This window comes from Lontra canadensis, unplaced genomic scaffold (genome assembly GCF_010015895.1).
Source record: "Lontra canadensis isolate GAN:19392208 unplaced genomic scaffold, GSC_riverotter_1.0 scaffold5, whole genome shotgun sequence".
Taxonomy (NCBI): domain Eukaryota; kingdom Metazoa; phylum Chordata; class Mammalia; order Carnivora; family Mustelidae; genus Lontra; species Lontra canadensis.
In genome coordinates, this window is record NW_022630999.1 from 37,972,036 (window position 1) to 38,042,983 (window position 70,948).

The 70,948-nt window shown below is 49.7% G+C and overlaps 1 protein-coding gene across 3 annotated transcripts; it reads left to right on the forward strand.

Moving 5' to 3' along the window:
* The first annotated feature begins 1,652 nt into the window (after nucleotides 1-1,652).
* On the forward strand, nucleotides 1,653-54,523 carry HRH2 (histamine receptor H2). Of its 3 annotated transcripts, none has more exons than XM_032851850.1 (5): nucleotides 1,653-1,664; nucleotides 9,144-9,245; nucleotides 22,942-23,061; nucleotides 23,532-25,106; nucleotides 53,987-54,523. In XM_032851850.1, exons 4-5 carry the CDS (start codon nucleotides 24,031-24,033, stop codon nucleotides 54,177-54,179), a joined length of 1,269 nt encoding a protein of 422 aa, XP_032707741.1. In that variant the 5' UTR covers nucleotides 1,653-1,664; nucleotides 9,144-9,245; nucleotides 22,942-23,061; nucleotides 23,532-24,030; the 3' UTR covers nucleotides 54,180-54,523. The 3 variants fall into 3 exon arrangements, with proteins under 3 accessions (XP_032707741.1, XP_032707743.1, XP_032707742.1); XM_032851852.1 differs by lacking the exon at nucleotides 53,987-54,523 and adding an exon at nucleotides 45,744-45,767; XM_032851851.1 differs by lacking the exon at nucleotides 53,987-54,523 and adding an exon at nucleotides 26,776-26,897.
* Nucleotides 54,524-70,948: the final 16,425 nt, after the last annotated feature.

The following is a 70,948-nucleotide window of genomic DNA, read 5'->3' on the forward strand; positions in this document are numbered from 1 at the left end:
ATTGTGGAGCGGTAATGCAGACGATAAGCATTAAAATGAAAAGTTCTAGACACTGGTAAGTGTTTTCATGATGTGAAAAGCACTGTGGCAAGGAGGTGACTGCTTTGGGTGAGAAGACTAGGCCATGCAGCCTCATCTGAGCACCCAGGACGATGCGGGGGAAGAGCAATCTCAGAAGAAGGAACTGCCAGTGCAAATGGTCTGTGGTATGGTCCAGCGTGGCCCATTCCCGGCACAAGTAGGAAGCGGCTGTGGCTGAGGCACATGGAATGAGGCAGAACGTGGTGAGACATAAGATCAGATCACGTTGGCAGTGATAGAGTACTTGGATTTTATCCTAACTACAACAGGAAGTCATGGGAGGGTTTCAAGCAGGGAGTACAGAGAGGTGTGATCTGATTTACACTTTTTAAGAGATGACCTATGAGGCTTTGTAGATTGTAGGCGAGCAAGCACGGAGTGCCCCAGACCCGCCTGGAGGCTCCTGCGATCATTCCAAGATACTGGTGACCTGGATGCACGGCCTTCCACATCCTCCTCCAGAAACTGTGACCTCGGAGCTCCAGGGGACTGTGGCCCTAGTCTGCATCTCAGCCCACAGGCACAGGGCCAGGCCCATAGTGCCAGAATGGCTTAGGGTGGCGTGTCAATCACCATGAACACGCCTCTGAAATGTCTGCTCCCCTGAGCTGGCGTCCTTCTGCTCTCCTTTGCCAAGCTCCTGTGCAAACTCCCCTCCTCGTGTCAGGCTCTCCAGGCAATAAGGGGCAGCCCATCTGACCACTTGTCTCTCCTACCCTGGGCTGACTACCCCAGGCCTGGCACAATGCCCTTGGCCATCCTGCCCACCCAGGTCCCTCCACCCACGTCTGCGCCCTTAGTACAGCAGCCTTGCCATCTTGATATTTAAGAGATAGGATTCCCCATCTAAGCCTCCATTTTCCATCCCCAAAAGCCCCTTTCCCAAGACCCTCCTCTCTACACCTTCTCTTTCTCCATCCCTTCCTCCAAGTAGAACAAACCCTCCCTGGGGTTTTCTGAAGTTCCACAGATCACAGAATTTTCCAGACCTTTCCCAGGCAACGAGTCCTTTTTCTCCTGTAGGCTGATTCCAGGTAGCAGGGTGCTGGGCAGGGGTGCCACCAGATCCCGAGGGGCCACAGCTGGGAGTCTCCTACTCTTACCTCACTACTGGAGGCTGGGTCCCAGACAGGGCTGGGGGGGGAGAGGAGTGGGTGGAAGTGAGGCGCGGAAAGGAGAGAAAGACGGTAGTGTGACAGAAAGAAAGAGGAAGGGGCCGCGCGTCAGAGCCAGGGAGAGAAGGAAAGGTCTAGGGGAAAGTGGGGGAGCGCGGGGGAGAAGAACTGTGGGGAGGGAGCAGAGCGAAGGAAGAGAGAGTGTGCTGTGCACGGAGGCGGGAGGAGAGAGGGAGAGAAAGAGAGGGGAGCAGGAGAGCCCGGGAGAGGGAAGGGAGGGAGGGCGGGAGGGGCGGAGAGCGAGGAGGAGCGAGTTGGGGGCGGGGACGAGGAAGTGGGCGCGAGGCTCGGGGCGCGGGGCGCGGGCGGGGCACCCGCTCCATCCCTGCCCGGAGCCGAGCGGGCGCCAGTGCAGGACGCCTGCGAGCCCAGAGCCGAAGCCGGAGCCCCACCCCGCAGCAGCTCAAGGTAACGCGGCCGCCGCCTCCCCACGGGGCCTCGGCTCGGGTGGGGTCGCCGCCGCCGTCGCGACCCTGACCCCGAGTGCGAGCTCCGGCCCCCCCGCGGCTTGCAGACTACGCCTGACCTTGAACGATTCTCTCCGCCTGCGAGCCTCAGTTTCCTTCTCTGTGACCTGCGGGGGTCGTGCGCGCGCCAAGGGGGAGTTGCAAGGACGGGATGCAGCCCCGGTTCCGAAGCTGTGCTCCGGGCGTGGGGTCCGGCGTGTTGTTCCCTCTGCCCGCGTGGGGGTGGATTTGGAAAGTCCACTTGCACAGAAACAGTCGCTGTTTTGACCCCGGCTCTGAGCGGTGGCATTTCTAGAGGCGTTGTGTCTGCGGGAGCATGGAGCGACATTCTGCTTTAGGAAAGCCAGTTGAAGGTTGGGGGTGGGCGGGAAGGGGACGCAGAGTTCCTCGGGGAGCCCAGGTATCTGGCCTTCGCCCTCCTGGGCTGCCGCTCTATGTCCTCGTACCAAGGACAGGCAGGATTTGCCTCTGGGATGAGCTGGGCAAGTGGCCTACCCTGGGAATCCCAGCTCGCTCACTTAAGTAATTGCAGTTGACCTTGACCATATGAACCTCAGTTTCCCATCCCGTGAATTGGGGTGGGGACGCTAATGGCCCTTTGAGAAAGCTCTAAGGATTGGAAGGTGGGTCAGTAAAGTACAGATTGTGGTGTCCCCCAATGGCAGCTGTCATACCCTAACTTCAATGGCCAGAGTCCTGGTTCTTGTTGCCTCCTGGGAACTCATTTGTGGGGGGCAGGTCCTCTCTGGTCTCCTTTGCCAGAGGTAGCCAGTGGCCCAGCTGGGCATAAAACAGGGCCCAGGGAATTGGGGTGGGGGGCACCCCGCTTCCCCTCCAGACACCATCCTGATGGTTCTCTGAGACATGAAATCTGTGAGATAACAGTTTCTGCCCGGAAAACCGCCTGGTGAAATCTCTCTGAGCCTCAGTATCTTATTGGTAATGGGAAGTTACAAATTAATACTAATGAGTGCCCCGTCGCTGGTGGTTATAAAAGGCAATGAGACAGATAACATTTATTGACATCTTTGACCGAGAGATATGATGAGAGTTGAATGGAATGAGAAAATAACATTTCTCCTGCTCTTGCTCTGTGCAGGCCCGGTACTTGGGGTGCTGTGCGTACAGTATGGGATCTAGTCTCCACAAGGATCCTGGGAAGGTGGTGCCGTTAGACCCCAAAATTACAGACAAGGAAACCGAGTCTCACAGGGGCAAATTGCTTCCACACAGTCCCACTGGTAGGACATGCCTATGCTGGGATTGGTTCCAGATCTGTCTGCTTCCAAGCACCTCGGATGGTACCACACCAGCTCCAAAGTAGGAGTCTGGAAGGTGTCTAGCATGCGACCTGGCACCTGGCTGGGGCCCAGGCAGCACTGGTTTCTTGTTCTACGTGTACTAGGAAGAGCTGCTGTTTATGTACACAGGAGAAAGAGGGTCTGAGTCTGGCAACGGGGTTGGGGTACCTTTGCCTGTTGATTTCTTTAGGGATCTGGAAGGAAGGAAGGTCACTAGTCAACAGCATATAGGAAGCTGATATGAGGCTGGCTAACCCCAGCTAGCCAACTTCTCTTCTTCTACCACCTTGTCCCAGTTAACCTCGTCCCCATTAACCTTGGCCTAGGCTGCTTCTCCTTTTCATTCTCCATCCACTGTTGACTAAATAAACTGACCCTCCCAGCTGATGCATCCAAGGAGAAGACAAGGCCAGCTGTGGTCCATCTCCACCAATGTCCACAGAAGGGGAAACAGGATTAAGGCACAATCCCAAGGATTTAGCTCAGCCTGGGGGAGGAAATCCCTGATGATGAGAAAATGGATGCCTAGCTATGGGAAAATGGGTGTCCCAGCAGGCTAGAGAGGTCTCTTTGCCAAAAATGTTTTAAAAGCAAGGAGGACATCCAAATGAAATGATGGGAGTATGAACAAAGTTCTTCCAAATGCAAGGTATTCATCAACAATCAGAGAGTGCCTAAATGTCCAGTAGGGAATCAATTAAGTAAATTATGGGACAGCCATGTGACTACAGAAAATGGAGAGTTTTTAATGAATAAGGATATGTGTATGTATATGCATATATAGGGTATGGTAACAGATTCGTGGCAAGCACTTAGAAAAAAGACTACAAGGAAACAGACCAAAGAGTGTTGATTGTATATGCCTGAGGGTGGCAAGATTATGGGAAATTTGTTCCCTGACTCTTTATAATTTCTGAACTTTCCATTTTTTTGCGTAATATTCTCCTAATGGACCCACCCCTACCTCCTCTTGGCCAGCATCCAGGACAGGGCTCACAAAACAACACCTACCAGTGACAAGGCCACCTCTGTGTTGAATTTGGAAGGCCCCTCAGAAAAAAGAAAGAATAGTAAATTATTATCACCAAGAGTATATGACATTTGTTGTGTTCTTGCTATGTGTTTATGACAACCCTACAGGGTGGGCATTATCAGTACCCCCATTTTACAGAGAAGAAACCAAAAGTCAGAAAACTCAATCACTTTCCCAGCGTCCCACAGCAAACCCAGGCCACCCAGGCCATCTGGATCTGTAACCTACCCTCCTACCCAGAGTCAGGAGGGGTGGACAGATCAGTTAACCCACATTTGAGCACTAATCATGGAAACCCTGGGGGAGGCAGGCAGTGCACCTCTGCACTTGGCAGGTGAGGCAATGGGTCCATAGCTACCTCCAAAGGGCCAGGTTTTGTACTTGATGCTGGGGACCCAAAGTGCGTAAGGTGCCATGTCTACGCAGCTGTGGGGAGAGTGGAGCGTGCACGGTGCGATCAGGGCTGTGATGGGGCTTTGTTTAAGAAACTGGGTGACTTTTAGGGGCGCCTGGGTGGCTCAGTGGGTTAAAGCCTCTACCTTTGGCTCAGGTCATGATCCCAGGGTCCTGGGATCTAGCCCTGCATCGGGCTCTCTGCTCAGCAGGGAGCCTGCTTCCTCCTCTCTCTCTACCTGACTCTCTGCCTACCTGTGATCTCTGTCTGTCAAATAAATAAATAAAATCTTTAAAAGAAGAAAGAAAGAAAGAAAGAAACTGGGCGACTTTGGAGAATGAAGGATGAAGGCTCCCCAGAAGAGAGGATAAGGGAAATGATCCTGGAAGGGTACTCAAGAATTCAGCAGCTAAGCAAAAGAGGTTAGAGCAGCAGTTCTCCGTTGGGGTCAGTTAGTCCTCTAGGAGGTACTTTTGACTGTTGCAGCTGTGTGGGGGGATGTGCTGACTGCTGGCGAGTGGTGCAGGGGTGCGGCTGTTCATCCCGTGATTCCCATCCCACAGTACCTCCATACAGAAGAAAGATCCTGCGCAAAATGTCAACAGTGCAGGGTTTTAAAAGCCTGGATAAGAAGAGAAGGACATTCCTGAACAGGGATCAGCCTGTGCGAGCCATGCACACAGTCATTGTGTCCCTCCTCTGCACTGGACACTCTAAGCCTATGATCGCATTGTTGGTGCCTGACCTCCTTACTGTTACTCTGCCCCCAACAGCAACCAGAGTGGCCTTTCAAAACAGAATTAAGGCTTCATAGAGTCATAATTCATATGACCTAAAACTTGCCTGTTTAAAGTCTATGGGTCACTTTTTTCAGTATGCTCTGCAACCATCACCACGATCTAAGTCCAGATCTCGTTTTCATCACCCCCCAAAGAAACTTTGTACCCATTAACTGTCATTCCCCAATCCATCCCCACTCCTACCCAAGGTTGGGAGCCGCTAATCTATTTTCTGTGTCTAGAGATGTACCTCTTCTGGACATTTCCTATCAATGGAATCATGTAATGTATGATTATATGGAATAATAGATGGCCTTTTGTGTCTGGCTTATTTCACTGAGCATGTTTTCAAATTTCATCCATGTTGCATGTAACATGTATTAATACGTCATTCCTTGATGTGGCCAAAATAATATTCCATTTATGGATACACCACATTCTGTTGATGGGCATTTGGCTTGTTTCCACTTTTTTGGCTATTATAAATAATTCTGCTATGAACATTTATGTACTGATTTTGAGGACATTTTATCTTTTCATTTCTCCTGGGGATGAACCTAGGAGTAGAATTACTAAACCATGTAAGAATACAATGTTTAACCTTTTGAGGAACTACTAGAGTGTTTTCCAAAGCAGCTGACACTTTTTTTTTAAAGATTTTATTTATTTATTTATTTATTTATTTATTTATTTGACACACACACACACACACACACAGAGAGCACAACAGGGAAAGCAGCAGGCAGAGGGAGAGGGAGAAGCAGGCTCACCTGAAGCAGGGAGCCCAATGTGGGGCTCGATCCCAAGACCCTGGGATCATGACTGAGCTGAAGGCAGACGCTTAATGACCAAGCCACCCAGGCAGTCCGAAAGCAGCTGAAACTTTAAAAAAAGAAAAAAAAGACTTATCTATTTATTTGAGAGAGAGAGAGAGAGAGAGAGAAAGAGCACACGCATGAGTGGGTAGAGGGGTAGAGGGGCAGAGGGAGAAGGAGAGTCTTACCCAGACTGTGTGCTGAGCTTGGAGCCCCGTGTAGGGCTCGATCTCATGACCCTGAGATCACAATCTGAGCCGATCAAGAGTGGGACACTTAACCGAGGGCACCTCCCAGGTGCCCCAGCAGCTGAACCTTTGACATCCCCACTGGCAGTGTATGAGGATTCAAGTTTTTTCTCATCCTCACCAACCCTAAGTACCCAACTTTTGGATTCTGTGAGTACGACATGATATCGCTATGATTTTGATTTGCACTTCCCCGATGGCTGATGAATTTGAACATCTTTTCAGGTGTGTGTTGGCCATCTGTATATGTTTGCAGAACTGTCTACTCAGATCAGAGCCAAAACTCCATTGTGTTGTTCCTTTACATGGACTAAAATGCAAACCCTCCCGGGGTCTATGCGGCCCCACATGACCAGGAGCAGGCTCTGCCTTTGACTGCATCTCTGCTCACTCACATTGCTCAGACCAAAACGGCAAGCTGGTCCCCACTAAAGTCCTCGCCAGGGATTGTTTTCCTCTGCCTTGCCCCCTGGGGTCAGCCTCAGGGAGGCCTGCCCTGTCTGGTCAATTTTAAGGCACTCCTCCCCAGGCCCTTGCTAGCACATCTCAAGGTTTCCTTCGATTTTTTTTTTTTTTTAAACTATCTGATACGATCTGGAAGAACTGGGCTCCAGGCATGACTACACCTTTCATCACTGTGTGACCCTGGGCAAGCCACTGTCACTCTCTGGGCCCCAGCTTCTCCAACTGCAATCCAGGCAGGGGCACACTGGCTGATCTTGTAGAGCCTTTCTGACTCTGTCCGTCTTTGATGCCAGCTTCCGTGTGGCAGCGCTGCCAGGAGGGCGCGGTCCTGGCGCCGGGGCAGTGAGGGAAAGGTGGCTGGAGCCAAGTTGGTCACAGATTGGAGCAGGCGGCATGGCTGATTATCGCCAGCCCTGTGGGGACAGTCTCCAGGAACATGTGGCGGCCTTGACCTGGCGCCCAACCTACAGGAGCAGCAGGTAGCATTGTCAACAGCTCCAGCTGGGACTGGATACCCCAGCCACTTTCAGCTTGGGAATCACCCACCTTTGCTGCGAGAATAATCTAACTTCCAAACCCGCTGCCCTGGGGGAATCAGGACAGGATTCACAGAGCTGGAGGCAGAGGTGAATGGGGAGGGTTGCAGGTAGACAAAGAGAGGAGAAAGAGGTGTACAAAGATGTGTACAAAGACACAGAGCTGCAAAATCTCCAGATGTGCTCAGAGCACACAGGACCGCTAGGTTTTGCCAGAGGTGCAAGGGGCATCTGAAGGAGGTAACAGAGGAGTCGACAGGGCTGGACCCCGCAATGCCAAACTGAGGAGTCTGAACTCTGTCCTGTAGGCTGGGGAGCGACACAAGGATTTCAAGCAGAGGGTAGAGGTGACCAGGTCGTGTTTTCTAAAATGTCCTTTCCCCAGATAATGTGAAGGCAGGTGGGGCTGACAGGAGAGCCGAGATCTGGAAGAGTCAGGACAGCCCGGCTGGGACAAAAGCTGGAACACTGCAGTGGGAGAGAAGGGGACAGATTTAAAAGCTGTTTGGAAGGTGAAAGCATGCGAGAAGGGCGTGGGTCACAGAAAAAATGGGAGACTAAATAATGACCAACGCAGGAACAGTGGATGCCAGCCTTCTGGGGTGCTGGCTACAACAGAGAGGGCACAAGGAGCTGCCATTTGGGTATGTCACTGTCCAGCTGCCTGAGGGTTAGATGGTAGAAGCAGCAGCAGGAGAGGGTGATCCCAACCCAGGGATCGGGATGTGCAAAGGCACTGAGGTGCGAGAATATGGAGAGTTGAAGGATGAGACTTTCTGGCAGGCTGGTGCACAGAGGGCGTGGTGGCAGGAGAGGAAGGGAAACTAAGGCTGAAGAGGGCAGGAGGGATGGAGACATCAGAGGGCTGTTAGAGCCCAGAGCAGGAGTCCAGCAACAATGCCAAAGACTGTCACTGCCTGATGAAGAGCATTCACTCCCCCTGAGAAAGCTGGTTGCTAGGGTTAGTCACCCTCTCCCAGGCTCCTTCCCACACTCCCGGGGCAGAGACAGATGGATGTCAGCCCAGTTTTCAAGCAGGAGGAAAGCAAACTCCCCTGAGCAATGGGCCAATGAGTTTGATGCTGATCTGGGGCAAAATTCTCAAAGCAATCATGAAAGATGGTGGGTGGCTAGAAAAGGAAATAAATCCTCAGGGCAGACCTGGCTTTCTGAGAACATCAACGACACACTGAGCTCCTAGCCCACAGGTGGTGGAGGACTTTTGCAGGGAACCGTAAGATATTAGAAAAAGAGAGAGAGAGAGAGATTGCATTGAAAAGCTTGGATATTTTATTTTATAGCCAGAAGATTTCATTTAAAATCCAGATTTCCAGGTTCTCTTGAAGAATGTGGCCAACTGGTGGTGCTAGGCCCAGAGTGACCACAGTGACCACCCCTCTGGCCAGTGCAGGTGTCCTCTTTCTGGGTCACCATGCCCATACCCCACAGTCCCACAGTGGGTATAGACTGTTCACACACACCTGCCTGGCTTAGGGAGACACGACCATCCTCCTAGCTTTCCCTTTCCCTGCGCTCCCTAAACTGGTCCTGGGAGCATCACTCTTTGGGTAGGCTCCGTGGGAAAAAGAGGGCAGCGTGGGAGTGGCCTCTGGGACTTTATGTGGCTTGTTGAGAGCCCTCCAATCCCCAGTCTCTCTCAGTCCCAGTGCTTGCTGACAGGCTCCGTTAAGTGCACCATTAAGATCTTGTACTTCAGGCACAAATTTTTGTTTTTTGTTTTAAGTAGGAACTTCAACAAATGTCCGCAGAGCCCATTTGGAAAAATACTGCTTTTGCTAAATGTTTATTAGGTAGTTATGTTTTCTTTTTCTTTTCACTTTCTGGTTAGAAAAAACATCCATGCAGTCAGAAGTACAATATACAAAGGTCTTCAGGGAGATCCTCACTCCACCCCGGTCCGCATCTGCCCAGTCCCCTCTCAAAAGAAGAGGTCGGTCACTTTTGTTTGTTATGATGTATCCTTCCAAATTTTCTTTGTGCAAAAATATACGCACTATAATATATGTGTGTGTGTGTGTATATATATATATCTGAGTGTTTTTGACTTAAGTGAAGTACAGCATACACAATTCTGCATCTTTGTGTTCTTTTTAGTCACCGTAGAATTAATTCTCAATGTAGAAAAGTTGGAATAAGGAAATTTGAAGGAAGACGTAATAAGTCATACCACCATCCAAAGAAAACCACTATTCCCAGCCAGTCTGCCCTTCTAGACATAAATGTTGGCTGTTTTTCTCCCCTGTAGGTTGACAGGGTAGGAGTTCTTAGTTATAATTGTGTCTTAGATACAATTTCAATCTTGCTTTTTATTACTTAAAGATAAACATGTTTTTTTTACTATTTCATAGTTTCCAAAGTGTTACAGTAATAGCTATCAGGATTCCATTATGACAAAATTTCTCCACCAGTCTTCTAGTTGCAAACACATCAAGGTCATTTCCAGTATTCAGCTGTCATAAAGAACACAGTGAAACCTGCAGTTTGTTCTGTAACTGGACTGGGCGTCTCCGGGATGCCTGGGACTTAGGTCAGATATTGAAGAGTCATGGCTTGGCCCCCCAGGGCAGAGGCTAGGAGCTCGGGGTACTACCAGGGGACGTAGCTAAGAAAGGAGACATGCTGAGGTCATGGAAGGAGAAGGGACAGGGCAGGCCAGAGCCCAGTGGGGAGCTAGAGGGAGACGGGCTCTGGGTCAAGCACTGTGCTGTGTGTAAGCATGTAGAGGGCTCACACCCACTGAACCCCAACTACCAGGACTTTGCCCACTTTTGCCCGTTTCTTCCTGACAACAGTCAGACAACGTAGAAACTCTTGTCATTTCCATTCTGCCCCTTGAGGCATCTGAGGCAGGGAGACGACACCACACCACTGCTTGCCTTGGCCATGGAGAGAAGCAGTGGGGAAAGTTCTAGAAGTGCCTTGCTCTGAAGCCTGCAAGCCTCTTGGCAAGGCTTGTGCGGTTGAGGTTATTGTCCCCATTTCACGGGAAGGGAAATTGGGGCTTTAAGCCAGATCTCCTGGCCAGAATTGCCTCACTGGTAAGTAGCGGAGCTGGAATTAGAACTCACTACACCTGCTGGGAAGGACCCTTTGTTTCACTGGGGCGGGGAGGCCAAGAGGAAGAGAAGTGCTAAGGGCCGGGCCAGGGGGAGAAGCAAACAGCAAACTGACACAGCATCCCCCCTGGCCTGGCAGGTTGTCCTGGGCTCACCGGGAGCTGCCCGGCACCCAGACTGTCCCCGCGGAGACCCACAGTGCTCATTCCTTCTCCCCATCTGGCCAGCTGGGGTGCCTTCTCTCCCAGAAAAGGCAGGACTCCAAGACCAGGGTTTCTGAGAGAAGAGCAGAGAACGGCCGTGGGGAAGGGAGGGACGCTTGCTAAGGCCGCCACCTCACTTCCAGGCTTGTCTTTATGTCACAGCTTCTCTTCCCAGCACTGCATGCTGCAGTACCATGCCCATGCCCAGATGGAAAACCGAGCCTCGCAGAGGTCCCTGGCTCCTTTCCATGGCACAATGGGGGCTTCCTGCATGAGCCAGATGTTTCCTCGATGGGTGGGGCAGGCAGCCCTGGGGTCCGGGCATGGACAGGAGTGGTCAGCCACACGGATGTCAACATGCTGCCCAACCAGCGGAGAGAGGGTTCCCTTTTCAGTCCTCCAAGCCTTCCTGTCTGCATCCAAGGGAAAGTATCAGTTTGGTGGTAGTCCCACTTAAACACGTCTCCAACCAGGCCAGTCTGCTTAGAGGCTGGCTCTTGGCACAGCAGTGGCCACGTGGAGTGTAACGTTTGTTAATTGCCACGTTAAGTTTCAGGGTGACCTATTTGAAGGAAGGTGATCCTGTTGGTGATTGCAGTGATGAAACAATCCCGTTTGCAATCAATTCAATCACTTCTGAGAAAAATATTGCATAAAAAAACAGGACTGGTATTTTGTGGGTTTGGAAAGGATCCTGGAGGTGGTGCGTGAGCGAATGAGGTTTGAGAAACAGGAGGTAGGGTGCCTGGGTAGGTCAGTCAGTTAAGCATCTGCCTTTGACTCAGGTCCTGATGCCAGGGTCCTGGGATCAAGCCCCACATCAGGCTCTCTGCTTAGTGGGGAACCTGCTTCTCTCTCTCCTTCCTTCTTGTGTGTTCTCTCACTCACTCTCTCTCTCTCTGTCAAATAAATATGTTAGAAAGAAAGAAAGAAAGAAAGAAAGAAAGAAAGAAAGAAAGACAAACACAGGAGGTGTGGGACAGGGTAAGCTGTGGGGAATGAGCAACAGACAGCTCTACCAGCCTCTGACCAGCTGTGTGACCTCGCTTAGGCAGCTGGCCTCTCTGTGCCACATTTGCAAAATGGGGTAATAGCGACTGCCCCACCTGCTCCACAGTGTAATCCTACAGGACCAAAAGGAGGCCATGGGCACATGGAGGGGCCGTGAAAAGTGGGAGAGGACAGAGAGCATTATGTAAGACAGCCCATGTATGTGAACATTCGTGGTCAATGCTGGCTGTTTGCTGCCGCCATCGTTAAGGTGACCCTGCCAGCTGCAGGACTGTCGCCTGTAGGAGCAAGTTGTACCTTGTCAGAAGGGCAAAACCTGGAGTGAGGCTGGGGGAGAGAAGAACAGAGAGGGATGGAGATCCCATGTTGGTGTGGGCAGCTTCTGCGGCCCAGCTCCTGTGACGGTGGGGGCTGAAGGTAGAGGGAAGGCGATTTGTCGATGGAGATGAGGATGCAAGGACACTGACGACAGCAGTGATGGGCAGGGCAGTGGTGGCAGCGATGGCAGTGATGATGGTGAGGAGTCCAGTTGGAGGGCCTGAGGGCTGTTTGATCATAAAGAAGCAAAAACTCAGGAGAACAAGGAGCTCTGTCGAGCTGCCTGGAAGTGGGGACTTTGTTCTATAGGGCTTCAGAGCTTTAAGCAACCTACAAAAATGTCTGCAAACTCATACAGGCACATGCGCGCACGCACGCGTGTACACACACACACACACACACACACACACCCCAGATCTAAAATACAAAAAGAAAACCACAAAATTGCAAGTAATAAATGTTTAATTGGCTATCTACAATTGTGCCACTATGACAGCTGGTCAGTGGCAGCTCATTATACTAAATAGCTAAGTACACATTCTCTTTCCTTTGGAATACGCATTTATTACAATGTGTTTATTATGCAGTGGGCTATGCCTCCAAAACAAAGAGTGTGTAGGGCTCTATAATATCTTTAAATGGCTGTAAGTCGCTGGCAAATAATTTCTGAGATAGTGAGTCCCCCGTCATTGGAGGTATGCAAGGCAATTGGGGATGACTACCTTTCAGGGATGCCATAGAAAGGTTCTTGACCCCAGGGTGACTGCTGAATGTGTTTCTACCCAGAACACTCCTATGTTGTTCTTTAAGGAGCTCATGATTCCATCTTTTCCACCCCCTCTACACATAACACACATACATAATGTCATTGGAAGAAATCTTTGAGATAATCTAAGCCCATCTCCACACTTGTCTGCTGAGGAATCTGAAGATATGGAACTTGTTTGAGGTGACACAGACAGTCAGAGTCATACCAGGGACTCAAACTCAAGGTCCAAATTCCCAACCCAGTGCCCTCTCTGCCTTACCCCTGCCCCCTGGATGGCAGAGATTTGGGACCCCCTGCAAACACTGGCAATCTCGGTCTCACCTCCCTCAGAAGAAGCAAGGAAGAATTTTCATTTGACCAAGTCCAACGCCTGCCCTGAAAAGCCCTTCCCCAGGCCTTTCCCACACTTGTCAAGCCTCTGCTGGCCGTGGACTTTGGCCAAGTCACAAAAACACCATAAACCTCAATTGTCTTATCTAGAAGATGGAAGTGAATAATGGAATCCACATAACAGAGTTATTGCCGAGATTAAATGGGATAAAGTGTATGAGGTGCTCGGAACACCGCTTGACACCTTCAAGTGCCCAGTAAATGGGATGTTATATTGTTAGGATGCTCGTTTTCAACATGCATTTAGTCAGTCCAGCCAGTATTAATGGAGCCCTCATTAGCTGCCTGTCAGGGAGCAAGACAGAGAGGATACTGGCCCTCACGGCACCCACGTTCCAGTGGGGAGAGAGACGTGGTGAGCAAGTAGAGGAGGCAAGAAATATGCCAGGGGTGATGCCCAAGGATTTAGCTGAGCATCTCCGTGGAAGAAAGGGAGGCAGGGGAAGGAAAAGAGAATCAGAGGTCTCTCCCAGCCCTGCACTTCCTAATTTTACACATACTCTGAGGCCACGACATCCAGAATAGGCAAATCCAAAGAGCCGGAAAACAGGTGGGTAGTTGGAAGGGACCAGGACAAGAGGGGAAGGTGAGTGACTGCTTAATGAGCGTGGAGTTTCTTTTTGGAGCGATGAACAACTTTAGGAACACAACACTGTGAATGTACTGAACGCTGCTGAATTATACACTTGGAAACGGTCAATTCTCTGTTATGTGAACTTCACCTTGATTGAAGCAAAAAATGAAGGCGAAATAAAGACTTTCCCAGACACGGGGTTATGGACATTGGGGAGGGTATGTGCTATGGTGAGTTCTGTGAAGTGTGTAAACCTGGCGATTCACAGACCTGTACCCCTGGGGCTAATAATACATTACATGTTTATAAAAAGAAAAATTAAAAAAAAAGACTTTCCCAGACAAACCATAACTAAGGGACTTTGTTGTCACCAGGTGTGGCTTCGGGTTCTAACATCAACCATTAGCAGAGGCCAGGCAAACAGCGTGGGCTCTCTCACCGATCAGAAAACACCTCAACAGGAACTGTTCGCACAAATAGTCAGAGAATGAGCTGGACCAAGTGCATGTCTTGGACGCTCGGAGACTATGGGACCAGGCCTGCTTCCAAGCCCTGCCTGCCTCTTTACTAGCTGTGTGAACTTGACAAGTGACCTTAGCCTCCTGCACTTGAGTTTCACCGTCTGTCAAACATGAATAATAATCATATTGGCCTCACAGAGAGAGTAAACTGTCTGTAGGTGCTCAGAAAATGGAAGTGATCAGTGTCCCAGCTTGTGGTCCCATGTGTGGACCTCGTGTCCCCCTCAGTGCCATGCCAGGGTGATAGCAATCTTCCTAATAGAATGTCCACTTTGATCCCACCGCCTTACCCTCCGGCTGGGAGCGGGTGGGGCTCTCCCCAACCTGAGCAGCCCCAGATTCCAGACAACCTTCAGATCTGTTCATCTCTCAGCCTGTACAGAGGGGGTGCCAAGGGGGTACAAGGGGGGTGCGAAGCTTGAAGTAAGACACACCTGAGGAAGAAGGAACACACTCCCTGGCTTTGGGCCCCTGGAGGAATGGGAGGTGGAACCAAAGTCCAGATGACTGGTATCCAGGACTTTTCTCTCCAAAGAACAGTCTCAACCAGAAGCCCAGAAGCCTTTTCCTGCCTACAGGGCTTTGACTGCACGTCCTGCCCACTGCCGGGAAGGGGCTAGAAGTCTGCAACCACAAAGACGAAAGACTAACATTAATGTTATTGCGAAGAAGGAAGTGAGCGTCTCATGTTGTAGATGCCCAGGCTATCACACCATCTCTTTGAAAAGCCCAAATGGTCATTTCTTTCTCCACTGGGGAAGATAAACAGGCAGTGGCCCAGTACAGGGACCCCGGAGTCCCACAGACCCGGATTCAAATCCTGACTTTTCCACTGAACGGTGTTGAGACTTTGGGCAGTTCCTGAACTTGTCTGAGCCTTGGTTCCTGCATTTGTAAAATGCAGAAGAGATTTTTTGCCTCAAGATGTTGTGGTGAAGTGTGTAAAGGACCTGATGCTTATAGAGAGAGAGCCCCAGGCCTGTTGCGAAGTAGGAGATGTGTCCATGCTAACAAGGAAGGAGCGTGTCCTCGCTGATGGTTCACTGACTCGGGTCAGGAGAGCCTGTTTCCAGATGGGCTACCAGTTTCCTGGGTAATCTTGGGCCTGATGATTAAAGCTTCAGTGGCTATCCATTGCCTTCAGAACTAAGTCCAAACTTTTTTTTTTCATTTTTTTATGTAAATTCAATTTAACTAACATATACTGCATTATTGGTTTTGGAGGTGGAACTCAGTGATTTATCTTTTGCGTGAAACACCCAGTGCTCATTACATCACGTGCCCTCCTTAATGCCCATCACCCAGTGACTCTCTCCCCACTCCACCTCCCACGCAGCAGCCCTCACTTTGTTCCCTAGAGTTAAGAGTCTCTTATGGTTTGCCTCCTTCTCTGTTTTCATCTTATTGTATCTTTCCCTCCCTTCCCCTATGTTCCCGTGTTTTGTATCTTAAGTTCCACGCATAACGAAATCATACGGTATTTGTCTTTCTCTGACTGCTACATCCAAACTCTCTAGAGCTCCATCCCTGGCTCCAACTTCCCCTGAAGAATCAGCCAGAAAGGCTGGCGGAGGCCAGATCCTACAGGGTGTGACGGGCATCGTCCTCTTTATGCAAAGAACAGGGAAGCATTGGAGGGGCACGGCATGACCAGTCTGACTCCCAGACCTGGCCATGATTGTGGGGAGACGATGGTCCCTGAACGCAATGAGCTTCACGTGGAGGATTTCTTGCAAGGGGGCTCCTGGACTGAGAGGACCGAGTGCCAGCCCTGGCCTGGAGCCCTTGACCAGCCACACAGCTAATCCTGCTCCTCAGCGTGGTTTGACCACCCAGCTTCTATCCCTCTGTGTGCTGTTCCCTCTGCCGGGCATCCCCTGCCCCTTCCCTTCACTTCTCCACCTGTCAAGCCTCGCAGCTGCTAGGTTTCAAATCGGTCATACATACACGAGGTAAAAAGATTCAAAAGGTCCCAAAGGGCATATAGTGAAAGAAGTTTCATGGGGCACCTGGGTGGCTCCATTGCTTGAGCGTCCCGCTCTTGGTTTCAGCTCAGGTCATGATCTGGGGGTCCCGAGATCAAGCCCCATGTTGGGTTCTGCGCCCAGCGTGGAATCTGCATGAGATTCTTTCTCCTTCTCTCTCTCTCAGTCTCTCCCCCTCGGGCTCGTGCTCACACTCTCTTTTTCTCTCTGAATAAATAAATAAATCTTAAAAAAAAAAAAAACTTTCTCCCACCCATGGCTCAACCCCCAGGTCTCCAGAGGAAACAGCTCCCTTTTGGCAAGTCCCAGTACCCTTCCTGAGCAGTCACGCGGAATGCGTGGGTACACACACACACATTTCCCCTTTCCCATCCTACTCGGCACGTGTTTGGAGACTATCCGATGTGGGCCCAGACAGCCTACTCAGTCTTTTGATGGCTTCACTGCTTTGTGTCCTCTGCACTTTCACGCCATTTCCAGCTTTGGCTAACCCAGTCAGTGCTGTGGGGAGTCACCGGACGAGTTCCTAGAAACACAGTGGCTGGGTCAGGAGTCTGAGTGTTCTTAACATGAACGGGGGTTTCCAGGCTCCATAAAGTGTCATGTGCACACACACAGCTGTCACCTGCCACCAGCCACAGAGTCCAACTTCGTTGCTCCGAGTTTCCACAGTCCTTGTTGTCTCCACCACGGCCCCTGTTAGCCATGCCTGGGCTGTGTCTGAAGTGTGGGCCTGGGACCTGCCATGTCCCCAGGGGGGTGATCTCCTACCCCAGCCTCAGAGCTTGCACCAGGCCCCTGGGGGATGGTAACAAGGAGACCCAGAGCTCCTGGAGTGTAACAGGCGTCAGCCATTCTTAAATGGAGCTGCACCTTGGCCGGCATCTGTAAGTGGGAAGAAAGGATCCCTAGGGAAGACCGAGGTCATTTCAGTGCTGATGGACCAGCTGGGCCTCAGTCCCGTTTGCTCTGCACCCCATGTGGTGTATGTGCGTATGGCCACTCTGGAGATTTAAAGGCTTGTCTTCCCTCCTTAAGGAGTGGAAGTTGCCCCGCTGACAGAAATCTTTAGGACTCCTGACAGGGACAGAGTTCTGGAGGGTCTGCTGCTGGGACTACTTTCTAAAGCCCTCAACACCAGGCTCCTAGGACGTTTGGAATGGCCAATTATAGGGGGGAAGTTTGAAGAAATTAGGGCTCATAAAGTCAAGGAACTGCCTTTCCAGGACCCAGTGACTTTTGTCTCATAACCTGTGGGGATCACAGGGGGTGGACAGCAGGGCCCAGCTCAGACCCACCCCCACTGCCACAGCTCACCTCCTGGTATAGACAGCAGGACAGCAGAGAAGAGCACCCCTTCCTGCCTCCCATCACATTGCCTTTCTCGCACACTCCCCCTCTACCTCTGAGGCTTACCATGGCTCTGGGGATAAAATCCACCATCTCCCTCCTGGAGCTTTTGTGTGAGCTCTTCCCTCTGTCTGTTTGTCCCCCATTTTCTTCGAGTTTCCATCTGTTCTGGTGTCTCAACTCACATATCCTTCCTTGAGAAGCCTTCAGTAACCCCTGGACCAGGCCAGCCCCCACCCCCATTATATAATCTTTTATCTCTCTATACTTCCCATTTATACATAGAACTCTTAATGCAACTGTAATTAAATGAACAGTTCTACAGTGAGTTACTAATGTTCGTCTCCCCCACTGTACTAGAAGCTTCTAGATGTGTCTGTCATGCTCACTGCTGTGTTCCAAGATCCCAGCATATTGTCTGCACCTGGAAGGCACTCAGTAAATATACGGAGTGCTCATGGAATACTTAATTCCTGGCTGTACAGCTTTAGACAATGATACAGATAACATCTGGGGAGAACCTGCCATGTGCCGGGTGATAGGTTCTGCATTTTCCCATCCACCAAGTGAGGGAGGGCGTATTATCTTAGAGATTTTACAAATGAGGACACTGAGGCTCAGGAAAGTGCCCAACTTCAGCTATGAAATGGCAGCACTGGACTTAGAACCCAGATCTGTCCAGAGTCCTTGCTTTCAGCCCCTAGGGCTTTCCTTCGCTTATCATGCCTACATTTGCAGAATAAGGATCCACTCTCCCCCTTCACAGGGTTGCCTGCCTGGATCACCTAGGAGGGATCTGGCAGACAGGAGTTGTCTGATGAATCCTGTTTTCTTTTCCTAGTGTAAATTATTGCTTGTGAGACCAGACTCATCCGTCAGGCCCTGAGAGGAACCCCATCAGATAAGGCTTAACTGATCCCGGCTTGCACAATGCCAGCCCCCTGTGTCTGGAGCTTAGATACTTAAACATGGAAAGGGGAACTTCATTTCACTTCCCAGGGAAAAGGAAAAGAAAGTGCTGGACTCAGTTTGATAAAATTTGAAAGGGAAGGTCCCCAAGCCCCTAGATCAGTGGCTTTTCTAGAAGGCCTCACCCTTCTAGTTAGTAAACAGAATCTACCACCGGTGGCATTTCTTCTGGGATTTTGTCTACGAGGAATAGTGAGAGGGAAGTAGAGGCATGAGGCAGGCCTGGGTTTGCCTCTGGGCTGCACCAGTGCCAGTGGGGCTACGCTCAACCCTCCAAGCCCCCATGTTCTTTGTGCTGCATGGGAGGAGTGAGGAGGTAAATGATATTCTGGACCCCAGCTACTACAACTCAGTTCCTAGGGAGAAATATTCTGATGACGAATCACCAAGGACCCCCCACCCCCTCAGGAGGAGAGTTTTCTTGGGGGCACTAAACACCCAGGGTTCTACCCAGCGCACCCTAGAAAGCCCAAGCCTGGGCTAGAAGTGGGTGCAACTTGGGGGCAGAAGTGAGAGGATGGAGCGAGTACCTCTAGGAGCTTTCCAGGCTGAGATAGCAGAGGAGAAGGGAAGAGAGGCATTCTAGGCAGGTGGAACAGCATAGGCAAAGGCACAGAGTCAGAATGGGCCTGGCACTTTCAAAACCAAAGGAATGAAATGTCCCCAGTGCTGTGTTTCCCAAAATGTTGTCCCAGGACACAGAAGTGCACATGGTAGGCAGGAGCTGAGACGAAAGAGAGGAGACAGAACCGGGTCATGAAGAACCTTGAATGCCACATCAAGGATCTAAACTTAGAGGCCAACCGAAGCTGGTAACAGAAAGCGGATCAGCCCTCCCCCGCACAGAGCCCAGCATGGCGGGTTTCAAGCACATCAGAGAGTGCAGTGAGTGCACTTATCACGCTGGGCTGGGGCTGCTCCTGAGGGCTAATTGGCCAGCACGGCCTCCCCATGAGGCAGACTCTGAACTGGGCCCCACTCTTTGTTCTGGCTGCATCTGCGAGGGGCTGATGGCAGGTAAAGGTCAGAAGCCTCCCCAGGGGGCAGCGGGGAGTACTGCAGCCCTGAGCCAATTCTCCAGAAGGTGCATTTTGAAAGGCTCTTAAGACAGAGATGAGAAGAGGAAGCAGTGGGACACGGGCAGCTGTGAGACACACCATCAGCCTGCGAGATGGGGGAGGAAGGGGCTGAAGACTATCTTAATGAGTTTCATGTGATTTTTCTCACAGAATGAGAGGTGAACAGTCAATTATCTAATCTTCATGGACAGTTGGATGAGATCTATTGTATATTGTGTTGTTTTTTCAACTTTTTGTGTGTGAAAATGTTCACCATAAGATGCTGGGGGAAATAGGCCCATTTTCACGTATCCATTCAGACACTAACCAGACCCTTTGAATCCCAAGGTGAATACCCACATATTTCCAAGGTGGGGAAACCACACATGCACAAACACACACACTACACACACACACAACACACACACACACTCGCACTTCATGTACTCTGTATCTCTCTGTGTTATATAGACAACAGAAGATGGTGGATGGATGGATGGGTGGGTATGGGTGGATGAGTGGGTGGATGGATGGCGGGATGGATGGATGGATGGGTGGGTGGGTGGACAGACAGATGGACAGATGGATGGATGGATGGATGGGTGGGTGGATGGTTGGACAGATGGGTGAGTGGGTAGATGGGTGGATGGACAGATGGATGGGTGGATGGATGGATGGATGGATGGGGAGGTGGATGGATGGATGGGTGGATGGATGGGTGGGTGGACAGACAGATGGATGGATGGATGGATGGATGGATGGATGGATGGGTGGGTGGATGAATGGGTAGATGGACGGATGGATGGTTGGATGGGTGGGTGGATGGATGGATGGATGGACAGACAGATAGATGGGTGGTGGATGTGTAGATGGGTGGATGGGGGGGGGTGGAGAGAGGTGGGCAAGATCCAGGCCTTGCAGGTAGGCAAATTAACCCTGGGAGCCATATTAACACTGCAAGGCAGCAGGTACCAAAGCATAACTAGGTACAAAGCACAGGGGAGAATGCTTCTGCCTCCAGGCATTTGGGAAGGCTCTAGGGAGATCGAGGTGCTTGAGCAGGGCCTTGAAAGGAGAGTAGTTGAAGTGAACACAGGGAAGAGCAGGGCTGCGGGTGAGGGAGACAGCAAAGGCAGGATTAAGAAGGTGTGACAGATTTGGGGAAAGGCTGGGTTAACTGAATGGCGAAGTTAGGGGACAAGTACAGGGATGTTTAATGAGATCCAGCTGGAAGGATGGGGTGACGTCTGATTGAGCACAGGCATTAAGGCAGGCTGACGGGATGTGAGCTGAATTTGAATCCAGGCTTTCTGGCCACTTACTAGTCCTGAGACATCACTTGGGCCCTCTGAGCTTCACTCTTTCAGAATTAAATGGGGCAATGATTTCCCTCACTCATGGGTTATTGTGAGGATAAAATGATATTTATTTTAATGTGTGATCTCACCATGCCCAGGGCGATCTCACAGTAAGGATTCACCATGATCTCTCAAGCCATCCCCTACTGCTGGACACTCTGATGGGTTCTTGCTTTTTGCTGCTTGCACACCTGCTGTCACAGATGTCCTTCATACATTTAGCCCGGTAGAGGCTGTATGGCCACAGCACAGGTTCTCAAAAGAAGGAGTGAGGTCTAAGTGACCTAGAGGGGTGTCTTTATACAATAAAGGAATTAGGGAAACAAAGTTGCTCGGTAATGTGGAGAGCGTGTGTGCCTGTGTACACAGAGAAGCCCAGAGCAAGAAGGGAAGGCCTCCGTCACACAAAACTGTCAGCAACAGTCACCTCCTGGGCGTGTGTGACAGCCCAAACAGTCGTCCTTTCCCGTATCCCTCAGGATACTGAGTTTACCGCAATAAGCATGTCATGGCTCTGGAATTTTGGAAGGGAAGTTCGAGAAAGTGTTTTTGTGTTATCTGTGATGATGAAAACAGTGACCGTGATCTTGTAGGGCTGTGGCCTCTGGGGCAGTCACTCTACCCACAAGGTACAGGGTGGAATGAAGCTCCATTTGAAAATTCCTGCCTTCACGATAGGTCACCGGAAACTCCAGGACCTGGGCTATAAAATAGAAACACGACAGAAGTGATTCTTTGAGATTCCATGATAAAGGGACCGCCACTGCTCTGTTCATCCTTGTGCCCCAGCACCTAGAACAACATTTGTCATGTGTTAAGTTCTGAAAGAAACACTGACCAAAAAGAACAGAGGGAAGGAAGAGAAAGAAAGAAGGCAGGGGAGGATAGATTTTGAATTATGCGAGAGGCTGCTTCCTTCAGATTTGAAAATCCCAAACATTAACTAAAATATTGGTCCAGGGCCAAAATACCTACACCTGGCTGTTAAGAAACTCGGGAAAAAAATTGTTATCAGAAATAGGGATTCTCAAAAAAGATAGCCTCGCTGCTATCTCCTCCACAGTTAATTAAATGTACCAGGGAGAACCATGCTGCTTGCGTTATTTATGTAATGAAAAGATCTTCTAAAAATAATACCCAGAGGCCCGGCTCGCAAAGCCTGGTGGCTGAACCAGCTGGAGCGGCAGAAGGTGACCAGGAGCCGTGATCCTTGTCCCAACACAGTGGTTATGATTAAATGATGTTTCTCGTATTCAGGTTGCAAAACCGCTCCAGTCCAGAGCCTCAGAGAGGTTTAATTCATGTCATTAGCTTGCTTCTGATTAGCTTGCTGCTGAGAGGGATTCCACCGTCATCCTGATTTCTGCAGGCTCCCAGATCCCAGTAGATGGCCTGCGAGCTGCTCTCTGGAAAACCAGGATCAGCTTGCATGAAAGGAAATCAGCAGGGCCTCTGTGTTTCGTCCATTGGAATCATAGAATTTCACCAGGAGAAGGGGATCTTCTGGGACTTGACAAGAAGTATTGTGTGTGCAGCCTTTCTGTTGAAGTGAGGTTTGCACTGGGACAGCTGGAAGGAAAGCAGGGAGGGCTGAGAGGATGGGAAGGAGGGAAGAAGAGAGGAAGGAGCCAGAAAATACCAAAATACTTGTGATAGAGGCAAAATGGGATCAACGGTGGCCAGCCACCCCGTGGGCTGCCAGGCAGCCACTGGAGAGATCAAGTCAGTTCTGCACAGGCTGACCGGCCACACGCGCTGCTAAATAAGAAAAGGAAGATTGAGAGCGATGTTTGGAGCAGGTGTGGGCAGGGGGTGCCGTTGGCAAACTATGATAGCAGACTAAATCTGGCCCTCTGCCTGGTTTTGGGCAGCTCATGAGCTAAGAATGGCTTTTACATTTTTAAAGAGTTTGCAAATGGTTTTAAAGAGTTGGAAAAAATCAAAAGACGAATCCTATTTTGCGACACGTGAAAACTATGTGAAATTCAAATTTCAGGGTCCATAGTAAAGTCTCATGGGAGCACAGACACACTCATTCATTGGCACGTTGTCTCTCCATGGTAGGTGCTTTCAGGCGATGATGACAGAGCTGAGTAATTCCAGCCGAGACCTTGTGGTATGCAAAGCCGAAAACATTTGCTACCTGGCTCTTTCCTGGGAAAGTTGGCCGGCTCCTGCTTTACGGTATGATGACGTTTTTGTGAAAACCAACAGCATCAGACACTGTTCTCAGTGCCTTATCAGAGCAAATTCATTGCATTTGCTTATTTATTCACTCCTTTGATCATTTATCCATCAGATGCTTAATGCCTGCCTGTAGGGTCAGGCACTGGGAACCAGCAGTGAACAAGCAGACGCAGCCCCTATTCCTGTGTTTAGAATCTGTGTCTGGTTCTTTCTTTCTCCTGTATAAATAGTCCCACCCCTCCAACCGTATCTTCTCACAGAGTGACACAGTGGTCCAGCCCCTTGCATCCTGGCTCCCTCTCTCCTCCCTCGTGTATCCTGGTTGCCTCAATCCCTCAGGTATCCAGATTGGCCCTGTGCCTCCTGGTGTTTCATAGTGAGGTCAGGGTCTAGCAGGATTCCTCTCGAACTGGTCATGCTGTTGGTCTGGTTTCAAAGTGTTCAAAGCTTGATGCTTGCATTTTCAGCTCCTGTTCACCAGTGGTCCTAAGAGGCAGATGCGGCTCCCCTTAACCTCCGGCACATGGGTGGGAATGTCCACCAGCTATGGAAAAGGATGCGGCCACACCTCAACCTGATCCCTCCCGCATAAAACCAAAGCCACCTCCAGATACAGACTCCAGTGCCTCCGTCTCTATGCAGAACCTGGAGAGTAGAGACCTACTCCAGTCCCTGGAAGAAGCTGGGTCTGCAGGCAGTGATTTGAGGACTGGAATTTGAACCAGACACTTTCTCCTTTTGCTCTTCTTCATCCATACTCATGCCCAATACCTCCCAGGAGACTGCTTTATTTATTTCTAGAAGAACAGTATTGGGGCAGTCATTGTCACCTCCCCACGTCTGGACATTTTCTTTGGGCTCCATTGGGAGCCTAGAGCCCAGCGGTTGACGTAATTGACGCACTGGGAAGGTGGGTGAGGAGTGTCCAGGGGCCGTGGGCGGAGGACGGAGCCGGAGGGTCCCAGGATGGTACCTAACGGCACAGCCTCCTCCTTTTGTCTGGACTCTCCCCCGTGCAGGATCACTGTCAGCGTGGTCCTCACCATCCTCATCCTCATCACCATTGCCGGCAACGTGGTGGTCTGCCTGGCTGTGGGCCTGACCCGCCGGCTCCGCAGTCTGACCAACTGCTTCATTGTGTCTTTGGCTATCACCGATCTGCTCCTCGGCCTCCTGGTGCTGCCCTTCTCGGCCTTCTACCAGCTCTCCTGCCAGTGGAGCTTCGGCAAGGTCTTCTGCAATATCTACACCAGCTTGGACGTGATGCTCTGCACGGCCTCCATCCTCAACCTCTTCATGATCAGCCTCGACCGGTACTGTGCAGTCACGGACCCCCTGCGCTACCCCGTGCTGGTCACCCCCGTCCGGGTTGCTGTCTCTCTTGTCTTAATTTGGGTCATCTCCATCACCCTGTCCTTCCTGTCCATCCATCTGGGGTGGAACAGCGAAAATAAGAACAGCAGTTTCAATCACACCATCCCCAAGTGCAAAGTGCAGGTCAACTTGGTGTATGGCTTGGTGGATGGGCTGGTCACCTTCTACCTGCCGCTGCTGGTCATGTGCGTCACCTACTACCGCATCTTCAAGATCGCCCGGGATCAGGCCAAGCGGATCCATCATATGGGCTCCTGGAAGGTGGCCACCGTAGGGGAGCACAAAGCCACAGTGACACTGGCTGCCGTGATGGGAGCCTTCATCATCTGCTGGTTTCCCTACTTTACCGTGTTTGTTTACCGGGGGCTCATAGGGGATGATGCCATCAACGAGGCCATTGAAGCTGTTGTTCTGTGGCTGGGCTATGCCAACTCGGCGCTGAACCCTATCCTGTATGCCACGCTGAACAGAGACTTCCGCACGGCATACCAGCAGCTGTTCCGCTGTAGGCCTGCGGGCCACGGGGTCCCGGAGACCAGCCGGAGGTTTGGCAGCTCTCAGCTGGCCAGGAGTCAAAGCCAAGAAGTTGTGCGGCAGGAAGAGAAGCCCCTGAGGCTCCAGGTGTGGAGTGGGACAGAGGTCACAGCCCCACGGGGAGCCACAGACAGGTAACTGCCCTGAGGGTGTGTGGGTGTGGGACAAGTGCCCGGGGCAGGGGTCCCCAGCGATGACGACCGTGAAGGTGGTGGTTGTTCGCAGATGCTGGTTGAACATTCTGTGCTGGGAAGTCTTTGTGAGCACTCTGCAAACCTCATGTTGTTCCATCCTCCCAATGGCCTCCCCATCTCAAGGTAGAAGCTTTGACTTCTGTTTTTTAAGGGACCACATTAAATCTCAGAGCATGTGGCCAGGGCCAAACAGCAGGGACCTGGACAGAGAACCCTGACTCCAGAACTTGTGGGCCCTTTTTTCCTAGTGACGTTGTCTTTACAGTCGGGAGTCCTGAGTTTGAGGCCCAGCTCTGCCATTTGGTTAGTCGGCTGAGGTGTTCACCCAAGCTCTCCGGGACAGCCCCGAAATGGCGAGGCACTAACATCGCCGCCTGGGGAGTGACCACAAACCCAGCCCGGTCCACGTTCGCTGAGCACCTATGAGGTACCCGCCCTTCCACCAGAGCTGCTCGGGTCAGAGGAGAAAGGGGGCTGGCCTGACCGGGAAAGCAGAGCCTTGCAAGTGAGGCTAGGGCCTTGGACCTTGTACCATTGATCTTAGGGGAAGATGGAAGGATTAGAAGCAAGGGTGGGGGGTAAGCCAGGCAGCTCTGTGCTTTGGAAAGAGAGCTCTGGTTCCCCTGTAAAGACGTGGACCAGAAGGAGGAGACGGAGCCATTGGTGAAGGGGAATGTGCCCTGACCCATGAGAGAGAGAAGGGACTAGAGCAAAATCTAGGAGACTGTTAAGAAAAATAGGCTTGGTGATCATTGGATGTTTGCGGTATAGGAGATGCAAGAGAGAGGAAGCCCGAGGATTCTACCCCCAAGAGGTATCCAGGCTGAAAAGAGAAACAGGATGGGAATGAGATGTAGATGCATGCACTGGTGGCAAAGCCAACACCGGGCATTAAGGGAAAGCCCATCAGAGACCTGAGTGGCTCCGAGGAAGGTCGCCCCCAGCCTGGAGAGGACACTGCCCGGTCTGCGGGCACTCTAGCTGCAGAGATGGCTGGGTGTAAGGGTGCTGGTGGAACGCTTGGCATGCATCAGTGCTCAGCAAATGTTGCTTTCCTTACTCTTCCCACAGACCGTGACTTTGCCTCCCCAAATGCAGGTAGTGTGCCCCCATCCACCCACCCACCCATCCATCCATCCATCCGTCTGTCCCGTCCATCCGTCCATCCATTCATTTGCAAACATTTCTCAACTTCCCACCCCGTGCTGGGAACTGTGCTGAGCCCCGGGGATGCAGAAATGACATTTTGGGTGATGCACAGGCGTGGAGAGTCAGCTGCATAACCCCACTCTCAGCTCTCAGTTCTCCCACCCTCCGTGGTGTGAGCCAGTCCCCGCCTGTCCATGGGGCTTCTGTTTCCTCATCTCATAGAGGGTGGGGTCTGTCCTCATCAGCCTGCCCTGCTCGCCTCCCAGGGTTGCCTGTTGCCCAGGCTCTACAGCCCCAGTGGGACACTTGTCTCCTCTCAGTAACTGAGCATCAGCTGTGAGAAAAGCCTGGACGGATGCCACAGCACCACACCCTCTGGGTTCTGGTTCCTGTGGAGCATTGTGGGAGCAAAACTGTCCAGCCAGTCCCCTGGGCCTCATGTCCCCTCTGGTCCTTGCAGCAGCCAGGTGTGGAGTGTCCTGCCATAGACTTGGGTCCCGGGCCCTCCACCCCTCCACTGCCAGCCTTCTGGAACAAGCCTCATTGCTCCTGCCTCCAGCCTCCTAACCTTGAGACTCTCCCTCTCAAATCCATCCTCCAAACCACCCAGCAATGTCTCTCCAAAATGGAGATCTGGAGCCTTCCACATCCGGCCCTGATGGGTAAGGCCCCCTCTGACCATGTCGTTCCCCATTCCCTCCCTCATTCAGGAAGCAGCCTCGAGCACGAAGCTAAGTTAGATCATGAAGCAAACAAAGAACAAAGCACAGGGAGTAGACCCCATTGAAGGCCGTTGACATGATTCAGCCTAGTCATGTGTGGCGCTTCCCCACTGCTCTCACCTGTGCAACCCCCTGGTGGAGAGGCTACCTTCACCCCTAATCCGTAGGGAACTATATTCAATAAGCACTTAGCAATACCAGCCAGCGCTCCTCGGACACCCACTAGGGGCCCACTGTACATGTTTGCCATTGTTTCCATGTACAGTCCCTCTGTGGGCCTCCCATCCTCACCCTTGTGCTGGGTGCTAAGGGTGCAAAGGGAAACAAAGCAAGCTCCCCCCCACCCCACGCATCGGTCTCGCCACCTAGCTGCAGCTCGGTGCAGCACATCCCAAGGATTGAAGCCCCGTGTGCTGGGGGCCCAGAGGAGGCTGTGTGAGACCCAGGGAGCCCAGCCCTGGGAGCAGACCTCCCAGCTGAGCCTTAAAGGCAGATGGGAAAGACCTTTGTCATCCAGGGTGGCTCTGGACCCTTTGGACTTGTGACCTCATTTCACTTTCCCCACAACCCTATGCTTGTTTAATCTCCACTTCACAGATGGGGAAACTGAGGCTCAGAAAAGATAAGTAAATTGCCCAAGTGACGCAAGCTAGGGAGTCAGCTGAAGCCATGTTCTGAGCAACAATAGAAAGAGCAGCCCCTCCCCCCAACTGGCTGTCCCCTGGGTGCTGGGCACACTGTGGACCAGGAATGAACACCTCTTCTTCCGGTCTTCACAGCCACCCTGGTAGTGGGCTGTAAGGCTGAGGTCAGCCGAGAGGCTGTGCCCGCCTGGGTCACACACAGCAGCCACAGAACCAGGACACACATGCTCTGGGTGGCTGTGGCTGTGCTCTGCCCTCCAGGCCCTGGAGACAGTGAGCAGAGGGGTTGGGCAGACCAGGGTGGTGAATCAGTTGGACGGATGGGGGCCTGGAAGGGCTGAAGGAGGCCATGAAAGCCAGAGATTGATTTTCACACTGAGACTGCCAGGTCATCAAGTGGCCCTCTGTAAGGTTGTCTCCCAGCTTCCCTGATGACCGATAGCCGTGTCCTTTCTGCTTTCCGGCTGGGGACAAAACTCAGCCTTGACCTGACCGCAGGCCCTTATCACTGCTGGGGTCGGGGGAGGACAGGGGCGGGGGATGGTGGAGGTGTGCTCTGAGTACAGAAGTCTGAGGGCCTAACTGGACCTGCCCTTGGGGCAGGGTGGGGCCCAGTCAGGGGTGAGGTGGCGCCAGCCAAGGGGAGACTCCAGGAGGGAGTGTGGCCCTTGGCACGTGTCTGGCAGTGCACCCGCCCGGGCTCGGCTCAGTGACCTCCACTGCTCCTGCTGGATATGGGTCTGTGTTCATTTCCTAGGGCTGCTGTAGTCTTTGGTGGCCGAAAACAAGGCAGATTCTCTCACAGTCTGGGAGGTCAGTAGTCTGAGATCAAGGTGCTGGCAGCACTGGTCGCTCCGGGGCCTCAGGGGAGACTCTATTTCCGTGCCTTTCCCAGCTCCCGGGGCCGCCTGCTCCCCTTGGCTCGTGAGCCCTCTCTCACATCTTGCCCCTCTTGTTTCCTTTGTCACAACTCCTTCTCCCATCCATAGTCAAATCTCCATCCACTCTCTTAGAAGGGCTCTTGTCACTATATTTAGGGACCACCAGGATAATCCAGGATCGCCTCCCCATCCCACTTTCCTGAACATAACCAGATCTACTGACTCCTTTTTATGCCAAAGAAGAAAATGTGCTCAGATTCTAGCAATGAGGATGTGGACATCTCTGGGGACCGTGTTCAGCGACCCCAAGTCCCAGCACCTCTTGTCGTTAGAAGCCCTACCCTCCTCCTGATCTGTTTCTTGCCAACATCCCCCGTCCCACACCCACCCTCCACCCACTTCTGTCACAGCCAAAACAGACCACCCAGAGCCCAGGATCCCCAAGCACTCAGTAAGGATTTGCTGTATGCCCAGCCCTGCTGGGGGCATAGCGGTGAGCAGATCAGAGGCTCTCCTCCCTGAGGGATGATAGTCTAGGGCAGTGGTTCCCAAAGTGTGGGCCCCAAGTCAGCTGCAGGCTTCCAGAAGCAAAGTTTGGCCAGCCTCGGACCACACAGCCTCAAACGTGGCAAAGCAAGGATTCCAGCCCAAGCCTGTCTGACCCTAAAGCTTGGGGTCTTTCTATAGTAAAACACAGTCTGGACTCCACTGTCTGGGCTTAAATGGAGTCCAGACTCGGTGGTAGTCCCATCAACACCAGGTGAGGGAACTACGATCACTGGGAAGCAGGTGATCTATCCGAGGCCCAACATAAGCTCAGGAGGGGCTGGAGATAGACCCAGTACTTGGACCCATACCAAGGCCCTTGGGTCCTTTTCCCACCCGTTGGCTTGCTCTGGGTAATCTCCCAGGGCAGGGAGATAATATTCACAAGCGCCTGAAGTATCAGCAGCCTCTCGTGGGCGTGGCACTTCCTCATTCCTGCAGAGCGTGTGGAGGCTGGAGCCAGAGTTCTGGAAAGACCCTGGGAGAACAGGCAAGGTGCCCCCACCCCTCCAGCCAGCGTTCCCCCCCAGAGGTCCCATGGCAGGGGTCCACCTGACCCCTCCTATCTGCTCTCCTGCCTTCTGCAGCTAGAGAGCGGGTTTCCACATGGAAATGGGACCATGCGCTGTCCCTCCTGATGCTCTCGGAATAAAACACCAAGTTCTAATCCTGACCTCCCAGGAGGGAGGTCCCCTTGCCTCAGCCCAGACTGTCTAATTCGTCTTGATGCATTCTCTGTGTTTCAGGCCTGCACCCTACCCCAGCAGGGTATGCTCCCCAAAGTCAGGCCCCTGCCTGTGCTGTTAACAGGATAGGCACACTAACACTGTTGAATGAATGCATAAGTGAATATCTAGTTTTAGTTCCCCAAAAGCCCTAAGAAGTACATAATACTGCCTCTACTTCAGAGATCAGGAAACCAAAACCCAATGAGGGAAGTTCCAGCAACTGGCAGGAGCTCAGAAATCCCTGGTTCCCTTTTCTAATTCAGATGTCACAGTGGGCTTCCCTCCAGGTAGTGGTGTTGGGGGAGGGCTCCAACCGCAGGCTCTGAATCGGACTTGGAGAGGGAAGAGGCCCCTTCCCCGAACAGGAGTGCAGCCCCTTCCCCTGGCTATGTTACTCACCAGCCCAGACAGGGGAGGTGACTTGGGCAAGGACACAGAAACTGAGCTTCCGAGTGGGGTGGGGGTCCACAGTTCTGACAACCTGATGCTGGCCTTTAGGGCTCCACAGTTGGTCTGGCCAGAGGTTGGGGGCACAGGGGAGTGTGGGACTGATGTCATTGGCTGCTCCAAGCCCAGGCTCTGCAGATGAGCCCTGGAACCCAGCACACACATTTCCTAAGAAGGAGTGCTGCTCAGGCAGCAAGTTCCCCATAGCTTACCCCGCTAAGAGCCCAGATTTGCTCTCCTGTATCATCCGGGTTCTAAAGTAGTCTAACCTTTTGCCACACTGGTTCCAACCTCTCTTAATGGCCTTCATGGTGCTCTTTGCAAAGGTGGCTGGAACTCACACCCAACAAAGGGTCTTGGCAGCCCCACTGCACTCCGGAATCCCACTGGCTGCTTTGTCACCTCTTCCCTCTGTGCCCGGCCATCACAGCACAAGGCTCTTGGGGTGTTCTTCTGTTTCCAGAGTGGAACTAGGGAGCCCCAGTATGAGTCCTGCCCCACCACTGCTTAGGGGTTGGTGTGGGTTTATTTCTGGGCTCTCTATTCTGGATCCATTGATCTATGTGTCTATTTTTATGCCAATGCCATACTATTTTGATTGCTATAGCTTAGCAGTGTAGTTTGAAATCAGGGAGTGTCATACCTCCAGCCTTGTTCTCTTCCTCAAGAGGGCTTTGGTTAGAGAAAGTCTTGTGGTTCCATACAAATTTGAGGATTGATTCTTTCTTCTAGTTCTGTGAAAAAAGCCATTGGAATTCTGTTACAGATTGCATTGCATCTGTACCTTGCCTAAGGTAGTATGGACATTTTAACAATATTAATTCTATCTATCCATGAGCGTGGACTATCTTTCCATTTATTTGTGTCTTCTTTACTTTCTTTTGTCAATGTTTTATAGTTTTCAGGGTGCAGATCTTTCATCATCTTGCTTAAATTTATTCCTAGGTATTTTATTCTTTTTGAGGCAATTGTTAGATTGTTTTGTTTACTTTTTTAGAAGATTTTATTTATTTAAGAGAGAGAGGAGAGAGAGTGCATGCAAGTGCGGGGAGGGGAAGAGGGAGAGGCAGAGAATCCCAAGCAGACACCACAGTGAGCACGGAGCCCAACTCGGGGATCCATCTCACCACCCATGAGATCGTGACCTGAGCTGAAACCAAGAGTCGGACGCTTAACTGACTGAGCCACCCAGACGCCCCTAAAGAGACTGTTTTCTTCATTTTTCTTTCTGCTACTTCATTATTACTGTATAGAAATGCGACAGATTTTTATATATTTATTTTCTATCCTGTGACTTTACTGAATTCATTTATATCAGGTTTCTGGTGGAGTCTTAAAAGTTTTCTGTATAGCGTATCATGTCCTCTGCAAGAAGTGACAGTTTTACTCTTCCCTTCCACTTTGTATGCCTTTAATTTCTTCTACTCTTGCCAACTCCTCAGCTAGGACTTCCAATATGATGTTGAATAAAAATAGCAAGAGTGGGCATCCTTGTCTTGTTCCTGATCTTAAAGGAACAGCTTTCAGCTTTTTACTGTTGGGTAGGATGTAAGCTGTGGGTTTATCATATATGGCCTTTAATATGTTGAGGTACGTTCCTCATATTCCCACTTTGTTGAGAGGTTGTTTTTTTTTTTAATCATAAATGGATATTGAATTCTGTCACATGCTTTTTCTGCACCTATTGAGATGATCGTATGATTTTTCTACCTTTTCCTATTAAAGTGATGTATCCTCATTGATGATGATTAATCATGCTTCTTCCCTGGAATGAATAAATCCCCCTTGATCATAGTGTATGGTTCTTTTAATGTATTATTGAATTGGATTTGCTAATATTTTGTTGACAATTTTTGCATCTGTGTTTATCAAAGATATTGGCCTGTAATTGTGTGTGTGTGTGTGTGTGTGTGTGTGTGCGTGCGCACGCACGTGTACGCTTTCAGTGTCCTGGTCTGGTTTTGGATCAGGGTAATGTTGGGCTTAACATGGGTCTGGAAGCATTCCTACCTTTTCACTTTTTTGGAAGCATTTGAGAGGGATAAGTATTAAATCTCTGAATGTTTGGTAGAATTCACCAGTGAAGCTGTGTGGTTTTGGACTTTTGTTTGTTGGGAGGTTTTTGGGGGGTAGTTTTTGATTACTGATTCAATCTCTTTAATAATTGGTAAAGTAATTGGTCTATTCAGATTTTCTGTTTCTTCAGGGTTTTTATTTTATTTTATTTACTTATTTGACAGAAAGAGGGAGCACACAATGGGGGAGCAGCAGGCAGAGGGAGAGGGGGAAGCAGGCTTCTCGCTAAGGAGGAGAGCCCGATGCAAGGCTCAATCCTGAGACCCCAGGATCATGACCTGAGCTAAAGGCAGATGCTTAACTAACTGAGCCACCCAGGCGCCCCCATGATTCAGTTTTGGAAGATTGTATGTTCCTAGGAATTTATCCATTTCTTCCAGTTTGTCCAAATTTGTTGGTACATAATTATTCTTGGCAATCTCTTATAATCCTTTGTATTTCTGCCCTATCAGTTGTAACATCTCTTCTTCCATTTTTGATTTCACTTATTTGAGCCTTTTCCCTTTTTCTCTTAGTCTAGCAAAGGTTTGTCCATTTTGTTTATCTTTTCAAAGAATCAGCTCTTATTTTCATTTATCTTTTCTACTTTTTTTTCAAGTCTATTTCATTTATTTCTGTTCTGATCTTTATATTTCCTTCCTTCTACTAACTTTGGACTTCATTTGTTCTTTTTCTAATTTCTTAAGTGTAAGTTTAGATTATTTATTTGGGATTTTTTTGTTTTTTGGGGTGGGCCTGTTTCCCTATTAATTTCCCTTGTAGAACTGTTTTTGCTGCATCCCCTAGATTTTGGATTGTTGTGTTTCCATTTTCATTTGTCTCAAGTTTTTGTTTTTTGTTTTTTTTTTTAATTTCCCCTTTGATTTCATTGACCCACTGGCTGTTTTGTTTAATCTTCACATATTTGCGATTTTTTCAGTTTTCTTCTTTGTAATTAATTTCTAATTTCACACTACTGTGGTCAGAAAAGATGCCTGATGTGATTTTGATCTTTCTCTTTTATCCCCCCCACTTCAAATTTTTGTTTAAATTCTAGTTAGTTAACATATAGTGTAATATTCGTCAGGAGTAGAATTTAGTGATTTGTCACTTAAATGCAGCACCCATTGCTCATCACCACAAGCACCCTCCTTAATACCCATCTCACATTTAGTCCATACCCCTGTGCACCTCCCGTCCAATCTTCAGTTTATTCTCTATCATTAAGAGTGATTTCAATCTCCTTGCATTTATTGAGACTTATTTTGTGGCTTAACATATAATCTAACCTGGAGAATGTTCCATACGTACTTGAAGAGTATGAGTGTTCTGCTGTTTGAGGATAGAATATTCCATATATATCTTTTAAATCCATCTGGTCTAATGTGTCATTTAAGGCCAATGTTTCCTTAATGGTTTTGTGTCCGGACATTCTGTCCATTGAAGAAAGGGGGTTATTAATGTCCCCTGCTATTACTGTATTACTGTCAGTTTCTCCTGTGGGTCTGTTAGTATTTGCTTTATATATTTAGGTGCTCCTGTGTTGGCACACAAATATTTACAAATATTATCATCTTTTTGGGTTGACCCCTTTATCATGATGTAATACTCTTCTTTGTCTTCTCTTACCATCTTTGCTTTAAAGTCTATTTTGTCTGGGGCACCTGACTGACTCAGTCGGTTAAGTGTCCAACTCTTGTTGTTGGCTCAGTTCATGATCCCAGAGTCTTGAGATCGAGCCCATATCAGGCTCCATGCTGGCTCTGTGACCTGCTTAAGATTTTCTCTCTCTCCATTTGCCCCTTCACACTCCCCACTCATGCATACGTGCTCTCTCTCTCTAAAATAAAAATAAAATAAAATAAAATAAAATCTATTTTGTTTGATATAGCTAAACCAGATTTCTTTCCATTCCTATGGAATATCTTTGTTCATTCCTTCACTTTCCATCTGTGTGTATCCTTATATCTGAAGTGAGTCTCTTGTAGACAGTGTATATATTTGTCTTATTTTTATCCTTTCAGCCACTCTGTGTTTTTTGATTGGAAAATTTAGTCCACTTACTCTTTAATTATTGTTAAGTATGTACTTACTGCCATTTTGTCAGATGTTTTCTGGAACATAGTTCCTCTATGTTTTGTTTTGTTTTTTTTCTCCTTGCTCTCTTCCTTCATGGTTGGATGGCTTTATTTAGGGTTAATTTTAGATTCCTTTCTCATTATGTTTTGTGTATCTATTATAAGGTTTTTGCTTTGTGGTTACCATGAGGTTCATGTAGAGCAGTGTGTGTGTGTGTGTGTGTGTGTGTGTGTGTGTAGATATATTTATCTTATTTAAGTTGATAACAACTTAAATTTGAATGCAGTGTAAAAACTCTATATTCCCCCCATGTTTTATGATTTTCATGTTATATTTACATTCTTTTACTTTGGTATCCCTTAGCTAATCATTAAGAGTTTTAGTTAATTTTATTGCTTTTATCTTTTAACCTTTATACTAGCTTAATAAGTGGTTAATCTACTACCTTTACCAGTGAAATTTTTACTGTCATATGTTTTCTTGTTATTAGTTAGTGCCTTTTCAGCTTGAAGAAATCCCTTTAATATTTCATGTAAAGCTACTTTAGTGGTCATGAATTCCTTTAGATTTTGCTTGTCTGGAAAACTCTTTATCTCTCTTGCAATTCCGAATGATAACCTTGCCGAATAGAGTATTCTTGGTCAGAAATATTTTTCCTTTCAATACTTTGAATATATGATGCCACTCTCTTCTGGCCTGCAAAGTTTCTGCTGAAAAGTCAGCTTATGGTCTTAGAGGGGGGTTCCCTGTATGCAAGAAGTTTTTTGGGGTTTTTTTTTCTCTTACTGCCTTTAAAATTCTCTGTTTAACTTTTGACATTTTAATTATAATGTGTCTTAATGTGATTCTCTTTGGTTTCATCTTATTTAGAACTCTTTGGACAGGGGTGCTTGGATGGCTCAGTCAGTGAAGCATCTACCTTTTTGGCTCAGGTCATGATCCCAGGGTTCTGGGATTGAGACCCACATTGGGCTCCCTGCTCATCAGGGAGCCTACTTCTCACTCTCCCTCTGCCAGCCACTCCACCTGCTTGTACTCTCTCTCTCTCTCTCTCTGATAAATATAAAATAGTTTATTTTAAAATAAAATTTTTATTTAAAAAAAGAAGAAGAACAACAACAACAACAACAACTCTCTGGGCTTCCTGGACTGGATGTTTGCTTCTGTCCCCAGGATAGAGAAGTTTTCAGCCATTATTTCTTCAAATAAGTTTTTTGCCCCTTTCTTTCTTTTCCTTCTGGGATTCCTATAAAGCAAATGTTATACTGCTCGATCTTCTTCCCTAAGTCCCTTAAGCTATCTTCACTTTTTAAAATTCTTTTTTCTTTTTGCTGCTCTGGGTGAGTTCCACTGCCCTGTCTTCCAGGTCATTGGTCCATTTGACTGCTTCATCTGATCTGCTGTTGGGCCCCTCTCATGTATTTTTCAGTTCCATTATTCTATTCTTCAGCTCTGTGACTTCTATTTGGTACCTTCTTACATTTTCTGTTTCCTTGTTGAAGTTCTCACAGTGTTCATCCATGCTTCTCCTAAGATGAGTGAGAATCTTCATGACCATTACCTTAAACTCTTGAATAGTTTACTATTTCTGTTTCATTAAGATCTTTTTCTGAGATTTAGTCTTGTTCTTTTATTTAGAACATATTCCTCTGTTTCCTTATTTTGCTTGCCTCTCTGTGTTGGTTTCTATATATTAGTCAAAAGAACTACCTCCTTAGTCCTGAAAAAGTGGACTTGTGTAGGAGATGAAACTTATCATTCAACCTTGCCCTAGCTCTTATTGTCCCTCAAGCCTTTGTGACTGAGTAGTCTCATTTATTCTTGAGAGACCACTGTGGTTGTGTGTGCCAAGACCTGCCAGTGTTCCAAAGAGAGATATCACAGGCAGCACCTACTTTCGGTCCAATTGGAAGCCAGAGCCTCAGGTAGCAACTTTCTAAGTATGCAAATGTATATAGTCTTGTAGGACTGTAGTTGTTGACCTTGCTGGTGTCCAGACCAGGAAATCTGGAGGTGTCCTGTGGGCAACTGTTGGAAAAATTAGGGCTTCAGGCAAATGTATAAGCGCTTTCCTAAGAGATACCAGTGAGCTTTGTGAAGGCCAAGGGAAGGCTCAAAGACTCTATTTCCCTGGCTGTATTCCCTCCGAGTGCCTCTGTAGCCTCTGGATATCCGGCAAACCTGAAACCTGTCCCTCAGGTTGAAGTTCCCAGACAAGTAGAGGGGTCTTTTTCAGAGGCAGACTGGGGTTGTGTTTCAGTCTGCTGTCTGTGCAGTGCGCTGGGTGTGACAGCCTGCCCAGAACTGTCTTTCTAATTGCTATGATCACAGGGGGCCCATAAACACAAGCACCTCCAGCCACAAGGGCCAGGATCAGCACTGTCCCCTGTGTGGACTGTCCTTGCCAACCAGCTTCAATGAGGCTGTTGGAGAGTGCTGAGGCCCGGGCATGCCCACAGCTCTAGGGAGGCCGAGAAAGAGGGCTGGGGGACAGGTACACCCAAGGCTTTAGCAAAGCTGTGTTTGTGCATACCGATCCATACTAGCAAGGTAGAGAGAAAGTGCAAAAGTGCTGCCCACCAGCACCTCTGTCCCCAGAGAAAGTCCCAACTGACCTCCGCCCTTCTGGTAAATGCACCTTCTCCATGTATAACCCAATCACCTCTCAAACTGCTGACTTCCCGCTGGTCCCAGGATGGGCAAGTCTGCGCATGAGCCCCTCGGAAGGAATACCTCAGATCCCCACAGACCCTCCCCTCTCTTCAGTGCAGATACCAAGGGTTGGGGAGCGCAGTGTGGGACACAAACCCGTCTCTCCTCAGAGAGAGATTCCAGACCCACAAGATCTCTCTTTATTGTGAATTATCCCACCAGGGTTATGGTTTTTGGCGAGATTGTGTCTCCATCTTTCCTACCTGTCTTGATGTGGCCCTTTCATCCCTTGCTGTGGAGAGAAATGTTCCACTACTTTTCCATTCTTTTTTGGCAGGAATTGTTCCATGTGTAACTATAGACTGGGTGTGTCCAGGGGCAGTGATTTCAGGAGCTTCCTATGCTGCCATCTTGGACTGTCTTCAATCTTTCTTCCTTCCATGGAACAGTTTTATTGAGATATGCTCCACATACCATGCAATTCAGCCATTTCCGCGTACAATTCACTGGTTTTTGGTATATTCACAAAGTTGTGCCGCCATCACCACAACCAATTTTAGATCATTTTCATCACCCCCAAAAGAAACCCTGTAGCCTTCTGTGATCACCTCCCAAACCCTGATTCCTGCCTGACCTCCACCAAGCAAACACTAATCTATCTTCTCTCTCTACACATTTGCCTATTCTGGACATTCCATATAATATGTGGTCTTTGGTGACCTGCTTTTTCACTTAGAGTAATGTTGTCTAAGTTCTTTATTTCTGCTTTTTTTCCTTTCTTTCTTCCATTCACTTTGTTTTCTTTACTTCCCTGTTTCTTCTTTCCTCCCCTCCTCCATCCATGGTCGGATTTCTCCTTCACCGAGCCCTTGGGCTTTATGGAAGCTTTTGGCCCTGGTGGGGAGCCCTAGGCATGACTATGTCATGGACTCCTCAGGTGCCCTGTGCCTGCCTCCTGCCCAGGGGAGGCCCAGAACACTGTGCTCACGCCTGCACGGTTCACACGTGTGTACAACTGCCAGGCAGAGCAGACAGGCTACAGCAAAGAGTTAATCCTTTTCATCTTCTGTCTCTGCAGAGAGTTTCAGGAATGAGATTCCCTTCCCACCCCTAGAGGGGAAGTCAGGGTAAGGAAAGCAGAGAGAGAGAGGAGGTGGGAAACCTTTTACAGCCTTAAAAGTCACAGAGAATAAATAGTGGCCACCTGGAGTCACTGAAAGGTCAAGAACTCTTCATTTAACTCCTTGGTGATTTTTGCCTTTGAACTCAGCTAGAGCTAGATGGCTTCTGCCATCCCTCCTCCCTCCCTCTGGCTCCATGCAGACCCCTGCCCCTGCTTGCTCCCCACCTTCACTATCCACTTCTGCTGCTGCAGATCTGATGGGACATACTTTGCCTTCTCAGAGGCTGTGATGGGAATGGAAGGGGAACTGTGCATTTGGGGCCACTGCTATTAGTTTTGTACCCATAAAAAAAGGGGGGGGTGAACACTCCAGGTGAATAAATTAGAGGAGGGCCCTTCTCTAGGGGATCCAGGCCCCAGGGCACATGACTTGCCAGAAGAAGGAGGCCTAGGTTTAAGCCCTTGTGTCCTTATGCAGGGACAATGGACGCCCTGCAGACTTTCTAGGCCCTCTGGGAAATTGCATGGCCTTGGGCAGGAATCAGCCAATCTTATCTGCAAAAAACCAGATAGTAAATAGTCTGGGCTTTGCAACCCATCTGTTCTCTCTTGCAGCTACTCAGTTCTGCCCTTAGAGTGCAAAAGCAGCCTCAGACAGTACGTAAATGAATGGGGGTGGCTGTGTTCTAATAAGACTTTATTACAGATGCTGAAATGGGAATTCCGTATCATTTTCATCTGTTGTGAAATGTTATTCTTCTATTTATTTTCCCCCCACCATTTCAGTAGAAATGGGTGGTAGGTGGTTTTGGCCTGCAGGCTATAGTTTGCCAGCCCTTGATGTAGGGGAAAGAAATGGGTGTCAATTTCAGCCCCAGCACTCTCTGGCTCTGTGACTTTGGGAAGGTGGCTTGCGCTCTCTGAGCCTCAGCTCGCTCATCTGCAAAATGGGGATAGAAATGCCTCCCCGTGTGGACAAGCAGTAAGGCTTAGCATCAGTTTATACAGAGCACCGAGCACAGAGTAGATGCTTAGAAAGTGGTAACCTGCCTGCCTGCCTTCCTTCCTTCCCCCCGTCTGTACAGGAGCAACTGGGAAGTTAAAGGCAGGCACTGGGGACTCATGTCACAGCTGTGCCCCCAAATTGTTCAAGTCAGGCCCTGACCCCTGAGTCTCACATCTGTCCTCTGAAAATGAGGGACTTGGATCAGGCCCAAGGAACAGTTTCAACCCAAATTATATATAAATGCTTAACAAGAGAGAGAATTTATGCCAAACCCCCAATGTGTTTGTGTCAAGAATCTTCTGGCAAGGGCAGCAAAGAAGATGTTTTTCATACTAATAAATCATTCTGAGTGCGGAGGCAAATTCAGTAAAATGTGTCCTTATCACGCCCCAAGCTGTGAGTGCACATGGGGGGTCCAAGCCAAGCAGGTGCACCACAGGGCTGCTGAGGGACCCCCGCCCTGGCGGATGAGGGACCTGGATTCCTCACTGCCTGTGTAGCAGTGAGAGGATCACGTCCCTCTCCGAGTCCCAGTTTCCTCATCTGTCAGAGAGCTAAGACTTCTGGAGGCTTCCACGGCTCCTGAAGAAACAGCAGTGAGTCGCAGAGATCTCTGCTCTGGGGACAGTTCGTGAAACCCATAGGGGCTATTTGTGGTGGGGTCGGGGGACAGGGATGGGGTACACCTGAGACCCACTGTGTACTGAAGGGTGTCCATAGCCCCTGAAGCTCTCCTGAGATTCATGGATGACTTACTCTCCACTCAGAGATAGGAAGGGGGTGCCTGGGGAGTTTGTCCCAGCAGGCGTAAGGGGCGGGTGGCTCTGGGGCGCACTGGCGGGTCTGTGGCTACAGACCGATCATGCAGAAGGTTGCAGCGTGCAGGGAGGGCTGCAGGCTTGGGCAGCACATGCCCATGGATGGGACTCCAGCCTTCCTCCTTCCAGGACTGAACAACATGCCATTGTCACCCAGGGACCGGCATTCGGGGTGGGTGGCAAGGCAGTCCCAATGCCCAGAGGATTCAGGGAACTCCCCCTTTCCACACTGACTTTGGAAACACAGTATTTATAAATACTGAAATTATTGTGGAAGGGGAACAAGAAGATTGAAAGTCGAGGAGAAACACCATTCCTGTTGCCATCTTATGCAATCCCTGAGATCATGGCTCTGTTCCCCCTTCGTGTTCTTCATGAGCAGATGTGGCCTCAATATCATGGCCAAAAAGAGGTTCCACACTTGGAGTTCTTCAGCAGGGCCACATGTCTCCTGTTTTAGGGGCTGCAAAGTCTTACTGAGTCACTGAGTCACTCGTCCTTTACCAAGGGCACACTCCCCTGCAGGGGTTTGGATGGGAGAGAGAGGGACACTCCTGGAGACTCTAGAAGAGCAAGGAGGGGTACAGACACATGTGATGGGTGCTCAGACCCCGTTGCTGTGGGGGCTGGGCTGGGAGGGCAGAGAAAGCCTCCTAGAAGGGGCGACATCTCAGCTGACCCCCAAAGGCCAGTAGGTAGTTTCTAAGCTGAGGAGCAGAGGGGCCATTCTGGACAAAGGAACATGGGGAGAGGGGTGCACTCATAGGCAATGAGATGCTATTTAGTGCTGTGGTCTGTCGAGAGAGCGCTGAGCCAACCTCCCCATTTTTGTTGGCTGGTTGACCTTGAGCAAGTCCTTCCCTCTCTAAAACTCTGTTCCCATCTGAAAAGTGGGGCTGGTCCTTACAGCACCTCCACCGCAGGCTGGAGAAGAAGCAAGACTGTTAATGCATGTGTCTGGGACAGCAGCCTATGGTGCAGCCCTGAGCCTGCACAGGTGGAAGATTCTTTGATTTGTTCTGCTCAGGGTGCCCATGGACCACCATTTCATGATGGTGGAGAGAAGCATATACTTTCCAGGTCAGGGAGCTCGGTCACATCCAGCTGGAAACACAGTGACTTTGGAAGTTGAACCAACTCAAAACAAGATTCTCTCCACTCCCTGCCCATCTCCTTCCCTCTCGGGTAAGCTAAGGTCCCAGAGGCTGTCTGACTCCCATGGCGTCCTCTGGACCACAATAGACCTGTCACGCCAGTTTCTCCATCCCTGGTGTTTGTGGCATGGTTGGGCCCAGGGACACATGACCTGCTCCTGGGCTCTCCCCGGCACTGCTGAGGACCAACCACATCCTCTCAGGCGCTTTGGCCTCTGCTGCAGGCCCCCAGACTCGTTAGATTCCCCCAGCCTCAAAGCCCAGCCACATGCTGGGGCTCCCTTAGATCCATGAGATTTGGGGGACCTCCTGCACCCCCTGTGAAGCAGAGGAATTGGGGTACAGGATTAGGCTGAAGCCTCTTCTCCGCCTTGTCTGCAGGGGCCCCTTCTTGTCCTGGCTTCCACTAAGGATAGGGCACAAGCCCCTGTGCTTTCAGCCCCCTGACACTCATCCTCCAGTGACCCCCCCCACTTCAATTCCAATCTGAGTTATGACCCCAAAGGAGAGTGACAGGGGGGCCCACTCTACCACCTTGCCAAGCAAGCCCTCGAATCTCAAAATAGTATCTCAGGTGAGACGTCACACACGTGGCACGCTGGCCTGCCTTTAACAACCAATTACCTGGTGACAGTGACTAGTCACCACCACTGCTCTGGGAGCGTTTGAGCTTGCTGGAGTCAGACAGACCTTGGGCACATTACCTAACCTTTCCTCAGTTTCTTGGTTCGTAAAATGCGGGAGTTGCCAGGACCCACTTCAGAAGGTTGTAAAGATTAAAGGGGACAATAAATGTAAAGTCCTGAGAACCATGCCTGGCACATGGGGGGAGGGGGCAGTGAACACCAGGCCATCGCAGTTTGCTTGGGGGGAGGGGGGAATGCATGAGGAGCCACATGATTGACTGAAATGTTTCCCGATTGCACTTTGCTGTGGTCTCCAGATTTTTTTGCTATTATAAGCAACCCTGTAATGAACATCTCCATGCAGAGAACACTTTGTTCCTTTCAGATTATTTCCCTAGAAACTGAATTTCTGGGAACAGAATTACTGGTAGAAGGGGAGGGACACTTGAAGCTTTTTTTTTTTTTGTCACCCTTTGCCTAGTTGTTTTCTAGACAGGCTGCCAGGCTTCCCTGCCACCGACCACACTGGAAGGTATCACTTCCTCGAAACCAAGTCGGGGGAGTGTCCTGGAAGGGTTGTAAGGGACGCTGCTGGCTAGGGCAGGGCATAGATGCACGGCTTTTTCAGATGGGCGGAGGAGACAGGAAAGAGACGAGAATCTTTGAAAGGACTGAGAAGGAGCCATCAGAGAGGGGACAGCCTGACACACATCCACGTCCTCAGCCGTTCAGATCAAATAAGTCAGCCTGAAGAGACCAGCATGTTGATACGGGGAGCCGAGCCCAGGACGCTGCACCTGACAGCACCTAAACATGGGCATGTGGCAGGCCTGCCTGAGCCTCAGTTTCCCCATCTGTAAAGTGGGCATGACATTTCACCTGCCTCACAGAAGTGAGACAGAATGGGTGATTGGAAATGACTTTGAGGATTGACTCGGGTGCCATGGTTCCTTTTTGGTAAGCACCCCCTGGGCTATGTGAGCAGGGGCTTTGGGTTTTTCTTCAGGTTTACCAAACATTCTATACTTTCAAGGAGAGGATTGGGCAAGCCATCCAGTCGCATGGGGTCATTGGAGGGTTCGAGCTGCAGGGCAGGGGAGCACAAGCCTGGGACTGGGGCGAACTGAGTGTGACCCAAATTGCGTGGGTGACTCCTGGCCTCCCCGAGCTGCTTTGCGTACAGGAAGGGATCAGCTGGGCAGGACATCTCCAGCTTCACAGCTGGGGCCACATGGGGCTCCTTCAAGGCTCTACCACTTACCTGCTGTGGGTCTCTGGGCAAGTGACCCAAGTTCTCTGGGCCCAGACATCGTCTTTTAGCACTAAGAACTCAATCGTGTGTGTCATACGGGTGCTGTGAAGTTCAGTATCGAGTGCCCAACGCGTGAGTACTGTCCTCACTTTTTTATTTGGCGATTCCAGTGCAGCCCCAGGAACCGGATGATGTGGAGGCAGGGGAGGGTTGAGTGGAAGTAAGGCTCCTCACGCCCTCACTCCCTCAAGCAACAAGCCCAGTGTGCTGTAACATACCCAGCTCCCCTTATTGGCTGTGTGACCTCAGGCAGATTTCTCCCCTTTCCGTGCCTCAGTGTTCTCCATCAAATGGGGAGAATCCTAGCACTTACCCCATGGGGTTTACATGTGGCTTAACTGAGCTCAGACACAGTTCTGCTGAGAACCAGAACGCAGAAGGCTCTATCATTTGGTTGCCCTCTGGGCTCAGGGCATAGGCTTTGGACCAAAGAGACGTGGCAAGAACCCCATTCCTCTACCCACCAACTCTGCGACCTTGGTCAGGTCACTTAATTCCACGAAGGTCTCCTCCCCTCATCCGTCAAGATGTGAGCAGTGCCCACATGGCAGGCCAAGACCTGACACCTGAAATGCTCAACATGACTGGAGACCGAGGGTCTTCAAGAGAACACCCATGAAAACGGCCCGGATTTGCGCCGTGCAGCCTTGGCCGTCCCCATCTGCGGGAGCACCTGTGACAAAGGGCCACGCTCCCTCCCCACCAGCCACCCTATCCCTGGCAGTCAGTTAGGTACAATCTCACTGACCCACGTAGGTGTGAGATCACAGAGAAGGGCCAGTCCAGGCCACAAGCTGAGACTGTTCCTTGGCTGATTACTGACACTCCCGGGCTCCATAGCCTCCAGCATCACTCCAGGGCCTGCCAGGTTGCTGGCAAACCCGTCCAGCAGGCCCCTCCCATTCCAGCTACAGAACCCCATTCCGTCTCCTCTCACACTGCATCCTCAGGCTCCTTTTGCTCCAGATGAACTAGACAGCCCAGGCTGCCCTCTCTGCCCAAAGAGACACCCACCCCTTACTGACATCCCCATTCAATTTCCACTCATTGTCCCAGGCCCAACTCAAAGGCCACCTGCTCCGCAGAACTTCCCTGATCCCCGGGGCCAGAAATGGTTCTGTGCCCACCATCTTGCCAAGGCACACCCACACACACTCGGGCCCTAGCACACACTCATTTGCCCATCCAGATACGTGTGTTCACGTTCATAGCTACTCACACCTGTGAGTTACCAGAGACCAGCGACCTTTCCCTGACCATCGCCAAGTCTCTCATTTTAATCTTGGTCCTGTTCTGTCCAATTCATTTTGCCTGGTCCTTAGGAAGAAGCAGGCCACAGTGGCAAGGTGTGTACGTGGGAGCCAAGAGCTGTTGTTTCCTATTTGAGTTTTGTTATTGAGTGACCTAGGCACATCACTTAATCCCCAGAGCCTCAGTTTTCTGGTCTGTGAAATTGGACACCCGTGCTCATCTTATAGCACCACCGGGAGGGTTAACTAGAAAAAGGATGCCACACAGCCCACTCAGGACCTAGTACATGAGCACTAAACACCAGTTCTTATCGATCATGTACTCATTCACCAGTACAGTGCAGGATGCCTGCTCTGTGCCAGGCCCCTCACGACTGCCAGAGTCATAGCGACCCCTCCCTCACTGAGCTCCCAGAGCGGTCCCAGGCTGTGACTCACCAGCATTCAGGGATGGGTGTCCCGAGATGTCCCTAATCATTAAGATCCCTTTGATGAGCCCAAAGCTTTCGGACCCTCACCATCTGGTTCCTTCGTTGTTAGGGAACAATTAAAAGGGGCCAATGGCTTATGACTGTCACCTCTAGATCTCAAGTACATCCCAGGGAGTTCTGGGGTGCCTTTCTTGGATAAATTTCACCTTCTCTGGAAATGAACAGTGTGTGTACAAAACTCCAGGAGGAAGCCTCTGCCCAGTTCGCCGTGATACCTGCTGCCGAAGGACAAAAGACCTCACCACTAGCCCTTGGAAGCAGATGCTGCTGTAGGCAAACCCTCTGTGTCTGCTTCCAGAAGATTCTGTGTAGGGCATGAAAAATTAATTTCTTTCATGAGCGGAGGCCTGAAGTTGGGTCATCCCTGCACATTGGGCGGTATCAGTTTGTGCTAGAAAACAAGGATATGTGGAAATGACGCTCTGATTGGCGTCTGGGTAGTCCAGTGTTCTGAAATGTCCACCTCGTAGCTTATTCCAGAACAACCAGAAAATAGGCCTGGCCCGGAGAAGAGGGTCACCCCTGACTTTGACAAAAGCTTAAGGCAGGGGAAAGAGCCCTGGTGGGTTACAGCTGGCTCCCAGTATACGAGAGAGCTGCTTCTCCTCTCTCTTCTCCTCTACTTCCTTTTCCCCATAAAGGAGTTTCGGTGACCCAGTTCCCAGGATGTAGGCAAAGCTGATACGTGGCAGTAGCAGTTCTGCTGTGTGGTTGGGCACAGAAATGGGTTCAGAGATCAGCCCACACCCTCAACACACAGTCCCTCAACCTCCAGCTCTTAGGAACCCTGAGGAACAAAACAGCCAGTGGCCACGCCTATTGCAGGAAACAAGGGAGGAGGAGGAGGAACCTTCCTCTTCCAGCCCTTTCACTGGGATCATCCCCATTTTACAGATGAAGACAGGGACTTGAGAAAGAGATGGAGTTGTCCTGAGACCCAACAGCAGGGGAATGAGGAAGGCTCAAACCACACTCGGGACTCCTGGTCCCAAATTTCATGCTTTCTCTATGCCCCCAGCACATGGTGAGTCTCAGAGGGGCTGGCTAAAATTGTCAGCATCCCTCACTGCCCCTCCTGGGGTTCCTGTCCACAAGGTTTTTCCCAGCCAGCAGCAGGGAGGTGGATATAGAAATAAAGGCAGCATGAGTCACCACACACAGTTTCTGATGATCTGTGAATTGGGGAAGTCAGAACATGGGAGAATCACTATTGAAGCTGGGATTGGTTGGGCTTTTCATGTTCACACACATGACTGAACATCTACTAGAAACTTGGACAGTGGGGCTGAAGATGAAAGGTCCAGCACCTGCCTTTTGTCTGGGAGACAGACAAGTAAACTGAGAGTTAACCCCAGGAGGTCAGGGCCTCGGTGTTGCAGGAGCTGGGAGGGGCTCAACGATCCTGGGAAGCCTCAGAGACAGCTTCCCACGGGAGGTAATGCTCGAGCAGAACCTTGAAACAGAAGTAGAAGTTGACCGTCAGCAAAGAACATAAAGACCTCTCTAGCAATGGGAAGTGGGCAAAAGCACTCATGGAAGTGACGGCAGGTTCCGCGTGTGTGTGTGATCATTGGTACTCTGTGCAGGAGACAGAGGTGGTCAAGAGCACTGACACTCGTTACCCGTAGTCCTCACAGCAGTGCTGTGAAGTTGCTGTTACAGACTTGTTTCACAGAGGAGAAAACCGAGGTTCAGAGAGGGCCTGAGCAAGGCTTCCTATAAAGAGAGTAGTGCTGAAACTGGATCTGGACCACGGGTGGCTGAATATATTTTAACGCCCTCAATGTGAAAAGATGAGATTCAGATTCAAATTCAGATTCTAGACGTATTATAATCAGGATACTGTTGACTGCCGGGAGCAGAAACCCAGTGGAAAGAGGCTGGGGGGGGGGGGGCGGTGCCTGGGTGACTCAGTTGGTTAAGCATTCAACTCTTTATTTTGGCTCAGATCATGATCTCAGGGTCATGAGATCGAGCCCCACATCAGGCTCTGCACTGGACGTAGAACCTGCTTAAGACTCTCTCTCTCAGGGCACCTAAGTGGCTCAGTGGTTAAGCCTCTGCCTTTGGCTCAGGTCATGATCCTGGGTTCCTGGGATCGAGCCCCACATCGGGCTCTCTGCTCAGCAGGGAATCTGCTTCCCCTTCTCTCTGCCTGCCTCTCTGCCTACTTTTGATCTCTGTCAAATAAATAATCTTAAAAAAAAAAAAAAGATTCTCTCTCTCTCCCTCTACCCCTTCCCCCACACTCACGCACATTTGAACTTGCTCTTGCTCTCAAAAAATAAATAAATAAAATAAACAAAAGAGGCTGGGATTGGTGGAGGTGGGGAACTGGCTCATAAACCTGAAGAGAACAAGGGTGCCTGGGTGGCTCAGTGGGTTACACCTCTGCCTTCAGCCCAGGTCCTGATCTCAGGGTCCTGGGATCGAGTCCCACATTGGACTCTCTGCTCGGCAGGGAGCTTGCTTTCTGCCCCCCCACCACCGCCTGTCTCTCTGCCTACTTGTAATCTCTCTCTCTCTCAAATAAATAAATAAAATCTTTAAAAAAAAAAAAAAAACAACTGAAGAAAACAAGGGGAGCTTCAAGCATGGCTGGATCCAAGTGTGCAAATGTCATCAGAAATGTGCCTTTCTCCAGCTTTCAACTCAGTTTTACACTGTATTTACCTCATTCTCAGAGTCTCCCAGTGGTGCCGCCAGCAGCTCCAAGCTTATTATATCTTACCGTCTTCGCAACTCCAGTGGAAAATGTATCTCTTTCCTACTGTTCCAACAAAAAAGTTTCAGACTTTCATTGGCTGGGTGGGTCCTATGTCTGACTCTGTGCCCACACCTGGAGCCAAGGCAAAGAATAAGAGGTCAACCCCACCTCGCTCATGTGGACAAAGAGTGAGAAAAGCTGGATTCCAAAGAATCAAAGTGTCAAAGTGCTATTACCAAGAGAAGGGGAATAGATGATGGAAAGTTGAAAATGACAGTTGTTTACCATAAGCACTTAGTGTGTGGCAAAACCCATATTATGTGCTCTTGAGAACCCCCATTAACATCCCCCAGCTTCCAGATTTAGGGCTCAGGGCAGGATGTGCCATGGGGCTATGAAGGGGGTCAAAGAATATTAAACCTATAAAAATATTGGTATCTCTAGACTCTATAATGTAATAGAGTCTACACAGTATTGGAATTTAGCTTATTAGTGTCTCATTCCAACTTACATTTGACAAGAATGGCAAGCTAAGTAAAGGGGGAGGGCTCCATGCCACTAGACTTTATTATGTTAAATATGCATGTTAAAATTATTTTATAAGAGGCCAGAAATTCCACAAAGTGAGAAGGAAAGAGAATGAGGGGAGAAGGGGCAATTTAAAGCAAAGCAAGAGAAGATAGGAAAAGTTAGAAAAGGTGGGGCAAATATAAAACAAAACCACACTGAAGAAATTAGTGAAAATTATCAATAATCACAATACACGGTGTAAATGGAATAAACTATCCAAGTAAGAAAAACAAAGCTTGTCATATTTTTTTTTAAACCGAAACAAATGTTTTTAGAAGAAACAGACTGTTAAGGAAACAAAAATATTGAAAGTATAAGGAAAGTAAAGTACAGTATGCTAGTCAAATATTAACCACAGGAAATGTGGGTAGCTATATTAATATCAGACAAAGTGAATGTTAAGCAAAATATTTTACTAAAGATAGAAATGGTCAAAATATTTTGAAAAAAGGCTCTATTTACTGGGATAATAATAATTCTAAATACATAGGTACCTAATAAACTAGCCTCAAAAATACATAAAATTGACAGAACTACAAAGAGAAATCAATCACAAGCATCATAAATAAGCAATATTAAGGGTTTAGAGAGGATATTATTTTAGATGTCACAGAGATTAGGAAAGGTAATAAGAATGCTGTAATCAATTCTATGCCCCAAACAAAGGGAAAACTCAGATAAGGGGGAAATTTTCTAGCAGAACAGAACTTGCCAAAACTGACTTGCAATGAGATAGAAAACTGGAATTGTCCTGTAACCATTAAAAATAAAGTGAATGAGACACCAGTATTACATGGTTTTGCAAAGGAGTTCTACCAAATACTCTAGGAATAGATCATTCCAATTCTGCTCAAACTCTATCAGGGTTTTGATGAGGCCATTATCATGTAAATTCAAAAACAAGTATGAGAAGGGAAATGATTTAAAAAATGGAAAACAACTCAGATGTCTATCAACAGGTGAATGGATAAATAAATTGGAGTATTTTCACATAATGGAATACTTTACAGCAGTGAAAATGGAACTATAGGAACATGAACAATTTAATCTCAAAAATAGAGTGTTCAACAACAATAAAAGGTAGCTAGAGAAAAAAATCATAAAACATGATTTCATTTATATAAAAGGAAATCTGAATTTTAAATACTTTTGATTTATAGTTTTAATCCTTCTTTGGATTTTTCTGGGTTGTTTGTTTGTTTTTTACAAGTGGTGAAATTTTTTTTAATTCCAAAGTAAATTATATAAATTAATGCTTATTACCTAGGTGAAAATGATTGAGATGTATGTTGAGAGATTATGTATCCCAAAACCCACTAACTGCATTAAGTAATCAAAATTTTAGTATCTGAAACTGTGTATTAACTGATAAATAAGCCAATATTTTTCTCTTTTTTCTTTAGGATTTATTTATTTATTTTGGAGAGAGCACACGGGACCTCACTTGAGTGGGAGGAGGGGCAGAGGCAGAGAGAATCCTCAGGCAGACTTCCCTCTGAGTGCAGACGCTGTCTGGGGTCCAGGCTGGATCCCAGGACCCTGAGATCAGGACCTGAGCCCAAACCAAGAGTCAGACGCTTAACTGAGTGAGCCTCCCAAGTACCCCATTAAGCCAGTATTTTTCAAGCCTTTATATGCACTCAAAATGTCAAATAAGTGGTGAGTCCTTCCAGTCATGTTAACTTGTGTTTGCAGTTATAAAATATTGTAAAAGTTGTTTTGTTTACAGGTGTAAAGTGTTGAAGAGGGTTGTTACCGTCATAAAGTATAGCCAGTTGGTTGTGTTTACAAACTGTCATAGAAGGTTGTTTTGCTGACTATATTATTACCAGAAATAGTCTACCACAAATAATACTCTGTGTTGGTGTATTAGACAAAAGTCTTTTTTTTTTTTCTTTTTAAAGAGAGAGAGAGAGCGTGTGAGCAGTGGGAGAGGGGCAGAGGGAGAAGGAGAGAGAGAGAATCCCAAGACCCTGAAATCACGACCCTGAGATCATGACCTGAGCAGAAACCAAGAGTCGGATGCTTAACCCACCGCACCACCCAGGCACCCCTGCGCAAAAGTCTTTTGGTCGCAAGTGATAGTAATTCAGTAGGAGAGCCACTGACTGACTGCCTTATTTCATGGGCTCCCAGCTTCTCTGTCTCATAAGAAAGGTTCAGCAGTCACGGGAGGGACCCTCTTTCTCCCTGGCTGAGTTCTGAGCTCACCCCTCAAGCAGTCGCAGGTGCCACATGGAGAGGCATCTGGGAGATGGGGCCCGATGATCGCCCTCCCACCCGGACCACATGCTGTGGGGAGTGGATGTTTGCCAAAGGAAGGCATGTGAGGCAGAGAAAAGATTCATCTCGAGACAATTGTCATCCATGAACAGCCTTATTTCAGACAGACCATCCAGATTTAGCCCCAATTTAGAAAATGCCAATGCTGCTGAATCAATCGTTATTTTGTAAAAAGAATGAAGCTATAATTTGCCACCCCTCTCTCTGCCAATAAATAAATAAATTAATTAATTAATTAATTAATTAAGTGCAGGCAGAACAACCCAGTAGGCTGTTTCCATACCTAAGTACTTGCTGGGACAAGTCAGGTACTGGTAAATTCTGTCTCTTAACCTGAAAGGTAGTATCCATTTTAGTATTCTTTAAGAGTCTTTAAACCATGCACATTTGTTTTTTTATATAGTATGGATGTATGATGTACTTCATTTGAAAATACTTAATGACAGATCCAACATGTAACAAAGATATACCTGAGAAGAGGAGATATTTGAGACGTTTATCTTCTTTGTTTTGTTCATCTGTCTGTCCCGAAGTTTTTACAAGGAGCATGTGATATTTCCATAGTAATATTATTTTTTTTTAATTTTTTATTTCTTTTCAGCGTAACAGTATTCGTAGTTTTTGCACCACACCCAGTGCTCCATGCAATCAATCCGTGCCCTCTCTAATACCCACCACCTGGATCCCCCAACCTCCCACCCCCCGCCCCTTCAAACCCCTCAGATTGTTTCTCAGAGTCCATAGTCTCTCATGGTTCACCTCCCCTTCCAATTTCCCCCAACTCCCTTCTCCTCTCTAACTCCCCTTGTCCTCCATGCTATTTGTTATGCTCCACAAATAAGTGAAACCATATGATAATTGACTCTCTCTGCTTGTCTTATTTCACTCAGCATAATCTCTTCCAGTCCCGACCATGTTGCTACAAAAGTTGGGTATTCATCCTTTCTGATGGAGGCATAATACTCCATAGTGTATACAGGCCACATCTTCCTTATCCATTCGTCCGTTGAAGGGCATCTTGGTTCTTTCCACAGTTCGGTGACCGTGGCCATTGCTGCTATAAACATTGGGGTACAGATAGCCCTTCTTTTCACTACATCTGTATCTTTGGGGTAAATACCCAGTAGTGCAATTGCAGGGTCATAGGGAAGCTCTATTTTTAATTTCTTGAGGAATCTCCACACTGTTCTCCAAAGTGGCTGCACCAACTTGCATTCCCACCAACAGTGTAAGAGGGTTCCCCTTTCTCCACATCCCCTCCAACACATGTTGTTTCCTGTCTTGCTAATTTTGGCCATTCTAAGTGGTGTAAGGTGGTATCTCAATGTGGTTTTAATTTGAATCTCCCTGATGGCTAGTGAGGATGAACATTTTTTCATGTGTCTGATAGCCATTTGTATGTCTTCATTGGAGAAGTGTCTGTTCATATCTTCTGCCCATTTTATGACATGATTATCTGTTTTGTGTGTGTTGAGTTTGAGGAGTTCTTTATAGATCCTGGATATCAACCTTTTGTCTATACTGTCATTTGCAAATATCTTCTCCCATTCCGTGGGTTGCCTCTTTGTTTTCTTGACTGTTTCCTTTGCTGTGCAGAAGCTTTTGATCTTGGTGAAGTCCATTATTTTAAGGGATCTGTGAGCTCTTTAGAAGGGAGCCGGTTATTTCCTAGCCAAAGCTAGCTTTTCTTTGGTAATTTCTGGGAAAGTCGCTTGACCAGAGCTGCGTCTGGAATGTTAATCCAAGGGTAAATAACTTGCCTGCTAGCACGAAGGATGGGGCCTCTGACGTGCGAGGGGTGTAACCTTGAGGTCCAGGTGAGGGCCTGTGTTCCGGGGAGGGAAGGGCTGGCCATACCTCCAGGGAGTGCTTGGGCCACTGGCAGCCTTCAGCAGTGGCCAGGCTGGAGCATACCTATGCACTGAGGGGATCTGGTGTGTTGGGGGCAGCTGTCATCTGTGTCTTACAAAGTCAGGCGTCCCAATCCACAACCCCTATCCATCTATCTAACAGATGCCAAAGGGAAGCTTGATGCTCTTCCCTCTCTCTATGTAGAAGGGAGGAGGAGCTGGGAGATAGATTCCTCTGGCAGCCACATGACCTTCACAAATGATCATGGGAGCTGAGGCCAGGTGTGATCTTCATGGACATCCTAGGAAGCACAGTGTCTCAGGACCAAGCAGTGGCTGGCTCCCAGCTTGAAACTGACGAGGAAAGCTACCACTCCAGCCTAGGCAGGGAAGCCAGAAAGGAGGTAGTGGTCCTGGCTTTAGACAGAGCTGAAGCCAGATTTTTGTCTTGGGACGGCAGAGACCCCAGGAACAGTCTCTAGGGACACCACGCAGTACTCAGCTTCTCCTGTGTTTGAGCTAAGTGGAAGCTGGGATGTGTCGGGGACTCAGAATGACACTCCCCAAACCACGGTCGCTTGTGCATTCCCTTCCCCATCCAGTCCAGCCCGTAGTCTTGTCCCACCTATATTATATGCTCTTAAATCTCTACACCAACTTGCTGTTTTCACTAAAATATATGAGGAAACTTTATACTGTCACTATAAATGGAAACAGTATCACTGGTGGAAAACAGAAAGAACTCATGAGCATGGATACAATCACACAAAACAATGTCATCAAAGTTGGACCAGGCACAGTTGCCTGCTTACACCTCTGAACCTGCCTCCTGTTCTCTGTTCTAAAGGGAGATCTGCAGGTGTTGGGTGCGGAAGACACAGGAGCGCCACACTGAGCCTTTCCTTCTGACTTGAAATAAAGATGATAAAGGAATTCTTACTCGCTGAAAGCAGCTAAAGAGAAAAGCAGGTCTGCTATCTGTACCTTAGCGGGCAATAGCTCCTAGGAACTTTGTATGCCCCGAAGGGAAGGAAATCTCTTCTTCCTCAAAATGTCTGCCAAATAGCCTGTTTAAAAACTTTCCTACCGAGCTTTTGGCTAGCTCAGTCTTCGAGATCTATTCTTTGATCAGATTGACTCCACGGACATTAACTGAGTAACTATTATCCGCCAGCTGTAATTGCCGGGGGGCTAGTGCCTTGCCTTTGGGGAGCACACATTCTAATGGAGACGGATGTGCTTACAACTGATTGTAAGGCAAGGCTGAGTAAATCTGGGCGTCTTTTCTCAGCCTCCCTTCAAGCCGTGCAAGGCCTGCTGCAGATGTCGGGAATCATTTCACTAAGAGTGAGAAACAGCAAACACTAATTGGGCTCCTGGTGTGAGCCGGGCAAGGTGTGGCATACTTTCGTACATATCTTATAACACTTAGTCCTTCCAAGAATTGGAAAGGTGGCTGTTTTTACCCCCACCTAGGGTTCGGAGGAGTTAAGGGGCGCACGGCATATCTCAAGCAGGCATGAGATCTGAGAGCAGGTCTCCTGAATGCATCCCTCGACGTCCTTGCAGCATGTGGGCTGCCCTGGTGGCCAAGGAAGGGTTCCCCCACCCCACCCCACCCTTCCCCAGGCTGGCTCAGAGGAAGCAAAGGCCAGAGGGTGGGCCCTGGGCCCGCTGGCCTTGCTCCATGGTCCTGTCAGCCCTGACCTATGCTTGTGTCTCCTCAGGAAGCCCGCGCTCTCCAGTACGCTGTGCTCCGGCAACCTTCTAAGCTGCTGCAAGAGTCTGTGGGGGCGTAGGTTCCTCCAGAGACACATGAGAGGCCCCTCAGAGGAGCAGCCAGGAGAGACGCTGTCCAAAGAGCCACTGAGGACACCACCCCAGGAAGCGGGGAGGACTCTGCCCTCCGAGGCTGTGTAGACCCGGCCCAGGACACACAAGATACTGCTTCTGGTCACCAAGATTGGACTCCTGGAGCCATTAAGGACCCAGAAGCCCCCAGAGCCACCAAGGAGGCACCCTAGCCTGAGTCTAGGGACTTCTGGAGCACACAGCGGGGTGCTGGGGTCCTCAGGTCTATGCAGAGCAGCCCGGCCGGTGCTCAGCATTCCCAGCAGATGTTCAGAACTCTCCTGGGCATGGGTCTGCTGCATCCCATGGGTTCAAAGCTCACGTTGGGGCTGGCCCCAAGTCTCGAGCCGAGATGGCTGGAATGGGGGGGATGTGTGCACAGGTGTGTGCGTGGATTTGGCCACGCAGGAACACGCAGGAACACGCAGGCCCTCTGAGCGCAGCAGGGGTGTCACCATAAAGAGTTAGCCTGTCACTCCCTCACAGGTTCTATGGGATGAAGGAAAGGCAAGGGAAGGGGAAAAAAGAAAGGAAATTCACCTTCATTGAGCACCTGCCGTGTGCTAAGCACTTCAACTGGAGGAGCTCACGTAATCCTTTGAACCTGCGGCAAGAATCACCAACCTACTTTACAGAGGTAGAAACTGAGTGTCCAGGAAGACTGGGGTCCGCCCCAGGTAGAGCTCAGCTAGCACGCATGCCTGGCTCCTCGGAGGCCCTCAAATGATAGTTGTTGAAGGAACGAAGGAACGGGAGTGTGGGCAAAAAGCCAGGCCTCGAGCCCGCATCCTTAACCTGACATTGCACTGCTGCTGAGGAGAGAGCAAGGTGTTGGCTTGACTCAGCCCACCCTTCTCTTAGCGGGGCTCCGACCTGGGGCCTGAGGGGTCCCTTCATGCTGCAGCACTGGCCCTCTTTGGTGCTTTCCATCAACAAGAAGGTGTGGAGCAGAGCCAACAGCGGGGGCAGGTGAGGGAGGGGGGCAGGTAATGAGCCAGAGTGAGGGAGAGCTGGCATTGGGGGGTGGGGAGTTGACCCCACAGCGTCCTCTGCTGGATGTGTGACCTTGGGTGGATCAGTAGTGATCTCTCTGAGCAGCTCTTGACTCCCACCCAAGAGGGTAAGATCCCCTTTGCTATTCACAGGGTTGTTGAAGAGACCCAAGGCGGTGGGGATGGTGCCACCCAGAGGAACGGGGTGTGCTTGGACTCTCCCCGCTAACCACGTCCCCTCCCCGAGCCCACTCCTCCCTTGGTTCCACGAACCCCGGTGGTGTCCCCCTTCGTGCGCACCCAGGCCTTCTGGGCCAGCTGGCGGCTGTCCTCTCTCCTGCTGTCAGGTGTGCCTGTCCCACGAGCCTTCTCTTCTCACTCTTCTCACTCACTTCTGTCCCACTGTGGCCTCGTGTGTACCCTCGTAACCGAAGTCACCAGGAGATTTACCTGTGACGAAATTACTCACAGGTTTGTGTCCGGAGCCCAGGCTTCCCCTGGGAGCTTTCCACTCCCAGCCGCATGCCCGACCTCTCCGCCTGGTGTTTCGAAGGCGCCTCTCTTCTAGCCTGTCCGCAACCACACTTGTGACCTTCTCCCTGCACTTGTTCCTCTGCCAGCTTCCCTGCCTCACACAGAAGTCGGCCACCGGCTTTGCAGCCTGAGGGTCAGCTCCTCATGGTCCATTTTCTTGTGTCCCAGCTGCACAGGTCCCAACTGTCTGCTTGATTCTCTCTTCCTGTCCTGTCCACACTCAGCCCCACTGCCATCCCTTGGGCAGGACGACTGAGATAGCTTCCTGACAGCTCTCTGCGTTCCCCACTGGCCTCTGCCCAGCTCACCCCCCGCCCCCACCCAACAGCCACAGCAGGCTAAGCAAAATGCTGCTGTGGTCACATGTGGCACGCAGGTGACCACCTTTCTCCTGGGCCACCGGCTCTGTGCGCTCAGGCCTGACATGGCCCTCCAGCCTCCTCCAGCCACACTGCCTTCTGTCTCTCTGCCCTGATCCTCCTGTCTTCTCCTTTCTGTTTATTTATCCTCCTGCTCCTACCCGATGTAGGGCCATGCACAGAGCTGTTTCCATGACGTGGAATGCTGTTCCCACCCATCTGGCCATGAGAGCTTGACTGAAATACCACTTCTTGAGAAAGTCTTCCTTGACCCACCCCATTAGGTCAGGCCTCCCCCTCACACACACACACCACAACGGGCCTCAGAAGCCACTGCGTGTTTGTGATTTACAGTTATCTGTGTGGTTCCCTCCCCTTTGTCTGTCTCCCCCACTCAGGAGGCCATGGGCCCTGCCTACATCTGCTGATCTTTGTATATCCAGCCCCTAGAAGGGTGTTTGGCATGTAGCAAGGGCTTTAAGCAGTTTTATCTTCCAAAACACCTGAAGGCATGATTTTCCCCGATGACCCTCAGAGGTGCTCAATCTCTTGGCTGGGTTCCTTCTAGAAGCCCCAGAATCCCTTCCCTGAGGCAGGTGGGTCTCTTAAGTCATAGCCAAGGAATTGGAGGCATAAGATGCGGTCTGGCTGGTGGCAGCCTCAGCTGGTGAGGGTTCCGGCCCAGCGTGTGCCCACGCACCCTGCTCCTGGCATGGCAGGGGCCTCCTTTGGGTCTGGGCTGAGCTGCCCCCACCCTTCTGGAGGTTCTGTGGAGCCTCTGCTGGCTGCAGAAGTGGGGTACATGCTGTCTAGAGGAGGGCAGCTTCTGCTGTGGGCCCCCAAACCCATGTTCTGCGTTACCATCCTGTTCCAATAAAGCGATCAAAACAGATGCTGCCTTGCAGTTTTATTTTTTCACTTCCTGGTGAGGAACACTCCCCAAACTTCATCACACGGTGTGTCTTGATTTAGAAATGGAGTTATGGTGAAAGACTGGAGTAAAGGCCAACTCGGCAGTTGCCTTAAAAAGTCAAGGAGCTCTCAAAGGGACTGGAGAAACCCCACACTGGCAATGAAGGACGGGTTGTCAGAAGGATCAGGCCCTTGTCCCACTGGCCCCGCGGGCCAGGTACATAGTGGACTCTCGGTGAGGGTTTGCAGAAGGCCACGCTTCCGCAGTCATCAGGTGCACAGATGTCTGTGTTAGGGAAGAGAAAAAGCTAGCTTTCAAATGGAAAACTTGCTGGTTGAGGGAGTCTGCAGCTGGGTAGGTGGATGAGGAGCAAGTAAGAGGCCACCAGACAAGACGAGGTTCATGGATTTGGGACCAGGAAGGAATCCCAAGGTCACTAATGAAAGGGTTTGAAAGATGAAGAGAGGGAGCTGGCGAGATTGGAGATCAGCAGTGACCGCGTCCCCTGGGAGGGAAGGGAGGAGACCAGAGGAGGCTGCAGAGTCCTGAACTTTGGGCCTTGCAGCAAATACAAAAAGGCATACCCCGACGACAGAGAAGTGATTATGAGTCATCTCAGTCAAAGCCTATAGGAACTGACTGGCTCAAAGTGGATTTTTTTTTTAAGACTTTATTTATTTAGAGAGAGAGAGAGAAGATGAGCAGGGTGAAGGGCAGAGGGAGAAGCAGGCTCCCTGAGGGTCAGGGAACCCAGTGCGGGACTCGACCCCAGGACCCTGAGATCATGACCTGAGCCAAAGGCAGAGGCCTAACCGACTGAGCCACCCAGGGGCCCCTCAAAGTGATACGATTTTTTTTCAGGGAAGAAAGGACAAAGCTGTGTTAAGGGGGGCTTGGGAAAGTTGAGAGTAGCTGATGGAGTCTATAGATGGTATTAAGCAGTTCTGTGTGGATGGGAGAAAATGATAGTCTTTATTCAGTGTCCCCTGAACTATAGCAATGGGGGGTGATGAATAGTGGGGTGCTATATAGGCAACCAGCCAGGGCTGGAGCCTGGGAATCACAATTTCTAAAATCCTATTCCAACAGGTGTAGATTCCACCAAGAGGAAGCCAAAGAGGAGCAAAGCCATTACTGCTAACTAGACAAATGGGGGAGGAGGGAAAGGAGACCAGGGAGTCCAGAAGGGCTTACCTCAGAGAGTGAGAGCAGGCCCCCAAGGCAGCTGCCTTGGGAGCATGGAAGAGTCTTCATGAGGAGGGCCTAACGTGATGAGGTCTGTGTTATGGAAAGTTCATTCAGATTCTAGTTTGGAAAATTCAGGAATGAGAAGATCTGTTACAGAATGGTCATTCACTCTCCAGATGAGGGAGCAGCCCCACTGCTGGGGAGGTTGGGCTGTAGGATTTTATTAGGATCTGTCTCAGGCTCTACAGCAGACCCTGGGCTCCATGCTGGGAACCCAGAGGAGCGGACCCCCACCCACCCACCCTCAAGAGATTCTGGCCTATACCTGAAACTACCAGGGAATCATGGAAAGAATGGGACATGGGGGCCAGCACTGGGGTGGCCGAGGCCTGATGGAAGGTGCAGGGTGCGGAGCGTGGGAGGATGTGGCCATGGCAGCCATGACCTTCTGAAGGGATACGTCTCTGGGGCATGCTGGGGCCGTGCTGAAACTCAGAAGTGTGGAGGGTGGGCAGGAGCACTCAGTAGCCCGGACCGAGGGAATCTATTTGGAATCCCATCTAGCCTAGCAGCCAGCAATTCACTTCACTGACGCAACACCATCTGGAGTTTTGAGGGCCAATTTATCGTCTTCACTGTCCAGTTGAGGGATCGCTTTCCAGGCCACCCAAGCAGAAACTGACCGCCAAGGACACAGACCTCTCAGGATTCCAAGCATTCCAGTGACAATTCAGGAGACTTAAATGGTCACTAACAGCCTAGAGGGTGACTGGGAGAAAGTCTCCCACACCCAGCCAGCAGCAACAAGGCATTCATAATTTGTTGTTTTTTGGAGATCTTTGCAGGTGTTGGTGCCATGTTCCCGATCTCCCCACTCGGGGTCACAGAACACAACATGGCTTCTCTCATGTCCTGAGATGGCACTGGGCTAGGCCAAGCACTGGCCCAGCTGGACCACAGCCCTCACTTGCTGGGGCCTTGCCAGGGCTCTATCTAGGTGCCCAGTAGTCCTGGCAGGATGCCCAAGGAAATACAGCCCCAGAGGGACCTGCAGCCTAGGCTACGTGCCTCCCAGTTGACCCTATCCTTTGCTTTCAGCTGATATTTATATGAGCCCCTTCCTGTGCCCAGACATGATGTCAGCCCCTCCACAGACACGAGCTCATTTCTTCCACCAGTCAGCCCTGGCAGGTAGAGGTTCACATCCCCACCAACTGGGGCCTGAAGAGGGTCACAAAGTGCCCAGAGTTAAAAGCCTAAGTATGTGACACAGCTGAGGTTCCAATCCAGACCCGCTTCTCTTCAAAATTGTGACATTACAGAGAAAGCTGGAGTCCTTCTGACCACCCCTTCCCAGCCTTTCCCCTAGCAATTCCCCCTGAGGCCACCACTGCCACCCAGTTGGCTGTGTGGTGTTCAGGTCAGTTTTGTTTGCTTCTCAACACAAATGTTATACTCTATGTACTGAGCTCAGCAATGTGTCTTCAAGGTTCCAGCCCATTAACCCATAAAGGGCTCCTTCATTATTGCTAACCATCAGAGGATGTGCCGTGGTGTCCCCCGAGCCAGGAACATTTGAGCCATTTCTCATTTTTAGCTGTTTAAACAAGACTACGTTGATCGTCTGACAATACTTCCTCGTGCACATACGCAAGTGGGTTTTGGTGGCGGTGGCGTGTGAATGTGTTTAGCATACCAACAAGTGTAATTCTGGAAATGGAGTGTATGTGTTGCCCAGTAGCCTTGCAGAGAGGCCCAGATCCTCCAGGCTCTCAGCAACAACCCTGGGGGTGGAGGGCCTGGCTCCCTACAGCCCCACCATCCCTCCGGTGTCTTTTCTATCATGCACCGTGGCTTCTTGCTTCCCCTAGAAGTTAGAATATCCTCCCCTAGAGATGTCTTACCTCCAGTGAGTACAGGACAGGGTTTTTAACTAGAAGAAATTCTCAGAACGTTCCTTAGGTTCACTCCAGGCTTCCCACGAGCTCTACGAAGCCTTGCCTTCCTCCTTTGTGTCTCCATGGAAGAAGCCAACCTGTCCCAGTCACACAGCTGGTGAGAGACTGGATTTGATCATGATGGACACAGTAATGGTGCATAACAAGCATGCCCAAACTCTCTCAGAAAAAATGATAGTAAACATTTATTTAGCTCATGAATCTGCAGGCTGGCTAACCCAGGATGGGCTCTGCAGGGTGGCATAGCTTTGTTCCACATGCCTCCCATCCTCTGTCATCTCTTGGGACCAGTAGGCCTACCTAGGCACGTTCTTGTCGTGGAAATGGCAGGGACACACAAGGCTGTAAGCCCAGCAGTACAAGCGCATTTCAAGTTCCTAAGCATCTTGCCCACAAGCACATTAGCCAAAGCAAGTCCCACAGCCAAGTCATGGGTAGAGCAAGTAAATCTATTCCTCCAATGGATTGGAGATCAAACCAAACTTGTCCAGATCTCAAGGGATCAGGACACCCCAGGTGTCATTTTGGTTATACAGCGGTAACAAAATCTACCTTACAGGTTGAGGTTTAAGATTAAGGATTAAGGTTTAAGGATTAAGGGTCATGATCAAAAAAGGCATCTGATGAATACATAGAGACAACAATTATTTGAGTGAATTTTCCTCATGGTTACATCCTCAGAAAATGGCCCTCTCACAAATGCCTCACATAACCTGATAGGTTTTTCCAATGTGAAGATCACGTCTCACACGGCATAAAATGCTAAACACTGGGTGGGTCTAAGCAGGTGTTTCCAACAGTCTGAAACAGTTTTGACTCATATCACAAATGAGAAGAGGAGGAGGTATATCTTCTCCATTCTCGGAGCTTACGTCTCCCTTGAAACATGACACTACAGATGGACCCAGCCCAAGGTGAACTGTGGTTTGAGCCAGCCAGCCAGAGCAGGAGCCCTGAAACAGCATGAAGGTAACCACAAATATGTTAACTCAAGTTTCCACAGCCGTTCTTCCATCATAGCTGGCAAACTGTGCATTGACCCCAAACTTCCAACAAAGTAAATGACTCTCCATTGGGGAATTTTGAAAAATACATTGCTGTGCTGATCCTTCTCTGGATGTTTTTTTTATTAAGGTATAATTCACAGACCATCAAGTCATCCTTTAAAGTACACAATTTTTAGTATATCCACCAGGTCATGCAACCATCACCACTGTCTGATTCCAGAACATTTCCATTATCCCAGAAAGAAACTTCATACCCATCGGCAATCACTCCCCTGGCCCCCGACAACAACCAATCTCCTTTCTGTCTCTATGGATTTGCCTATTCTGGACATTTTGCTCTATACACATGCCTTCAGAGCAAGCTTGTCATCCACGGCGACAGCTGCTGAAATTCCAAAACCCAGTCATTCCTGCTGCTTACCAATAAAAAAAAAAAAAAAAAAAGTATTATCTAAAATTAAAACTCTTTACTATGCCTCCCACTAGTTATTTGATTTGGATCCTCCCAAAGGCAGCCTAAGAAGGGAAAATTAACCACCAAAAAAACCACAGAAAATGTTTTGCTGAGTATTTTCAGAACTGAATCGCTGGGGCCAGAGACGTGAATGCGTGACTTTCTTTCTGTATCTAGTTTTTGTTACAGAAAAATCAGTTTTCCCTTGGTTCTACTGAGTAAGCGTTGAACAAAAATTGAGAGACAGAGACCTGGAGAGCTGCCACACTGTTTATCTGCTCAGGGACCCACACATCTACATCCAGCCTTGACCCCAGCAAGGACTTGCCCCCAAAAAACCCTTGTGTGTTCTTAAGTAAATTTATCCAAGACTTGGAAATAGGGCTAAGGTGATGGCATGTTCTCTGAGCATCACATGGGAGTGTAGCCAGCAGGCCCGACCAGTGTTAAGGTTCTCTAGAGGAAAGTACTCTCTTTAGTTGACTATCTATAATAATAAACAGATCAGGGACCAGACTCTGCAATGACATGTTAATTTGTACAAGATTGATAAGTTGCAGATGATTTTCTTATGGTTCAGTAGAAATGCTAATGATTTCTGTTCAGCGGAAAAGATAACATCAAAGGTTACAGTTTATTGTCCTGTAGGACACTGACCAGTTTTATTTCTTGGCAGTCTCATTTCAAGATTCTTCCTTTCCAGATATATAGCTGCCTCCAGATCCTTCCTTGAGCCAGCTCTACCATCTTTCTTGTTCCCCCACGAACAGGCTCAATTAAACTCCACCACCTGTTGACTGCACCTTTGTACAAGTTATTTTTTTTTTTTTTTTTTTTTTTTACTTTGATATATTTTTTGTTTTTTTAACCACGGCAGTGGGCAGGGGTGCCCCCTGCTGGCAGGGTTACTCTATCTATTAGACAACTAAACTACACGCTTTTTCATAGACCTCCCGAGCTTCCAAAATATAAGAAAAAGCAAGCTTTAAAAAATTTAGTAAATGCTTGGTTAAATAACTATAAAATACAGCATTTTAGAATCCCTCAAGAAAAGAGGAAGGTATATTCTTTTTCTTTTTCTTCTTTTTTTTTTTTTTATTCATTTGACAGAGAGAGAGATCACAAGTAGGCAGAGAGGCAGGTGGGGCGGCGGGAAGCAAGCTTCCTGCTGAACAGAGAGCCCGATGCAAGGCTCGATCCCAGGACCCTGAGATCACAAACTGCGCCAAAGGCAGAGGCTTAACCCACTGAGCCACCCAGGCGCCCCAGGAAGGTATATTCTATGTGTCGGTTTCACCAAGTGTAAAATGGAAATAAAAACAGTTATGTACCTGGGGACATTCTCTTGGAGGGGCAGCCTTTCCTGCCTGCCCTATTTCTGAGATGGGATCAATTCTCTGTTACAGAAGCCCAGATCCACCTTCCAAGCCCGTGCGGGCTCCCTAGGATCTGGTGTAAAGTGTGGGCAAAATTCTGGCCTTATAGTCCCAAGACTCTATGCCTCTGTGATCCCTTGTCATGCTTTAGGACCAGTAGACTGGGCTTGGGCCTTGATGCAAGTCAGCTATTGATCTGGCCAACCAGAGACCAATCACTCCTTCTGCACAATCCACCAAACTTCATGGGAAGACACACTAATAGGGATGTCCTTCTCCCACTTGGTGACAACAGCCACCCAACCACTATGGTTTCATGGACTCCTTGCTGCAGGCTACAAGGACCTGGCACTAAGAAATGCTAAGAATGTTCTGGTTTGAGCTGTCTTTCCGGTAATCAGTTCACCGGTTTGTATCCATGGTAACCCCTCCAGGCAAAGAAGAGGTCTCAACAGGGATTTCATGTCTCCATGTCCACAAGATACAAATGATCTTTTTAACTATCCTAATTTTGATTTTGATGATCTAACAGTATCGATTTTGGTCCACCAGGGACAGCAAGGGAGGCTACAAAATGGCATTACTAGCTGTTTGGAGCTCAAGAAACTCACTCTTAACAGCCATGGGGTGGGGATTGAGCTCCTGTCGTCACTTCTCTGAAACTGTGGTCAGACCCACCACAACCTTGTTGACAAAGCCAGGTTCTATTTTGACCTAAGATAAGAGGAGAAAGCAAATAGGCACACTGTGGGTCTCAAGGTTTTGAGACCTTTCCTAAGGACCATCATTTCTCTCTTGATCCCAGAACCCTGAGATCTGAATTCTGGCTGCAGTTCAAGTTCTAAAGAAGCCTGGTGCTCATTCATTTGTACCTTGGTTTCCCCATCTGTAAAATGGAAGTGACCATGAGTAGAAGGATCAAATCAGGATTGAATGAGATAATGTATACAAAGTGCCCAGCACCCACTCGATACTTAGTAAATATTTGCTTTAAACGCCCCACAATTTTAAAATAAATAACTGTTTCACATGTCACCAGATGAAGATAGTTAAGGTTCCAAGTTTAAAAAAAAAAAAAAAATCCATGTAGTTTGAAATTTGATAAAGGTCCTTCCTGTATAGCTATACTAATCTGGGAGGATTTACCCCATATCTTAACACATTAAAATGTTTTCAGACCCCACCTTAAAGGGCTCTATTAGAGTTGAATTCAGCTGCAATTCACCAGCTGTCATAATATTACCGCTTGCTGAATATGTTTAAATATAAACATTGATTGGTTTTGATTTTGCAGTCTTATTTTTTTATTTTTATATCCGGAAATCAACTTTTTTTTCCTTTTTGGCACTATGCACGCAACAGCTAAAGGTCGGGTGGCGGGGGCGGGGGCAGGTGGTGGTGACGACCTCGCGAGAAGAGGGAGGGAGTCCCAAGCTGGAGGTTAAAAACTGCAACCACTGCCATAGCGAGCGTTCATTCGCAGGGTTGTTTAATATTGACCCCAAATCGAAATAGAATGTGACTTGCAAAAAAAAAAAAAAAAAAAAATTGCAAGGGATTGAAAATCCTGTATTTGGCAAGATCAGATCCCTTCTTCTTCCTCCAACCAGGGCACTCGGCTCGTTGCCAGGCAGGCAGCTGTCAATCACAGCTGCCCACGCGTGTGAGCGCCCGCCCACTTGTCCAGGGTTTCCTCTCCTGAGAATTCCTCCCGCCCGAAAGAGAACGCAAACATCTGCATTTCCAGCCTCCATCGGCCTTCCGGTACAGACATGTGACTTGGAATTCCCCGATCAAAGGCAACAAGCACCTTCGATGGAAAAATAAGCTCACCGCAGAGAGCTATGGGCTCAGGCACTGGCGCATCAGGCCGGTGGGCAGGACCGGCTTCAGAGGGCTGCCAGTACTGCCAAGGATTTCTACGCCTCCCAATAAGCCCTAACTAATAAAGCCGTCCTGCTTAATACCCAGCTCCTGGCATGTAGTAGTTACTCGATCCATTCTAATTGAATGAAGGCCTGTTAGACAAAAAAAACCTCTCCTGGGTATTGGTTTTCAAGAACCGGTATGCTTGGGGGAGAAGGACTAGGTCTGGTTTGAGTTGCACGCTCCCCTACTAACTGCAAAGGCAGAGGCTGGGTCCATCAGATCCTCGGTTGCTAGAGCCTGGAAAGTGCTTGGCACAGAGTGGGCCCCCGGTGAGCACTGAACTGGTATTATTTAATCCCCCACCCGTTTCTGTTTCTCCAGAGTCATTTTTGTTCTGCCATGTCCCTGGGAGTGCCTCACTCCTGCCTGAGAAGGTTGAAACAAGGGGCCCTCTCAAGGTGACCCTCAGACTCCAGCCAGAAGGGCCCCCGCTGTGGTCCTGGAGCTTCAGAGAGTCCTGCCCAGGACCTCCCAGGACCTCCAGCTGTATCTCACAGAGTCAGGAGTCTGTGGGGCCAAGAGGATGTGTCCTCCAGGACCTCAGCCCTCCCTTTGAAACCACACTTGAGAGCCTGGATTTCCTCGGCTAAATACCACTAAAGTCTAACTCTAGCACCTGCATGGGCCTCTTCCCTAGAGCCAACCTCTTTTTTAAAAGATTTATTTATTTATTTATTTATTTATTTATTTATTTGACAGAGAGAGACAGAGTAAGAGATGCAACACAGACAGGAGGAGTGGGAGAAGGAGAGGCAGGCTTCCTGCTGAGCAGGGAGCCCGATGTGGGACTGGATCCCAAGACCCTGGGATCAGGACCTGAGCCGAAGGCAGATGCTTAACAACTGAGCCACCCAGGCGCCCCTAGAACCAACCTCTTGAGGCAGACTATGCCAATGATGTGAGCACGGCGGGGCCAGAATTGGCTAATTGTTAGGAGGGGCTGGTGTATGGAGTTTTAACCCTCACACGTGTACAAACCCTGGGGTGTATGGGATGGAGCGAAACGGGGGGTGGCCTCATACCACGGTCCAGCTCCCCCGCTTCCGCCATGTTCTGGTGCAGAAAGCCAAGGAGTCCAAAGATTCTAGATTTGAACCTGACCTCTCAGGTAGTTTTTAAAGTACGCTTTGTCAAGTTTAAAGGATAGAACATATTTGATTTAATAGTTTGTCCATGTACCATATACACGTGCTGAATAACCATTTAGACCAAAAATTAGCAGCTTAAGACAGCACACATTGACTGCCTCACAGTTTCTAGGGTCAGGAACCTAGGATCTGCTTCGCTAGGTTTTCCGCCTCACGGTCTCTCAAGAGCTTGTGATCCAGCCCAGGGTCTTGTGTCAGGCCAGGGTCTATGGTCTCATCCAAAGGCTCAGCTAGGGAAGGACGGACTGCTAGGTTCACTCACTGGTTGCTGACAGCATTCAGTTCCTTCTTGCACTGGCCTCCCCCACACAGCAGCTGACTTCCTCGAAGCAAGCCAGCCAAGGGAATAAAGAAAGTCTGCTAGCAAACCAGAAGTCACAGTCTTTTGTAACCTATTGTAAAAGCCACACCCATCGCCTTTGTCATATTCTACTAGTTAGAAGCAAGTCACTAGGCCGGCCCAAGAGCAAAGCACCAAGCCCCCACTTGCTGTCCCCTGAATGTCCCACCCCAGCAGTCAGGTAGAACCCAAATGCTTCACTTTGAGCCAACCCCAGGCTGTGCGCACACTGCTCCTATCCAAGAGCCCAGTGCTCCCCCAGAGCTCTACCCTGCACCCTGGACAGACGAGCAAAGCTCAGTTCAGAGGGAGCTGCCATGAAGGACAGAAATTACCACCTCCTGTTCCAAATACCAGCTAAGCTAATTGCAAAAATAATTGCAATTGAAAGGTCTAATTACCAGGCTGGGCCAGACTAGCGCCTCCTCCCCGCCTTTGGGGAGCCTCCTGCTGCCTCCTGGGGGCTGCAGACATGGTGGGAATTCTGTTCTGGAGGGAACAGGAAGTCTGACCTGTGTTCCAAAGACCAGGCTGCCAGAGATAGGCCCCCATTTGCTCCCAACTCCCAGATAAGGTTCCGCAGCCCCACCAGTGGCCTCTCCCCTTGTGTTTCTGCCCAGTCCTGGACTCTTAGCCACGTGACCTACTCCAGAGCTACACACCAAGAGCCAGGAAATAGGAACCGAGGGTCCCTCACATTAGCATTGGGCCTCAGGCCTCTCTCTTGCCCTTCCCTCCCCCGCATATCACTACATCAGACACACACTGGCCCTGCTTGGGGCCTGGCATTTGTCCTCAGCCTGGCTCCTCGAAGGACACACTCATGCCGTGTGTGGCCACCGGCCTCTGGATTCCCACACGGACCCATTCCTGGCACCTCCTGCTGGCTGCACGCAGGCCTGCAGAGCGCATCTGGCTCAGGAAACTACTGGGCCCGTCCTGGCAAGCCCAGCACACAGCACAACACAGATGCTCCTCGGCCTCTGTAGAGGGAACGAAGGCAATGAAGAGAGACCACAGAGGCATGTCCTCCCCTACCCTGCAGCAGCTCCAGCTGCCTGCTGCCCTCCGTCAGGCTCCTGCCAGCTCCCTCTCCACACCCCCAAAACGCCTCTGTTTGGGCCTAGCCACGCACACACCATCAGCATGGCCCCCTGCCCAAAGTGGGGGCTGGAGCTGGAGCAGGTCCTGCACAATCCTGGAGTCAGGCCCCAGCCCCACAAGGTGTGTCCTGGGAGAGAGGCTGGTGGTGGTCTCCAGGGGGGCACATCCTCCTGGCCCAGGGACTCCTGGGCTGTGCAGAGCAGCATGGCTGGAGGGCCAGGCCAGGGTCTGCCAAAGCATGGGAAGCACAGCGGGGGTACCTCTGCCTGGGTCTCGGGGTTGCTCTGGGAAAGCTCTCTGTTCTGTCAAAAACTTTCTAAGTCAGGGGTGGCCCGGCCACTCTCCTGCTCAGAACCTTTTAACAGGACCCCATTGCCCTCAGGACAGAGCTGAATCTCTTATTTGAGCCAGCAGGCTGCTCCCTGACTCTTAACATTTTATCCTCTGCAGTCCCCTGCTGCCCCAGAGCCCTCCCAGGGCTGTGGCCACACCACCCGCCGGGCTGACCGGGTCCACCTGCTCCTCGGTCTAGCGTACCCCTGCTTTGGCTCCTCCTCGGCCTGGGGGCAAAGCCAGATAAAGTGGATCCCCAGAAGTCCACGCAGTCTGGGGTCGGTGCCCAGAAGGGAAGGAACACTAAATGACCACTGCAGCACAAAGGCCGAGCTGTTCCCTTCACAGCGGACATACTGCTCCCTCTGTACCATCCTACCTCGGCTGCCCCTGCAAACTTATCCGACTTGTTACCTTCTCTGACCAACCTTGCCCTCACCCCTCCCACCACTCCCCGTTCCTGCCCAGGCTAGGGTTTCCCAGCATGCCCTGTGCATGGCTTCACAGTGCCCCCATCACCCCCATCATTGGGCATCTACCTGTGGGCCCGACCCTGTCATGGGCGGGGGCCTCCCAGAGGGCAAGGGCGATGCCAAGTCCTCAACTTTCGGGCAGGGTTGTGCAGATGTCTCTGGAGACAGGTTGAATGCATCCATAAATAAAGACTTTTCACACAAACAAGCCAATGCATAAACATCTGTTATCTCTTCTGGAAGGTTTCAGCTGCCCGAAAGCAGAGGCTATTTCACCAGGTTTCCCCAAACCCACCCACAGTAGCTACAACCAGCCTGACACTCCCAGCGGAAACCCTCCAACTGCCTGGAGGCCAGGCTCAGGCCGTCCACCAGGGGGCAGTGCAGGGACACGGATGTGCCCGCCGCAGCCCCCGCCGGCAACTGCCCTTCCCGAAACCTTCTCCCTGCAGAAATCCTCTCCACCCAGCCCCACCACTGCAGCTCCCAGAGTTCCAGCCACTCATCGGCACTGCTTACAGGAGAAAACCGGGGCTGAGGAGCCAGGCAGATCCAGGATCAAACCCCAGCTCTACCCTTCCCATCTCGCTGTGTGAATTTGGGCGGGCTCCTTCCCGTCTCTGAGCTAGTCTTCTAACCTGCAGGGTGGCTGAGATGCCCACGAGAGCCTCTGAAAATGGTAACCTGCCAAATTCGGCTTGGTTATTGGTTACTTTATCATAAGCAATTGTCTCAGTCCACTGTCTGATTCCCAAATGATGTCACATTGACTTGATTTCAGCGTTTGGGGAAAACATGGAAAATGCCAACCTTATAATAAGGTTATAAAAAGCTCTGATTTGGTCTTTATTAAAGACATTATAAGCAGTTTATTGATTTTTTTTGAGGGAAATGAGAGGAAGCAGGAGCAAACCCTTCTGGGTGCCAACTGAATTAGCAGCTAGGAGTTTATTACATGGGAGACACAGCACAGCAGGGCGTTGACACTGGTTTCTGTCCCTTTGCCATCCCCTGCCACAAACCACGAGCTCCTCCAGACTGTAAAGGAGATCTGTACCCCTCTGTAGCTCCGGTGCTCAGAACGGGGGCTGGCACAAAGTTGGTGCTCAATAAATGCACACTGCATTGCTCTAAAGAAGGCTTTAGAAAATATTTCCGTTCCTACTATGCACTTGGGTTTCTGTCTGCGTCATCAAGAGTCCTTGGCTGCAAGCCCTAAACCCTGATGTGAGGGATCTTGATCTACTGGAAGAGTGTCAGGTAACTCCCAAAATGAAGGGAAACCCAGAGGACTGAACTCGGCAAATGCCGGAGCAGCTAGGGGTGGGGTGGGGGAGGAAGCTCTTCTCTCTTCCAGGTTGTGGAATGTGTGATGAATGACCTCTGGGGGTCTCTCCCTATCATTCAAAACCACGTCCCTGGCCTGGTCTGGAGAACACAGCCACCTTGATAGACAGCCCCATGACAACCCCACCCACCGTGCCAGAGGGGCAAATTCCCCAGTGAAGGGGACAGGGAGGCTGGGGGTGCCGAAGACCAGCAAAGGTCCATGACTCAATTCAATACAGCCAGTCCAGGTGGGGACTCCAGCCCCCGGAACTCTCCCTTAGTTCCCAGAGTCCAGCCTTGCAGCCCAGGGCATGGGAAGGTGGCAGTGTCGGGGAGCAGGTGAGACTCCTCCTTCAGGGTGTGGGAGAGCCAGTCCAGGAGGCAAGGCCCATGGAGGGCAGGGCAGAGTGAGTGAGTGACAGAGAGAGGCCTTCAGTGCAGGCGTTAAGTCCTAGGTGTTCATCACAGCTTGTCTGGCTTCTCTGAGCTCAGATATATCATCAGGAAGGATTTTTCTGGGCAAGCATATTCGCCCTCCATGGTCCTTCTGTCCAGCAAAATCCCAGTACATGGGGTCCATGAGGCCTACGGAAATGTAAAGACTCCCTTGTCTTCGAACACACACATACAAACACACACACACACACGCTCATCAGGCCCGTGATAAAGATGTCATTCCACATCTCAGTTATTCAACAGCAAATTTCTAGAGAAGGGAAGCTGGCCTTGAATTAGCTCCCTCGCTCATTAGCTGTACGACCCAGGGCAAGTGATTAATCTTGAAGCTTCAGTGTCCTTCCTCTGAAAGATCTAAGTAACACCTTCCTCACCGCTTTGGCACATCCCATGAGATCACAGATGAGGGAGTACTCCATGAATCGTGGAACTAAGCAAATACATGAGATTATTTCCAAGTTGTCAACGTGGCCCTTGCCTTTGGTGATCCAGGAACTAATTCTGGTTTTCAGTGGCAAAAGCCCAGAGCCTTTTATTAGGGGGTAGCAGAGCCCTTTCTGTCTCTCTCTCTCTCTGCATTTTGCAGACTGGCTCATTGGGAATCCTGTAGCCCCCCGAGTCCAGCCTCATGCTGCAGACCTATGCCGGCCTGGGAGAGGAGAGCTCTGTGCGGCCCATTCCGGCCACCAGAGACTCAGCCAAAGTGCACGTTTACACCCAAAGTTGCTAATTGCCAAAGCCACGTGTGTAGTTAGGGTCATGCTAGCTGCTACAAAAATCACCCCAGAGGACGCCGAACACTTGAACCCAGTACAGGTGTTATTTCTTGCTCAAGCAATAGTCCCATTCAGGAAAACCCAGCCCATGCAGAGAGGCCCTGCATTTCTTTTTCTTTTTTCTTTTTTTTTTTTTTTTAAGATTTTATTTATTTATGTGACAGAGAGA

Bases quoted from the DNA above. Each gene is read 5' to 3' on its own strand.
- HRH2 (XM_032851850.1), top strand. From the start codon at position 24,031: ATGGTACCTAACGGCACAGCCTCCTCCTTTTGTCTGGACTCTCCCCCG. The intron at 25,107-53,986 runs GTAACTGCCCTG...GTGTCTCCTCAG, and splicing joins CCACGGGGAGCCACAGACAG to GAAGCCCGCGCTCTCCAGTA.